We start from the raw sequence: 72,089 nt of genomic DNA, 5'->3' as shown, positions 1-72,089 counted from the left end.
CTTGGTGCTGTTGTCGGATCAGAAATTTGGCACTGATGTTACCGGACCAAAAGCTTGCCAAAAACTCGAACAATCCCCGGCAACGGCGCCAAAAAAAACTTGGTGGACGAAATTGTGATCACTACAACTTCGCACAACTAACCAGCAAGTGTACTGGGTCGTCCAAGTAATAAACCTTACGCGAGTAAGGGTCGATCCCACAGAGATTGTTGGTATGAAGCAAGCTATGGTCACCTTGTAAATCTTAGTCAGGCAAACTCAAATGGATATGGGTGATATACGAATAAAACATAAAGATAAAGATAGAGATACTTATGTAATTCATTGGTAGGAATTTCAGATAAGCGTATGAAGATGCTTGGTCCCTTCCGTCTCTCTGCTTTCCTACTGTCTTCATCCAATCCTTCTTACTCCTTTCCATGGAAAGCTGTATGCAAGGGTTTCACCGTTGTCAGTGGCTACCTCCCATCCTCTCAGTGGAAATGTTCAACGCACCCTGTCACGGCACGGCTATCCATCTGTCGGTTCTCAATCAGGCCGGAATAGAATCCAGTGATTCTTTTGCGTCTGTCACTAACGCCCCGCCCTCAGGAGTTTGAAGCTCGTCACAGTCATTCAATCATTGAATCCTACTCAGAATACCACAGACAAGGTTTAGACCTTCCGGATTCTTTTGAATGCCGCCATCAGTTCTAGCTTATACCACGAAGATTCCGGTTAAAGAATCCAAGAGATATCCACCCAATCTAAGGTAGAACGGAGGTGGTTGTCAGGCACACGTTCATAGGTGAGAATGATGATGAGTGTCACGGATCATCACATTCATCAAGTTGAAGAACAAGTGATATCTTAGAACAAGAACAAGCGGAATTGAATAGAAGAACAATAGTAATTGCATTAATACTCGAGGTACAGCAGAGCTCCACACCTTAATCTATGGTGTGTAGAAACTCCACCATTGAAAATACATAAAACAAGGTCTAGGCATGGCCAAATGGCCAGCCTCCCAAAGTGATCAAAAGATCTAAAGATCAAAAGATTCCAAAGATCAGAAGATTCAAATACAATAGTAAAAGGGTCCTATATATAGAGAACTAGTAGCCTAGGGTTTACAGAGATGAGTAAATGACATAAAAATCCACTTCCGGGCCCACTTGGTGTGTGCTTGGGCTGAGCAATGAAGCATTTTCGTGTAGAGACTTCTCTTGGAGTTAAACGCCAGCTTTTGTGCCAGTTTGGGCGTTTAACTCCCACTTTGGTGCCAGTTCCAGCGTTTAACGCTGGGAATTCTGAGGGTGATTTTGAACGCCGGTTTGGGCCATCAAATCTTGGGCAAAGTATGGACTATCATATATTGATGGAAAGCCCAGGATGTCTACTTTCCAAAACTGTTGAGAGCGCGCCAATTGGGCTTCTGTAGCTCCAGAAAATCCACTTTGAGTGCAGAGAGGTCAGAATCCAACAGCATCTGCAGTCCTTTTTAGTCTCTGAATCAGATTTTTGCTCAGGTCCCTCAATTTCAGCCAGAAAATACCTGAAATCATAGAAAAACACACAAACTCATAGTAAAGTCCAGAAAAGTGAATTTTAACTAAAAACTAATAAAAATATACTAAAAACTAACTAGATCATACTAAAAACATACTAAAAACAATGCCAAAAAGCGTACAAATTATCCGCTCATCACTGTCTGATAAACCCATATTTCATGAGTTCTTTTGTGCTTAATTTGAGTGATTTATTCAATCCTTCACCTACTTATTCACATTAATTGCATGATTTTACTTTCCCTTCCTTATTATGTCATATTGTGAAAAACATGTTTCCTAAGCTTTAAAATTAATTGTTTTAATTACCTTTATTTCCATTCGATGCCATGATTAGTGTGTTGAGTAGTCTCAGGTTTTCTAAGGCTGAATGACTTAAAGGATGAAAAAGGAAACATACAAAAATGGAAGAGAAGGCAAAATGGAGCTTTAAGAAAACTGGTATCCATGCGATCGCATAGACGACGCGATCGCATGCCAGAAGCGAAGAAGCAGCGACGTGGCCGCATGACTAACGCGACCGCGTGCCTCAAGTAGAACACCCACGACGCGGACGCGTGACCGACGCGACCGCATGGCAAGGAAAAGCTCCAGACGACGCGACCGCGTGACCCACGCGGACGCGTGACAGAAGTCACGTATCAGAATTCACAGAATACGCCCCCAGCGATTTCTAAAACCTTTTTTGGCCCAGATCCAAGCACAGACAGCATAGATTAGAGGTTATAAAGTGGAGGAATGCATCCATTCAGGGAGAGCTCGCCAATTTCTAGTTTTCATAATTTAGAATTAGTTTAGAGAGAGATTCTCTCTCTCTCTTTAGGATTTAGGATTTCTTCTTGTTTTGAGAGTAACTCTGGATCCAGGTTTAATGTTCTTTTATTTTCAGTTTACTTTTATTTATTTATTTGCTTTTAATATTTGAATTGATTTATGAATTATTCCATGTTACAGATCTCTATTTTGAATTAATGATATTTGAAGTATTTCCAGTTAAGATTGTTCTGTTTGATTTAAGTTACTATTGCCTTCCATCTAAGGTCACCTCTATTATTCTAGCAATTTTACTTTTTCTCCTTTTGGTTTTGGTTAAGAAATCAGTAACTCAACAGTTATTAAACTCAACATATTTGATAATCATTATCTTGCTAATTGAGATGAACTTAAGTAATCCCAACCTTTTCTTAGAAAATAAATAGGATTCAAAGTTCAATTTAATTAGTCCCTTGACTTTCCTTTGCTTTAGTAAAGGTTGACCAAGTGGAGTTTAGATTCAACTTTCCTTATAGTTGAGAGAGATAATTACGTTGGACCTCCAATTTCTCATACCTTGCCCAAAAGTTTGCTTTACAGTATTTATTCATTTTTAATTGCCATTTAAATTAGTTGTCATATAACATATTCCCACCTTACTTCCAAAATCCCAATTTACAAACTCATAACCAATAATAAGAACATACCTTCCTCGCAGTTCCTTGAGAAGACGACCCGAGGTTTAATACTCGGTTATCAATTTTAAAAGGGGTTTGTTACTTGTGACAACCAAAACGTTTGTACGAAGGGATTTCTGTCGGTTTAGAGACTATATCTACAACGCGACTGTTTTTATGAAATTCTTTACTGACAAAAATCCTAACGTCAAAATGGCGCCGTTGCCGGGGAACTGCTAACGTGTGCCTTATTATTGGTTATTGTAAATACTTTTCTTTTGCTTGCTTATTTATTTTTATTTTTATTTTTCCTTTTTACCTTTATTTGCTACTATGAACTCTCACTCCTCTCGCTTTTAGTTTGGTTCTAATATTATTAAAGGAAATAGAAGTTACAGCAGGAATGTGCATCAAGGTCAGACCAATCAAGGATGGATGAAACCAAGAGGATTTAATCAACCACTTTGGCAACAACACCCTCCAAGATATCCTGGACAAAGACCATTCTACCGTGCATACCCAGCTGAAAGACATGGTGGACAACCTTGTAACTACCAACAAGCCCCACCCCGTACATATAGACCGTCCTTTCAACATAACCTCGAACCACCACACTCACAAGCTTCTCTTCACCATTCGCCACCATATGATCCTTCCTTGCCCCAATACCAATCCAATCGTTCCCAATCATCACCACTTCCCTTTGTATCAAGTCTAAGTCCAGCAAACCACGAAGCAGAGGATCGCCTCAAAGAAACAGTAATTAAATTTCAAACAACCGTTCAACAACTGGAGCAAGCAATAATTCAATGGGCTTCTAGGCGCTCAAATATACAAGGATCAACCACAGCTCCATGTGGACAGTCTAACGAAGAGCGTAGCATGAAAGAAATACTAGAGACTCCAGTGGACAAGACAGAGAATGAATTTGTACTAGAACAATTAGAAGAAGCTGTCATTGTTCAAAAAGAAGAGTTGGTTGAAGATCTAGGAGATGCTGAACTTCCATGGGAATCAAGAGTTGAGGAGAACCCCGTCAAGGACATCACAGTTGATGCTAAGGAAGATAAAGTACAATCTCCAAAGCAAGTCGTTTATGAGGAATCAGACCGAATAATCCAGGAAGCAATTTCCCTTGATGATGATAGTCACAAGTCTAGTTCTCTTAGTGATGAACTTGCATCCGCAAGCGAATTCTCTGAGATCGAAGAATCTTCCCCAAGTGAATATGAAGATGATGTGAAGGTAAATTTCTCTCAACCTCCAATCTATGACTCAAGTGATGAGGAAGACACAGAAGACTTTGATCAGGATACAGATACAATTGAAGATCCTTGCAAGGAAGTGGAGGAATTCACAAAACAGCACAAGGAAACGGAACTTACAGAACCACCAAAAACACCTAATACAAGCTTCAAGTGGGTACAATCCTTAACTTTTAAGTGCATTTTTTAACTTGAATATGGTTTACTTGAACAGATGGCCAGCTTAGAGCTCTCTGCGGCTTTAAGAGTAAGAGGGAAATGGCTCGTACTCAGAGCTGGTGCAAAAGGTTTAATAAGCTTCCACGCTTCACCTCGAAGTACACGGATTGGTATCATGCTCAATTTCATGGATCACGGAGGACGTTTGGTCACCACGGTAAGATTCTACCTCTTAACCCACCCGAATGGAAACGTGTAGATCAAAACGGAGGCGGATTTAAAAGCAAGGCTCGGAATCATGGACTCTATCCTGACATTTGTCATCCCGGGAGCCTGAAAATCTGCTTGAAGCTGCTCAGAAGCTTCACATGCCTAGTTTGGGACCCCAGAGGCTATTGGCATTCCAAGCATTGGTGGAGATTTTTGGACGAATTTAAACATAAGCCGCCATAGCAGGAAGCTCTTCCAATGTCCAACTTAAGGACTTTAACTAAAAGTGCTAGGTGGGAGACAACCCACCATGGTATGGTCGCTTCTTTTTCAATTTATTTCTTGTTTATTGTTTTCATTTTTCCTTTTTCATCTTAACATTAACCTGGAATCATGCATAGCATTCATGTTAATCACTGCATCCTACATTTTTCAGTTAAAAAAAAAGGGTGCACGACGCGACCGCATGCCCCATGCGATCGCAAAAAATACCACCTATGCGACCAAGTGATGCACGCGGCCGCGTGATATACATATCGGCGTAAGGATCCAACAAACAGAAAGTTGGGCTGGAATCGTGCGGCCCTTGTGCGAATCGCACAAATTGGCCCACGCGATCGCATGCACCATGCGATCGCGTCACTTACCCAAACCGAATCCCACGCAACCACGTGAGCGACGCGATCGCGTCGCATGGATTGCCCATCACCCCAAAAGGAGACAGAAAGTTGCGCTGAAACGGCGCTGGAGCCGTGCGTTTAGCACAAATTCCAACGACGCGATCGCGCGACCCACTCGATCGCGTCACCCCTCTTTTCCCCCTCTCATGCGATCGCGCTCCCCACGCGATTGCGTCCCTCTCATTTTTCACCCTAACCACGCGACCGCGTGCCCCACACAGCCGCGTGGATCCGAAAATATAACCCCCCCAGCCACGCGAACCCTATCATTCGCGCAGCCCCTAACCCCTAACCCTCCTCCCCTTCTCTGCCTCCTCTCCCTCCAGCCACCACCCACCACCTCCCAGCCGCCACCACCCCATCACCCAGACGCTGCCGCCGACCCGCCACCACCGCCGTACCACCCCCTCCCCTTCTCTCTCCTTCCTTCTTCTTCTCTCCTCCCCTCTCCGCCGCTGTCCGTCCCTCCTCTACAGTAGCCAGACTCTCAGCCCACCACCACCACAGAGACCCCAGCTACCATCCCTACCAGTGATGACACTCCTTCACACCCGGCTTGATTGAGCATCGGGGACGATGCTTCATTTTAAGTGTAGGGAGGTCGCCATCTCTGGCGTTTATCTTGGTGAACCACTACATACTTTTCTTTTATTTTGGATACTTTTCTGTATTTTTCTCTTTTTCTTTTATTTGTTATTTTCTGAGTACTTATACATTGCTACTTGTGTATTGTTACTCTATTTTCTGCATTTTTCATTTTTAGTTCATATTTTAAGTTATTTAGTTCATTAGTTTAGTTGCAATTCTAACTTATTAGTGGATCAATTAGTATAGTTTACCCTTTTGACATAAGATAGCTTAATTATAGCTTAGTTTAAATTGACAAAAATAATAAAGAGTAAGCTAGGAACTTGAACATAATAAATTTAGATCCATAAAACCTTGTATATATAGCATTACATGATGTAGTTAAACTGACAACATTTTATCAAGGAGAAACATTAAAATTTTAAAGGCTACCCTAAATTACTTTTTAAGAGAATAATGAGAATTTTTAAACCTGCATGACATACATAAGTGATAAATGATTTTTCAGCTAGAGAACACATAGCCTGTGAGTTTCGAGCTTAACTGTATGGTTACATTCAAACCATAATTTTTATTCCTGTCTGTTCCAACCTTCTTTCTTATTCTGGTGTTCTTTACTTTGTTTTAGTCTATATGTCCGATTGTAGAATATAGGTACATCCCAAAATAATGATTGAGGCCATTATTTGATTTTAGCTCACTTACACCAGATTAGCCTACCTTTTACATCACCTTTGTTATCCCCTTGAGCCTTTTAAAACCTCTTTATTCTATTTAGCCAAATTACTAGCCTTAAGAAGAAAAACAAAAGAAAATCCCAAGTGAATCCTTGGTTAGCTTAAGATAGAAAATTATTAATAGAGTAAAATGTGGAAAACCTTATGGGAACATAGTTGATAAAAACAAAAAGGTAGAAAAATTAGAAAGAATAAAGCAACTCAAAAATTTTGGGAAGCATGCTCATGAAAATTCAAATTAATTAAAATTACCATGTGTATTAAAAAAAATGTTATTTTTCAAGCATGTAAATAAGGGGATACAAAAAGAACTCCCCAATGCAAAATAAAATAAATGCACATGGGATAAAAACAAGAACTGAAACATGAGCATGTCACATCAAAAGTGAGAAAATAGGGAGAATAGGTAAAGAAGCATTATTTTACTAAATATGTATGTTAGGTGAGATCTTAGTCTAATTAAGGATTCACTTATTAGCTCACTTAGCCTTATACATATATCCTTACCTTTACCTTGACCCCATTACAACCTTGATTAAAGACCTCATGAGTTTTGGTATGACTATGTTCTATAATTGTTGATTGGTTAGACAAAAAACAAAGTTATAGAAGGGAAGAATAAAAAGAAGAATAGAGTGATTAACCCAATAAACACTGAGTGATTCGAGAATAAACACTAAATCCAGTAAGGGTTCAATAGCTCATTAACATTTATCTCTATTCAAACTAATAATTGTCTTGCAAGTTTTAATGTTTTCTTTCTCATCTCACTTGCGTTATTATTTGAGGGTTAGCTATATATGTATATATAACTGCTTGAGAATGTGAAATAATTTAACTACATGTAGGCTTTATATATAAGTGGATAAATTAGAATTGCATGACTCATTAGGTAGATGCATTTAGAATAGGTTGCATTTCATAACATTCCATCACTTTAACCTTAATTATTTACCTTGGATTTAGCATGAGGACATGCTAGTGTTTAAGTGTGGGGAGGTTGATAAACCCATATTTCATGAGTTCTTTTGTGCTTAATTTGAGTGATTTATTCAATCCTTCACCTACTTATTCACATTAATTGCATGATTTTACTTTCCCTTCCTTATTATGTCATATTGTGAAAAATATGTTTCCTAAGCTTTAAAATTAATTGTTTTAATTACCTTTATTTCCATTCGATGCCATGATTAGTGTGTTGAGTAGTCTCAGGTTTTCTAAGGCTAAATGACTTAAAGGATGAAAAAGGAAACATACAAAAATGGAAGGAGAAGGCAAAATGGAGCTTTAAGGAAACTGGTATCCACGCGATCGCATGGACGACGCGATCGCGTGCCAGAAGCGAATAAGCAGCGACGCGGTCGCATGACTGATGTGACCGCGCACCTCAAGTAGAACACCCACAACGCGGACGCGTGACCGACGCGACCGCATGGCAAGGAAAAGCTCCAGACGACGCGACCGTGTGACCCACGCGGACTGTGACAGAGGCCACGTATCAGAATTCACAGAATACGCCCCCAGCGATTTCTGAAGCCCTTTTTAGCCCAGATCCAAGCACAGACAGCATAAATTAGAGGTTATAAAGTGGAGGAATGCATCCATTCAGGGAGAGCTCGCCAATTTCTAGTTTTCATGATTTAGAATTAGTTTAGAGGGAGATTCTCTCTCTCTCTTTAGGATTTAGGATTTCTTCTTGTTTTGAGAGTAACTCTGGATCCAGGTTTAATGTTCTTTTATTTTCAGTTTACTTTTATTTATTTATTTGCTTTTAATATTTGAATTGATTTATGAATTATTCCATGTTATAGATCTCTATTTTGAATTAATGATATTTGAAGTATTTCCAGTTAAGATTGTTCTCTTTGATTTAAGTTACTATTGCCTTCCATCTAAGGTCACCTCTATTATTCTAGCAATTTTACTTTTTCCCCTTTTAGTTTTGGTTAAGAAATCAGTAACTCAACAGTTATTAAACTCAACATATTTGATAATCATTATCTTGCTAATTGAGCTAAACTTAAGTAATCCCAACCTTTTCTTAGAAAATAAATAGGATTCAAAGTTCAATTTAATTAGTCCCTTGACTTTCCTTTGCTTTAGTAAAGGTTGACCAAGTGGAGTTTAGATTCAACTTTCCTTATAGTTGAGAGAGATAATTACGTTGGACCTCCAATTTCTCATACCTTGCCCAAAAGTTTGCTTTACAGTATTTATTCATTTTTAATTGCCATTTAAATTATTTGTCATATAACATATTCCCACCTTACTTCCAAAACCCCAATTTACAAACTCATAACCAATAATAAGAACATACCTTCCTCGCAGTTCCTTGAGAAGACGACCCGAGGTTTAATACTCGGTTATCAATTTTAAAAGGGGTTTGTTACTTGTGACAACCAAAATTTTTGTACGAAGGGATTTCTGTCGGTTTAGAGACTATATCTACAACGCGACTGTTTTTATGAAATTCTTTACTGGCAAAAATCCTAACGTCACTGTCCCAAATCCAAGCGATGCAAACACGTGGATCACGCGGACGCGTGACCTAGCAAAAACCCAACCCACGCTAACACGTGGACGACGCTTCTGCGTGACTTTGCAGCGACCTGTACGAACCAAAAATTGCTGGGGGCAATTTCTGGGCTGTCTCTGACCCAGTTTTTGACCCAGAAAACACATATTAGAGGCTATAAAGTGGGAGAATACATCTATTCAATCATTAACTTAGATTCATAATTCACAACTTGAGATTTTAGATGTAGTTTTCTAGAGAGAGAGGCTCTCTCTCCTCTCTCTTAGGTTTTAAGATTAGGATTTCTCTTAATTTTAGGATTGTTTCCTCATTCCAGGTTCAATGTTCCTTTAATTTATTTTCTACTTTTATTTTTTCTATTACTTTGATTTATAGATTCCTATGTTTAATTTGATTTTCTATTTAATATAACTTGAGGTATTTCAGATTTATAAATGCTTTCTCCTATTTATTATATAAATAATTTGGATTTTTTCCTTTTGGGTTTGGTTATGTAATTGGTAACACTTGAGTTCTCAAACTCAGCTGTTGATTGAAAATTGGAATTTTTGCTGATTGATTTGGATCCCTCTAAAGCTAGTCTTTCTATAGGAGTTGACTAGGACTTGAGAAATCAAGTTAATTAGTCCACTTGACTTTCCTTTATTTAGTAAGGGTTAACTAAGTAGGAGCAATAAACAATTCTCATCACACCTGATAAGGATAACTAGGATGGGATTTCCATTTCTCATACCTTGCCCAGAGTTTTTCTAATTATTAATTTATTTTTCTTCCAATGAAATGCTCAATTGTTGGCTATGAGGGAAGCAAGGGGGTCTGATGATAGCAATTGGCAAGAAATTAGAATGCAAAAAGGTAACTTAACATGCAAGGAATTAAATGAAGGCAATAAAAATGGAAATTGAAAGCTAAAAAGGGCTCTTGGCAAGAAGTAGGTAGTTAAGGATTCCTATCCTAGTTGTGGACCACAAACATGGTAATTGTGTGTGAATTAATCCCAATTAGTCAACCCTACATCGAGGATAAGTCAACTAGGCATATTAATCTCAATCCCTAAGTCCTAATCAACTCACTAATTAGCTTAGTGAAAGATTAGCGTCAAGAAAAACCAAATTAATTAATAACCCTCACACAATGTGAAATGGACATCCACCACTCAAGTTCATCCAAATCACACAAGTTTCTACCCAAGAGTATAGAAAACTAGGCTAAAACCCAACCAAGCATTTTGTCAAACACTTGGTTGGTATGAAAATAAAGCATGATAAAATGACAAGAAATAATAAATGCTACAACTACCAAGCAAGGAAAATAAAGATAGCAACTCAACAAAGCAATAAATGACATGAAACATAAAATTGCATTAAATGTAAATTAAAGTGACAAGAGTGTGCATAAACATAAAAGACAACTAAAATGAGAAATTAACAAGATAAATAAGGAAATTAAGACAAGAGAATAAAGAAAGATAGAAGAAATTAGATTAAAACAATAATTAAAAAGGAAAATTACAAAGAAAATAAATTAAGAACCCTAATTTCTAGAGAGAAGGGGGAGCTTCTCTCTCTAGAAAACTAACTAAAACATGTAAAAATTTAAACCTAAGTGCTCCACACTTCATTCCTCTTCAATTTGGCTTGAAATAGCTTTAGAAATGAGCTGGATTGGGTTTTGGGGCCCAGAAATCACCCCCAGCGGTTTGCAGTTAATGAGCTCACGTGCCAGGACCTGTGCGGACGCACAGATGTGTGCGTCTGCACACTTGCTGTTTTCTGACCTCTGCGTACGCATAAATTGTGTGCGTACGCACACTTTAACTTATGTCCACCATAGCAAATTATATATCACTTTGAAGCTCTGGACGTTAGATTTCCAATGCTACTGGAACCGCTTCATTTGGACCTCTGTAGCTCAAGTTATGATCACTTTAGTACCGAGAGGTCAGGGCTGACAGCTTTACAAATCCTTCATTTCTTGAATTCTCTCATTTTGCATGCTTTCTTTCCACTTCTTCAATCCATACTTGCCTTGTAAGCTTGAAATTACTCAACAAATACATCAAGGGATCAAATAAAATTAAAGTGAATAAAATTTAGTAATTATAAAGGTTAAAATGCATGTTTTCACTTCAAGCACAATTTAGGGAGAAATTATGAAACTATGCTATTTCAATGGATAAATGCAAGAAAAGTTGATGAAATCCACGTAATTAAATCAAATAAATACCATGAAATGTGGATTCATCATCCCCCCCACGGATTCCCGTGTGCACGTAGGCCGAGGTGGTACGCCACATCCTGCAGGGTGATAGTGACCTCACCCCACGGAAGATAAAATGTGTGCGTCTCCGGACGCTATCGCTCCACGAGTGCCGAAATCAGGAAATTCTCAAATGTGAAGTCCCTGACGGCACCGTGTCACCGAATCCGGCCTCAACCAGATACGAGACGATGGCGTTGATAAACCACTATTTTATGGTTTACAATGTGTTTAATTGTGTGGTTTTATCATGGTCTTTACCCACTTATTCATATAATTAGCATGCATTTATAATTCCTTCCTAAAATTATTACATGATTGAAAACTTACTTCCTGGAGACCCTTTAATTAGGTATTTTAATTCTCCTATATTCCATTCGATGCCGTGATCTGTGTGTTAAGTGTTTCAGGCTTTATAGGGCATGAATGAGTGAGAGATTGGGAAGGAAGCTTGCAAAAATGGAAGGAATATGAATTGAGGAGATGACCAGCGAGAAGTGACGCATACGCGTCAGCGACGCGACCGCGCGGAAGAAAGGAATTCGCAATGACGCGGCCGCATGAGTGACGCAGACGCGCGGATTGGAAAAGCAAAAGCGACGCGGAGGCATGGACGACGCGCCCGCATGGAAAAGAAAAACGCCAAACGATGCGTCCGCGTGAGTGACGTATCCGCGTGACGTGCGCGATCTGCAGAATTTCAAAAGTCGCTGGCAGAGTTTCTGGGCCGGATTTCAACCCAATTTTTGGCCCAGAATTACAGACTAGAGTTAGGGAACATGCAGAAACGAGAGACACAATTCATTCTGCACAATTTTTTAGTTTTAGATCTGGATTTACTCCTCCCCTAGGTTTTTCACTCACTTGAGCGTTCATAATTAGCATTGGAAGATTTTGGCTTTAGCTTTTGAGAAGAGTCTACCTCCGATACTAGTCATCTTATTTTATTATTTACTTTTTATATTTACTCTTCCATATTCTTAATCCCTCTAGAGTTGACTTTGGCTTATTTTTACAAGTTATTAATACAGACTATTTTTATTTTTAATTAATCCTTTTATTATTATTTATCATGTCTTCTTTTATTTTCACCATTAATTCTGTGAATTTTATAATTATGATGAGTGAGTAATTTCATGACTTGATTGGGGATGATTGAAAGGAACCCTTGAGTTGAACTACTCAAGAGAGAAATTATAATTGGGTTTATTGTTGAATCACCCTCTAATCATTAACTTTAGTCCTTCCCAAGGGAGAGGATTAGGACTTATGACTAGAAACCGATTTCCAACTTGCTTGACTTTCCTTTACCTAGTAAGGGTTAACTAAGCAGAGTAACTTCCAATTATCAATTAATCTTGAGAGTATTTTAGCAAGAATAGGGCTTCCAACTAATCTACCCCTAGTCAAGGCTTTTATTTAAAATTAATTAAATTCTCTAATTTAAATCTCTGTTTATCAACTCAACCATTTTTGAAAACACCCGATTGATGACCTGGGATTCATACTCTCAGTATTTTAATTTTCAATATTGTGACAACCCCTTTTTAAATTTATAAGCGGATTTTCAGCTGGTTAAGGACTGTACTTGCAACGTGTCCCTATTAATAAATTCTTAACTCGCCAATTTCCGCCACGTCAATTTTTGGCGCCGTTGCCGGGGAGTTGCAACAGTGTGCAAATTTATTGATTGGTATTTATTTTTATTGCAATTTTTCTTTTCATTCTATCACTATGAGTTGTACGTTTCTTTCGTTAAATGACGCGTTCACTTCCTGATCCAAGTTTGTCAGTATTTGACCCTGAGATTGAAAGAACTCTTTCACGTATAAGGCAAGCTCGGCGTCGGCGACTCTTCTTTGAGGATGAACCTGAACCGTCATCTAAGGAAGAAACAAGCCCCCTCTCTACTGATCCAGTTCATTTACGTGCAGGTGACATGGCAGCGCCTAGGAGAGTCACTATCCAAGAGGAAGGAGCCCCTGATTTTACACTCCAACCATTCCAGGCACACCACCCAGCAGTAGCTGTAGATTTTGAAATAAAGTCTTCACTACTCAACTTGATGTCCAAGTTTCATGGCTTACCTACTCAAGAGCCTATCAAGCATCTTAGGGATTTCCAGACTACTTGTTCTACTGTTAAGCGTAATGGCACTGATGAAATTTCCATTCTGTTGAAAGCCTTCCCATTTTCTCTAGAGGGAAAGGCAAGAGAATGGTACTACACTCAACCTGGAGCAACTGTTTCCAACTGGGATACACTTAGGAGAGAGTTTCTGGATAAATTCTTTCCAGCTGAAGTTTCCGATAAGCTGAGGAAGGACATGTCTATGATCGTTCAGGATGAATCTGAGACCCTCTATGAATACTTGGAACGCTTCAATAATCTTTGAGACGCATGCCCCATCATATGATTGACAAGATAATGTTGCTCAGCTACTTTACACAGGGTTTGAAATCTCAAGATAGGACCACATTGGAAGGTGCTAGCAATGGTTCTATGAAAAAGTACAAGACTACGGACGAAGCATGGCAATTGATCAGCGACTTAGCTGACTCTACTAGGAATCACAGGCAGAAGCAAAGTCGGTCAAGAGCTGTTGCAGAGGTATCCACTAGTAAAGAGACTGCTGTTATAGCTCAAAGCTTATGTGAAATGACCAACTTGCTGAAGCAGATGCAACTGAATCAACAACAGCCTCAGCAAGTTCAGCCTTCTCCACCATAGCACAGCCAGCAGTTGGTTCCACAAAGAGTATGCATAATCTGTGCAGATTACAGTCACTATACCGATGAGTGTCTGCAACTCCAACCAGAAGACAACACTGTAGCAGCCACTCATAACTTTCATGACCGCCCCAATCAAGGGTACAATCAAGGTGGCAACTATAACCAAGGATGGCAGGATAACTCTAACCAAGGCTGGAGAGACAATTCTAACTAGAGTTGGAGGGACAATCATAACAGAGGAGGCAGAGATAACAATGAAAATCAGAGGTGGAATAACAATAACAACTTCAGGCAGCAGAATCAGAATCAGTCCTACAGAGCACCTCATTTAAGACAGCCTCAAGCATCTCAGCCGACCTCTCAGATCACTTACCCCTCTTCATCTCCTAATGATGAGTTACTACAATCTATTGATCGGAGACAACAGGCTATGGAAAATAATTTTAATGCAACTCTGAATGTTTTGACATCTACTTTACAAACCCTTGTCTCACAGGTTGGATCACTGACCAACTCCAACAACCAGTCCTCAAGCTCTGGTGGACTCCCCTCTCAACCATTACCCAACCCAAAGGGTGGTATTAATGCCATCACCCTAAGGTCCGGAACCACATTGCAAGAGAGGAATTAGGAAGAGCCAAACCCACCTGAACACGCCTCAGCTGAAGAGGTAGTGGAAATAGAAGATGTTGAAGAAGAAAAGAGCATGCAAGACATGGCTGAAGAAGAAAACGCCAAATCATAGGAAGAAGCACCAAAGGGCGCAGACACTATAGAGGACGCAGTTCCTATTCCATTTTCACAACTTGTAAGGAATCCCAGGAAGCAGTTGGAACCTGATCCCAAAATGGTAGAAATCTTCAAAAAGGTTGAGGTAACTGTTCCCCTTTTTGATGTCATTCAACAGGTACCTAAATATGCAAAGTTTCTAAAAGATTTGTGCATACATAAAGATAAAATTAATGAATTAGAAACTATTCCTTTAGGAAGTTCTATATCTGCTTTAATGGGAAATATACCTGAAAAATGTAGTGATCCAGGTCAATGCATGGTTAACTGTACCATTGGAGGTGTGATATTTTCTGACTGCATGTGTGATTTAGGAGCATGTGTTAGTATAATGCCTTTATCTGTATATGATGTTTTGAGGCTCCCTCCCTTAAAAAGGTCAGCAGTTCGTTTTGTGTTAGCAGATAAAAGTATTATTACAGTGGCTGGAGTTGCTGAAGATGTATTACTGGGAATCAAAGGCCTTACTTTCCCCATTGATTTTTACATCCTGGAGATGCCCCAAAATGACTCAGAGAAGTTGTTTCGAGGGTTTACCTGAAACTGTAGGTCGATCTCGGACGAGATCTTCTGTGCTGGTCGGAGCCGACGTGTCCGGCAGGTGTGTAGCAGCCGGAGTTGGTGTGTCCGACTTGTGGAACCAAGAATGCTACTGATCCCTTGTCACCGAAGGGTGGGGGGTACCTGCAAGGGACTCCGATGCTTAAGTTAGCAAGAGTATTAAACAGGTAATGAGTAGAATCAAAGTATGAGTTATACCTGGATGCTCCAGTGTATTTATAATGGTGAGATGTGACCTTCTTTAGATAAGATAAGTTAGTTATCTTATCTTTTGTCGAGGTCAGCTTATCTTCCATGGAACCGCCCTTATCTCTATAGGCTTGGGCTGCCCTTGGATCGGGATCGTATTCCTTGAGTTGGGCCCTTCTTTGGGCTTTCCTGTCGATTTGGACCGAGTTTTTTGCGAAGAAGTCGGTCCGCTTGACCTAAAGAGGTCGGTCGCTTTGTCTGTAGAACATCCCGAGTCGGACAGCTCGACCCAGGGTATGAATAGCGCCCCTGCCTGAGCTCGGTCTTTTTGTTGAGGTCGAGCCCTGGACTTCGGTCCTTCTCTAGTGAAGCCGAACTCAAGCATTTTGTCGATTCTTTTGTAGAAGCTTTTGAATGTAGAACGTTTTTCCTCTAAAAGCGCGCGCTTTTGTATCGGTGCTTTGGGAACGTGCGAGGGTTTCATGCCTTCATTAATTTTAACATTAATTGCCCCGTTTCCCTTAGGCTCTTTATTTTGATTTTAAAACCCAGAAACGGTTTCTCTCCTTTGCCCTTTTCGTAACTTCTTTTCTCCGCTCTCTTCGCTCTCTATTTTTCGTTTGCGCTTCTGCTTTCTTGTGTTGTGGCTTTCGTTTGGCAATTTTCTGGGCAGCTTTCATTTCTGCGCAACCATTTTTCTTTCTCGAAGCTTCTTTCGTCTCCAGGTTAGTTCCATTTCGTGCTTTCTCTTTGTTTTTGGTTTTGTGATGAGGTTTTGATTTTGATCCTCCTTTTAGAGAAAGTTTGGCTCTTTCTGTTTCCATTGTGCCCTAGATATGTTGAAATGTGTGTTCTGGGAGTTTCTCCATCTTCTGCATGATCCTTTTTGCTTTTGCTTGATGCTTTTAGGGCTTTGCATGTTTTTTGTTGTTTCTGTTCTGATACAGCTGTCTGCATCTGTTCCTCGTTTTATTTGAAGGTTGCTTTTGTCTGATTCTGAAAAAGGTTGCATCTTTAATGGTCTCTGCTTGGCGTGTTTGATGTTTTAGGGATGGTTTTTGCTAGCTTAGACTGTAAGGCAATGTTTTTTATGACTTTTTGTGTTTTGCTTTGATGGAAAAATGCTTGTTGTTTGAAGCCTTCTTTTCTTGTTTTGAGAGGTGCTGGGATGCGAGAAGTAGATTTCTCCTAGAAACCTTGCTTTATTATTGCCTCCAAAGGATGCCCCAGGACTTTGGTTTGAGTCTTGAAGTTTTCCTTTTCTGTGTGTTCGCCTGTATCATATTGAGTTGTTTTCTTCTTTGTCTGAGATGTTTTTAGTAACCCCATCTTCTTTTCTTACTTGTAGGATTAGTTGGCCTCATGTCTTCTGGAAATAACATTATAGAGATGTCTTCTAGAGTTCCCGAGGGGATGTCCGATTGGCTGGACTCCCTTGTTTTGTTGTGTGTTTCTATTGTGGATGCTGAATTTTGCACAGAGCTGAGGAAACGGCATAGGATTTGTGGTAACAGTGCTCGTGAGGAGGATTATGAGCTTGTTGCTCCTGATTCTGATGAGAGAGTTTGTTTTCCGACTTCCATCGAGAGGAAGCGTCCCTTCTTCTATGCCTATGAATACTTCTTCAGTCAGTTGAACGTTACTTTTTCTTTTACTGCTTTCGAGACCGACTTGTTGTGGTCGTGTAATATTGCCCCATCCCAGCTTCACCCAAATTCCTGGGGTTTTATTAAAATTTTTCAACTTCTCTGCCGAGAATTAGATGTAACACCCTCTCAGACTCTTTTCCTTTATTTGTTTGTTTCCGCCAAGCCTGGCGGTTCTTCATAAAAGAAAGATTCTTGGGTTTCTTTCAGGTCTGCCCAGGGCCATAAAGTTTTTGCTATGTATGATGAGTCCTTTAAGGACTTCAAGAATTACTTCTTTAGGGTTCGTTCTGTCGAGGGGGCCTGCCCTTTTTTTCTTGATGAAAATGATGAGCCTTCTTTCCCTCTAGAGTGGCAGAGGGATGTGAGGGTGTCTCGCTATACCTGGGAGATGCTTGATGATGTTGAGCGTGCCTTTGTTGTTGTTCTTGTGGATCTATGGGGGGAACCACCCCATCTTGATACAAAAACATTTTTGAATGACCCGTCCTTGGTTCGGACTGTTTTGGGTACTTGTCTGACTTGTTTCTACACTTGTTTCTTTAATTTTTTCTTCCTCTTATTGTGATTGTAACTCTTTGCTATGGCTGATTCTGTATTTGCAGAGATGTCAAAGAACAACGACTCCATGAAGGCCTTTAAAAAGGCAAAGAAGGCAACTGCTGCTCTGAACATCTCAGCCAATGTGGCCGGAGAGGGATCTTCTCAGGTCCCAGTGAAGCCTCCTATCACGAGTTCTTCTGGGACGAGGAAAGCAATTCCTACTCCTCAGTTTCGTCAGGTCGATCCTCCACAGACTTCTGCCGTTGCTTCTGGTGCTCCTCCCTTAAAAAAGCAAAAAACATCCGAGCCTTTTAACCTGGATGCCCCGGATTTTGATGCTGTCGAGTTTGTTGACCAGCAAATTGCCCCCTATGGTGGGCTCTCCATGGACGATGTGTCTATTCTTCAGCATCTGGATTTTATCACCAAAAGTAGTGTGAAAATGGCACATATGGGTGCGGCTATTTTTCGAACTGTTCAGGGGATCCCGATTCATGCCACAAAATCCTTCATGGAGGAGGCCAAATCAGAATTTGATCGGATCAAGGGTCTGAAGGATGAGTTGGAGGTGAAGTTGGCGAAGGTAGAGAAGGAACTGGAGGGTGAGAAGGCCAGCTCTATTGCCTTGGCTGCTTCTTTGAAGTTGGCTGAGGACATGGCATTGAAGCACAAGGATAACTTTGTCTCAGCTTATGGGGAGTTGATACATCTTCGGGATGATTTGAAAACTGCTCAGGTTAATTATGTCGAGCTTCAGGGTCACCTTGTGGGTAGCGTGACCGCCACCTCTGAGAACCTGATGGAGCAGTTCCGGATTGTTGCTACTGATGGCGATTTGACTCTCGTTAGTCTTGATAACGTAGTAAAGGATGGCAAGATTGTCCCAGATGATCCCAATGATGATGTTGAACCTCCCCTAGTGCCTTCTATCAAGGTGTCGACCTCCTCGGTTCCTCTAGTTATGTCTGATCCGGATTGTCAGATTCTGAACCGGGATGATGGAACTGTAGATGCTGTGCCTATTCAGACCCACCCTCCTTCTCCCCGTACTGATGCTGCCGGGAAGGCTCCCGATCTTTGCTGATCTTCTTTTTAAGTATTTGTGTAAATAGCCCGGTTTGTAGGCTTTTGAACTTTATTGTTTTGTTTAACTGCTGACGTTTTTTAGTTGCCTGCCTGGCAACTTTTACTTTGAAAAATAAAAGTAGCTTTCTGAGGTAGATTTTGGTAGCCTCTTGAAGTTTTATTATACTATGCTTCCATTGCGTTTTAACATGGTATCTCTTCCGGTTTCTAAGAGTGTTGGAATCTTGCTGCTTGACCTCTTTGGATTGCTTTTGCACTTTATTGTTTGTAACTTGGATCCTTTGAGGCCGTGACTGTATGGGTCCAACTTGTTTCTCGGTTTTCTCACTTTTGCTTGTATTTTTAGCGTCCCATAACTGATTTCTTTATGCTGGTCCCCTTCTAAGTTATTTTTGTAATCCTCTTTCTTGGACCTTTGTCAGGTCTCTTTCAAGGATTACTTTTATAACTTATCTTGTAGGAGACCGACTTCGTTAGGTCGATTTCTTCTAAGTTATTTTTGTAATCCTCTTTCTTGGACCTTTGTCAGGTCTCTTTCAGGGATTACTTTTATAACTTGTCTTGTAGGAGACCGACTTCGTTAGGTCGATCTCTTCTAAGTTATTTTTGTAATCCTCTTTCTTGGACCTTTGTCAGGTCTCTTTCAGGGATTACTTTTATAACTTGTCTTGTAGGAGACCGACTTCGTTAGGTCGATCTCTTCTAAGTTATTTTTGTAATCCTCTTTCTTGGACCTTTGTCAGGTCTCTTTCAGGGATTACTTTTATAACTTGTCTTGTAGGAGACTGACTTCGTTAGGTCAATCTCTTCTAAGTTATTTTTGTAATCCTCTTTCTTGGAACTTTGTCAGGTCTCTTTCAGGGATTACTTTTATAACTTGTCTTGTAGGAGACCGACTTCGTTAGGTCGATCTCTTCTAAGTTATTTTTGTAATCCTCTTTCTTGGACCTTTGTCAGGTCTCTTTCAGGGATTACTTTTATAACTTGTCTTGTAGGAGACCAACTTTGTTAGGTCGATCTCTTCTAAGTTATAGCAATTCCCCTTTAATAGGGTTGGCCAGACCTCTTTCCAGGGATTTGCTGATAACTTGGGTTGACTTGGTCCAACTCTTTAGTGTCGGCCAGTCTTTTTAAGTTATTATATAGCAATCCATAAGACCTCGTCAGGTTCTTTTTGGGATTACTTTCGATAACTTCTTGCATTATTCTGTGTTCATCTTTGCCGATTTGTAGATGGTGGTTTTTGTCCCGGTTTGATCGTCCTTTTAGGTGAATCGCGCTTTCACCTTTGTCGGTCGATCATTCCTATCAAGATCGTACAGTGAATCTGTTCTTCACTTTCTGTCGATCCGTTGCTTTATAATCGGACGATGAATGCTTCAGATTAATGCGTCTTGGGAATTCGTAGAATATCTGAAATGTATTTTATTCAAAGAAAGTGCAAATATATATATGCGGGAGTTTTCCGTAGCCTTAAGTCGGATTAAATCTCAATCTTGACACCTCATTAAAAAACCTTTTCAGGAAAAAGAGTGCATCTTGTGATGAGATCTTTTACCTGTCCTAGCTATAGTACCTTCTTAGGTTACAGGCGTGCCATGATCTGGGGAGTTCTCGTCCCTCGAGTTCGGACAATCTGTAGTAGCCCTTCCCAAGTACTTTTGTGACTCGGTAGGGTCCTTTCCAGTTGGCTGCCAGCTTTCCTTCTCCGGGTCGAGTTGTTCCAATATCATTTCAGATTAAGATGAGATCATTCTCAGCAAAACCTCTTGGCACTACCTTTTAATTATACCTGGAAGCCATTCGCCGCTTTAGTGCTTCTTCTCTGATCTGAGCTTTTTCTTGGATTTCCGGAAGTAGGTCGAGCTCTTCTCTTTGAAGTTGAGAGTTGGTTTGTTCATTGTAGTGGACTACTCGGGGAGACCCTTCCTTGACTTCTATTGGAATCATTTCCTCCACTCCGTATGCTAATCAAAATGGTGATTCGTTTATAGTAGAATGGGGGGTTGTTCGATACGCCCATAGGACTTGTGGAAGTTCCTCGACCCAAGCCCCCCTTGCTTCTTGCAGTCTCCCCTTCAGCCCGGCCAATGTGACTTTGTTGGCCGTTTCGGCTTGTCCATTGGCTTGGGGATGTTCGACGGAGGTGAACTGGTGTTTTATATTCAAGTCGGCCACTAGTTTTCTGAAGCCTGCATCTGTGAATTGGGTGCCATTGTCTGTGGTGATGGAGTATGGGACCCCAAACCTTGTAACGATGTTCCTATATAGGATTTTCTGGCTTCTTTGAGCAGTGGCATTGGCTAGGGGTTTTGCCTCGATCCATTTTGTGAAATAATCTACCCCTACTATGAGGAATTTTACTTGTCCCGATCCTTGTGGAAAGGGTCCGAAAAGATCGAGTCCCCACTTTGCAAATGGCCAGGGTGAGGTTACACTGATGAGTTTTTCCGGCGGGGCGATGTGAAAGTTGGCATGCTTCTGGCATGGTGGACATGTCTTTACAAATTCTGTAGCTTCCTTTCGTAGAGTTGGCCAATAGAATCCCGCCCGGAGTACCTTTTTGGTGAGAGCTTGCGCTCCAAGATGATTGCCGAAAATGCCGCTGTGTACTTCCTCCAAGACTTCCTTTGTTTTGGAGGTCGGTATGCACTTAACAATGGTATTGAGATCCCTCTTTTGTACAAGGTGTTGTTTATGATAGTGTAGTATTGTGCCTCCCTTTTTAACCTCTTTGCCTCTTTTTCATCTGTAGGGAGAGCTTCTGTTTTGAGGTAATTAATTATGGGGGTCATCCATCCTTGATCCCGACCTGTTATGGCTAGGACTTTTTCTTCTCCCGATATTGACGGGTTCTGCAGTATTTCCTAGATGAGGCTTCTATTGTTGCCCCCTGGTTTGGTGCTGCCTAGTTTTGAGAGTGCGTCAGCTCAGGCATTTTGCTCGCGGGGTATGTGGCAGATCCTATATTCCCCGACTTGTCCGAGCTGTTCCTTGGTTTTATCCAAATAATTTTTCATTGTAGGATCTTTGGCTTGGTAGCTCCCTGTTATTTGTGAGGAAACGACTTATGAATCGCCATAGATGTTGAGTTTCCGAGCTCCAACTTCTCTAGCCAGCTTCAAACCAGCTAATAACGCTTCATATTCCGCCTGGTTGTTTGAGGCCGGGAATCCGAATTTGAGGAAAAGCTCAAGTTGGGTTCCTTGGTTGCTTTCGATTATCACACATGCACCACTTCCGGTTTTATTCGAGGAGCCGTCCACGTATATATTCCACTCTATGGGGATCTCCGGGGTGTCTGTGAATTCTGCAATGAAGTCGGCTAGGTATTCTGATTTAATGGCTGTTCGTGCCTCGTATTGGAGGTCAAACTCGGACAACTCGATTGCCCACTGTAGGATTCTTCCTGCTAGATCTGTTTTCTGTAATATCCTCTTTATGGGCTGGTTGGTCCGAACCTTAATGGTATGCACTTGGAAGTACGGGCGAAGTCGTCAGGATGTGAGTAGGAGAGCGTAGGCAAACTTCTCTATTTTCTGGTAGTTCAGCTCTGACCTCTACAGTGCTTTGCTAAAGAAGTAGACAGGTTGTTGCCCACCCTCGTCTTCTCTAATTAGTGCTGAGGCTATTGCCTGGCTTTCTACTGCGAGGTACAATATGAGTGGTTCTCCTTCTTATGGTCAAGATAGGATAGGTGGCCGTCCCGAGAATTCTTTGAAGTCTCGGAAGGCTTGCTCACATTCCATTGTCCACTCGAAGTTTTTTCCCTTCCTTAAAGTAGCGTAGAAAGGGAGGGATCTTATCACTGACCCTGCTAGGAATCTGGACAAGGCCGCCAATCTCCCATTTTGTTGTTGTACCTCTTTGACACAGGTTGGGCTCTTCATGTTGAGTATGGCCTGGCATTTATCTGGATTTGTCTCGATTCCTCTTTGTGTGAGCATAAAGCCCAAGAACTTACCTGCTTCCACGGCGAAGGTGCATTTAGCCTGGTTAAGTCGCATGCCATGCTTCCGTATGGTGTCGAATACTTGAACCAAGTCGGACAGTAATATTTCTTCACTTTGTGTCTTTATCAACATGTCATCCACGTAGACCTCCATGATTTTTTCGATGTGATCTGAGAAGACCTTATCATTAGCCTCTGATAAGTAGCTCCCACGTTCTTAAGGCCGAAAGGCATTATGATGTAACAATAGTTTGCTTTGAGTGTTAAAAACGAGGTTTTTTCTTGATCCGGTGGATACATTGGGATCTGGTTGTACCCCGAGTATGCGTCCATAAACGAGAGATACTTATATCCCGATGAGGCATCTACTAGAGCATCGATGCTTGGGAGTGGATAAGGGTCTTTTGGGCAGGCTTTGTTGAGGTCGGTGTAGTCGGTGCACATTCGCCACTTCCCATTTGACTTTCTCACCAAGACGATGTTTGCTAGCCATAGTGGGTACTTAACTTCTCTTATGAACCCTGCCTCTAGTAGTGCTTGCACCTGTTCTGCTACAGCTGGACACCATTCTGGCCGAGTTTTCTTCGTCTTTGTTGTACCGGCCGGGATCCCGAATAGACTGCCAACTTGTGGCTCATCAGTTCGGGATCTATGCCTGGCATGTTGGCAGCTTTCCACGCGAAGAGATCAACATTATCTCATAGGAACTGTATGAGTGATTCCTTTGCATCTCCTTTCAGGATCGTGCCAATATTAGTTGTCTTATCCGAGGTGTCTCCAATCTAAACTTTCTCTACTTCACCTTCGGGCTGTGGACGGAGTTCTTCTCACCTCTGAACTCCACCAAGTTCGATTGTGTGGAACTCTCCTCCTTCGCCTCTGAGGTTTAGACTTTTGTTATAACAGTGACGCGCCATCTTTGATCTGCTTTTATTGTAGCTATCCCTTCTGCAGTTGGGAATTTCATACATAGATGTGGAGTTGAAACTATTGCACTGAGTTGGTTTAACGTTGTCCGACCTATTAAAGCATTGTAGGCTGAGCTTACGTCAACCACGATATAGTCTATCTTGAGTGTTCTGGATTGGTTCCCCTTTCCGAAGGTTGTATGTAGCGATATGTATCCAGTGGTTGTACTGGGGTATCCCCAAGTCCGAACAGGCTGTTCGGGTATGCTCTTAGCTCTTTTTCTTCTAAGCCGAGCTTGTCGAAGGCAGTTTTGAATAAGATGTTGGTGGAGCTTCTTTGGTCAATTAATGTACGATGGAGGTTGGCATTTGCCAGTATGATAGTGATGACCAGGGGGTCGTCGTGTCCTGAGATTATTCCGGAGGCGTCTTCTTTGGTAAACGTGATTGCTGGGATGTCTGGCGCCTCCTTCTTTCCTTCGACATGGTATACTTCTTTGAGGTGTCGCTTGCGAGATGATTTGGAGATTCCTCCTCCCGCAAACCCGCCGTGTATCACGTGGACGTGTCTCTCCGGTGTGCGAGGTGATCGCTCAGACCGTCCGACATCTTCATCCCTTCTTCTTTTTCTTGGCTCTTCGTCCCGGTTGGCCAAAAACCGATCTAGTTTTCCTTCTCTTACTAATTTTTCTATGACATTTTTCAAGTCGAAGCATTCGTTGGTGGAATGTCCTCGGACTCGATGATACTCACAGTATTCGTTTTGATTTCCTCCTCCTCTTTTGCCTTTGAGTGGCCGAGCTGGGGGTATTTTTTGTGTATGGCTTTGTAAACATCTACGAAGGATACCCTAAGAGGGGTGTAGTTATGATATTTTTTGATTTTCTCCCCGGAGCGATCTTCCTTTTTCTTGGATTCTTTATCTTTATCTCGGTAGGCGGAACCGAACCTCGAGGCTTCCCCAAGTCGAGAATTCTCCTCCATGTTGATGTTCTTCTGCGCCCGTTCTTGTACTTCGTCCAAGGATGCAGGGTACTTCTTTGATATAGATTGGCTAAACGGTCCTTCTCGTAGGCCATTTATAAGGCCCATAATGGCAGCTTCTGTTAGTAGACTTTGTATGTCCATGCATGTTTTGTTGAATCTTTCCATGTAGTTACAAAGACTCTCCCGATCTCCTTGCTTGATTCCTAGTAGGCTGTGTGCGTGTTTAGCCTTATCTTTTTGTATGGAAAATCTGGCCAGGAACTTTTTGGCCAGGTCGTCGAAGCTTGAGATGGACTTTGGAGGTAGGCTGTTGAACCATCTAATGGTTGTCTTGGTAAGAGTTGTTGGAAAGGTCTTGCAGCGAACTGCATCCGAGGCGTCAGTAAGGTACATTCTACTTCTGAAATTGCTGAGATGATGGTTAGGGTCTGAAGTGCCATCATACAGAGTCATATCCCGAAGTTTGAAGTCCTTTGAGATTTTGGTCTTCATAATTTCCCTGGTGAATGGATCTTGATCCTTGCGAGAGCTATCCTCTGGAGTGGATCGAGTAGCTTTAGTTTTGAGATCGGCTTCGAGTTTTAGAAGTTTATCATCTAATTCTCGGCGTCGCCTTATCTCCCGATGCAGATCATCTTCTTTTTCACGTTGATGTTGGGCTTCCTTCTCGAGTTGCTTTAATCGATCTTGAAGCGCCTCTATCACTCCTGGATTTGATGAATTTTTGTCCCCGTTGGGCTCCGGGGTATCTTTGAGTGTAACATCTGCGTTCTTGTGCGGCGTTCTATCTTCCAAACCTGAATCGTGGTCGTTGTCATGGTCGTCTGCCATGGTGATGGGATGACTTCCAGGTTCCCCGGCAACGGCGCCAATGTTCCGAGGGTTTACCTAAAACTGTAGGTCGATCTCGGACGAGATCTTCTGTGCTGGTCAGAGCCGACGTGTCCGGCAGGTGTGTAGCAGCCGGAGCTGGTGTGTCCGACTTGTGGAACCGAGAATGCTGCTGATCCCTTGTCAACGAAGGGTGGGGGTACCTGCAAGGGACTCCGATGCTTAAGTTAGCAAGGGTATTAAACAGGTATTGAGTAGAATCAGAGTATGAGTTATACCTGGGTGCTCCAGTGTATTTATAACGGTGAGATGTGACCTTCTTTAGATAAGATAAGTTAGTTATCTTATCTTATCTTATCTTTTGTCGAGGTCAGCTTATCTTCCATGGAACCGCCCTTATCTCTATAGGCTTGGGCTGCCCTTTGGTGCACGAAATTTTAATCCCAATATCAAAATCAAGATTTCTTATGATCTCGTACCACTAACCAGCAAGTGCACTGGGTCGTCCAAGTAATACCTTACGTGAGTAAAGGTCGATCCTACGGATACTATTGGTTTGAAGCAAGCTATGTTTATTTTATTATTCTTAGTCAGGATATCAATTAAAATTATCAGTTTGAATTATTAGAAAAATAAAAGAACGTGAAATAATTACTTGTTGTGCAGTAATGGAGAATATGTTGAGGTTTTGGAGATGCTTTGTCCTCTGAATTCCTGCAATGTAATATTCAACTCAATAGCATAATGCAAGGTTCCTTCCATGGCTATATTGTTAGTCTATACTTGAAATAGATTTAAAATTACGAATATAATTTTGATACTTATTTTAAAATAAAAAATTTCACATGGTCAATCAATAAGATTTAAGGATGGTCTAATTGCAGAGAATAACATTTATTTCACGCAGTCATATATACATACTATGTTTATATTTATTTTAGAACAGAAATATTAAAAAGAAAAAAAATATATAGTGTTACTTTTAGATTCATAACATTATTCTTTTTTAATTATATATTTTTATTTTTTTACAAAATTATTTACAATCCTTATGAATTTGACAAAAATCAAGGATGTTGATATAACAAATAAAGATTGAAAGTAATTTTAAAAGAAAATAAAAATATATAATTAAAAAATCATATTATTAATTTAAGAGTAACGTTATCATTATTTAAAAAAAAACATAAATGATTTTTCCTCTTTCATATGTAATTTTATTTAGTATGCGTTTCGGTTTAAGAAACTTTGAGAAATTACATGTAAAAAAAAAACGTTTATACATATGTATTTTGATTAATTAAATATTATTTTTATTTCAATAAAAAATGTTATGATTAATAAAAAATATTTTTGTTTTTTTTATTTGTAAATATTTAATAAAATTTAGTATTTACTTTAATAAGTGTATAATTAAAAATATAATTAAGTTAAGAAAGTGTGAGAACAAAATTAAAATTAAACTAGATAAAAAAACAATTTACTTAAATATATTTAACCTAGTAAAGCAGAAGGAAGAATATGGTCCAATGGTAAAGGTAAGAGGGTGTAAGTGTGTAACCAAAGAATGCTTCAAAAGTAAAAACAAGCCCTACATCGGTCCGAAGAGCAAGAGAAATGACTTCATATTAATATCAAAATTACAATTGAGTTACTAGAATTTAGATATGTAGAGATGAAAATTTGAAAATACAATGCACAAACAATATTTGAACAAGAGTAAGACTGTAGTGGAAAGCAATATCGAACCAAGAACTTCTTTAAGGCATTGATATAAAGATAAAATGGTTAGAAAACCAAAAGAAAATATTAAATTGTAGTCAATCAAATGTATTATGGTCAATGCTACAAAGATGTTTGTTCAATAGTTTTTTACTTCACAAAAACGTGTTTTTGTTATTAAGGAGACCATGAAATAAGAAGGTGGTTATTAACACGTGTAGACATATTGTCCTTGCTAAACTAAAATTTATTCATTTTTAAGATTAATAGATTAAGATTATTTAATCATAATTATTTTAAAAGAACTCAAAATGTGTGACTAACAAAATTTCAAAGGAACTCAAATAATGCTTAATTTGAGAAGTTGAAGGCAAATTAGTAATGACAAATATTAATATCTAATAAACAAAATTAAAAAATAAAAAAAATTAAGGATCATTATTAAAAAAGTTGGATAAACACAAACCAAATGTAATAACAAGTACACAATCACTACAGAGTCTAGATAGATAAATTCAATTGAATACTACTTTATAATTTTATAGGATATCAAAAAGCTACAACGTTATTCCACAACACAAGCACGAGACTATATGGAACACAGAGTAATTAAGAAAAGTAGAATATCCTACAAACTAAGATAAATCACTTCAAATATAAATTACATAAATATTATCTAAAACAACTCCTAGACTAGGAAGATCGGGAGATGGAGATTTTAGGTTTGACTTGAGAGGAGTTCCATGCTCAATTGGTACAGTCCTTATAGATTTATTTGGAATATATCTGAGACTTGGATTATAATCACTATAATCAGTTAGCATTATGCATTTATGATGATCAATTTCTTGAAATACTCATATTTAGTAGTTAGCTATAATTAAAGTGGTTCTTAAGAGAAGGCAATAAAATAGAAATAGTGGATAAAAGATATCTACCAGAAAGAAAGTTGGATCCACTATTAGAAGATAAAAAGTTAAAGAATGCCAAAGCTGCTGCCCCAGCAGCCACCAAAAACAACAATGACCAAAATCTAGAAACTTTTATGTTATCATACATACACTACTAATGACTTAGTTTAAATTGGTTTACAGAAAGTTAATATATGTTCATTCTACCTATATGGAACTAACGTGTGAACATTGTGTCTGCACAAGTGGTTTTATAATGGGTTAGGGTAGAAATTGCACCAAATAGTTTAATTCTAGGCTCAGATTATTTCCCGGAAAATTAAAATCCCGGTGGAGAGGACCATATGTGATTACAAGCATATCACCATATGGATACGTAGAGCTTCAGGATAATGATTCTAATAAAAAGTTCATTGTTAATGGACAGAGAATCAAACATTATCTTGAAGGAAATTTTGAGCAAGAATGCTCAAAACTGAGGCTTGATTAAAGCTCAGTAATAGTCCAGCTAAAGACAATAAAGAAGCGCTTGCTGGGAGGTAACCCAGCCATTTACAAAGTTTATTTATTCATTAATTGATTTTTACAGGTATATGTCAAGTATCTTCAAGGTAAAATAGCAATTGATTGAATTCACAGAGTTACAAGGGAATTTGGAAGCTCACTGGCATGAAAAAGCCAGAAAGAAATATTTTGGGCGTTGAACGCCCAAAAGAAGCACCTACTGGGTGTTCAACGCCAGTAAGGATAGCCATCTGGGCGTTAAACGCCAGAAAGGAGCACCTTCTGGGCGATCAACGCCAGATTTGCAGCATCCTGGGCGTTCAGAAAAACACCCAGTGACAAAGGACTTCCTGGCGTTCAACGCCAGAAAGAAGCAACAGCTGGGCGTTGAACACCCAGAAGAAGCAGCAATTGGGCGTTAAACGCCCAAAACATGCAGCGTTTGGGCGTTTAACGCCAGAATGTGAGGAGGAGGTAAAATTCATTTTTCTTCACAAATTTTCTAATTTTTATGTTTCAATTCATGATTTCTTGCATAAACATGTTTCAAAATATCATCCTTCAATTCCAAAAATTTTCTAATTTCTAAAATCCTTTTTTTTTCAAATATATCCAATGTATGTTAATCCATAAACACAAATCTTTTTCCAATCCAACTCTTTTTCAAATCTTTTTCAACTCATCATATCTTTTGAATTTCAAAATTGCCTCTCCCTCTATTCCTTTCCTATCCTTTCTTTTGCTTGAGGACAAGCAAACCTCTAAGTTTGGTGTGATTTGCCATGATCACTGAGCTAAAACTCATCAAGATCATGGCACCTAAGGGAACAGGAAGAGCAAGGATGTGACTTGAAGGAACTGAAGCGTCAGAAATTATCTCTTGAAGGATCAAGCATCCCACAGACTAGAGGAACACCCACTTCCCAAAATAAAGGTTGTTGAGTCCTAATATTTGCCTTAACTCTATGATAACTGTTCTTATTATGAATTTTCCTTAGAAGTTATATATTAGTAGTAGTAATTAGTATCTCTATTTTGATTTTATCTCCAATTAAGCTATAATTTATTTTTCTCATCATCATCAAACATGAATAAAATAGTAGATTTTTAGAAAAAAGAGGCAATATTTTTTCGAGTTCTTAATAAGGAAAATTCTAATTATTTATATGTGGTGGCAATACTTTTTGTCTTCTGAATGAATGCCTGAACAGTGCATATTTTTTATATTGAATTTTATGAATGTTAAAATTGTTGGCTCCTGAAAGAACTATGAACAAGAGAAATGTTATTGATGATATGAAAAATCATAAAATTGATTCTTGAAGCAAGAAAAAGCAGTGAAAACAAGTTTGCGAAAAAAAATAAAAAGTCAGTAATTTGCGAAAAAAAAAAGCAAAAGAGTTAGAAAAAGCCAATAGCCCTTTAAACCAAAAGGCAAGGGTGAAAAGGATCCAAGGCTTTGAGCATCAATGGATAGGAGGGCCCAACGAAATAAATCCAGGCCTAAGCGGCTAAATCAAGCTGTCCCTAACCATGTGCTTGTAGCATGCAAGTCCAAGTGAAAAGCTTGAGACTGAGTGGTTAAAGTCGTGATCCAAAGCAAAAGAGTGTGCTTAATAACTCTGGACACCTCTAATTGGGGACTTGAGCAAAGCTAAATCACAATCTGAAAAAGTTCACCCAGTTATGTGTCTGTGGCATTTATGTATCCGGTGGTAATACTGGAAAACAAAGTGCTTAGGGCCACGGCCAAGACTCATAAAGTAGCTGTGTTCAAGAATCAACATACTAAACAAGGAGAATCAATAATACTATCTGAATTCTGAGTTCCTATGGATGCCAATCATTCTGAATTTCAAAGGATAAAGTGAGATGTCAAAACTGTTTGGAAGCAAAAAGCTACTAGCCCCGCTCATCTAATTAGAATCTGAGCTTCACTCAAAATTCTGAGATATTATTGCTTCTTGATTTTCTTTGTATCCTCTTTTATTTATCTAGTTGCTTGAGGACAAGCAACAGTTTAAGTTTGGTGTTGTGATGAGCGAATATTTTACACGCTTTTTGGGGGTATTTTCATGTAGATTTTAGCATGTTTTAATTAGTTTTTAATATAATTTTATTAGTTTTTAGGCAAAAATCATATTTCTAGACTTTACTATGAGTTTGTGTGTTTTTCTGTGATTTCAGGTATTTTCTGGCTGAAATTGAGGGAGCTGAGCAAAAATATGAGTTAGGCTGAAAAAGGACTGCTGATGCTGTTGGATCCTGACCTCTCTGCACTCGGAATGAATTTTTTGGAGCTACAGAAGTCCAATTGACGCGCTCTCAATTGGGTTGGAAAGTAGATATCTAGGGCTTTCCAGCAATATATAATAGTCTATACTTTACGCGAAGATAGACGACGTAAACTGGCGTTCAACGCCAGTTCCATGTTGCAGTCTGGCGTCCAGCGCCAGAAACAGGTTACAAGTTGGAGTCCAGCGCCCAAAACACGTTACAACCTGGCGTTCAACTCCAGAAACAGCCCAAGCACGTGAGAAGATTAAGTCTCAGCGCCAGCACACACCAAGTGGGCCCCAGAAGTGGATTTCTGCACCAATTAGCTTAGTTTACTCATTCTCTGTAAACCTAGGTTACTAGTTTAGTATTTAAACAACTTTTAAAGACTTATTTTGCAGCTAATGACATTTTTAGATTTGAATTATATACTTTTTGACGGCATGAGTCTCTAAACTCCATTGTTGGGGGTGAGGAGCTCTGCAGCGTCTCGATGAATTAATGCAATTGTTTATATTTTTCCATTCAAACATTCGTGTTCCTATCTAAAGATGTTCATTCGCGCTTAACTGTGGAGAAGGTGGTGATCCGTGACACTCATCACCTTCCTCACTCCATGAATGTGTGTCTGACAACCACCTCCGTTCTACATCAGATTGAATGAGTATCTCTTAGATTCCTTAATCAGAATCTTCGTGGTATAAGCCGGATTGATGGCGGCATTCATGAGAATCCAGAAAGACTAAATCTTGTCTGTGGTATTCCGAGTATGATTCCAAGATTGAATGACTGTGACGAGCTTCAAACTCCTGAAGGCTGGGCGTTAGTGACAGACGCAAAAGAATCATTGGATTCTATTCCAACCTGATGGAGAACTGACAGATGATTAGCCGTGCTGTGACAGAGCATTTGGACCATTTTCACTGAGAGGATGGGAAGTAGCCATTGACAACGGTGACACCCTACATAGAGCTTCTTTTCTCATTTGAATTTCTTTAATCTCCTCCTTCCTTTTCTTCTTCCATCACCTCCTATTCCATCATCATTATTATCATCATCATCGTCTTCTTCTTATATGTATAACACTTTAAATTCAAAATGCACTGAAATTTCTTAATAATGATGACACATAAACAAACTCAGTTCAAAATAAAGTCATACTAAAAGTATACCTTACCTAAATCCAAAATGCACCGAAATTAAATTAAAAATGTACCAAAATTACTGACGATACACGAATAAACTCGGTTCAAAATAAGCATAGACCAAGTGCACTGTATTTAAATCCAAAATACACTAAAATTACTTAATGATGCTGTCATCATCTTCGTTTTTTATTTATCTTTTCCTTCTTGTTTTACTTTCTCATGATTCTTCTTGTTTTACTCTCTTAACAAGAATAAAAACAAGAAAAAATCAAATAAAGAAGAAAAAGAAATACATAATACTACAAAGTCACTAGGAAGATGAAGAACCCTACATTCATTCAACTAAATAAGATTGTAATACATTACAAACATGTTCATTCAAATTTAATATGAGAAGCAATGCTTCTAAAAAGAAGAAATAAAAGCAACAGAAAAAAGATAAATAAAGAAGAATAAAATGAAGAAAAAAAATACAACATTAAAAAAGATATGTTTATGCTTTTGTAACAAAATTTTGGAGTAAAAATTAAGAAATTTATATATTATTGTTAAGAAATTTTGGTGTTATTTGTTCTGATGAATTATGCATAATTCAAAACTCTTCCTCTTTTTTCTCTTCATCATTTGCTACTTCTTCTTCTTCTTTTTCATCTTTATCTTCTTTATCTTTTTTTTATTTCGTTTTCTCATAATTCTTTTTTGTTTCATTCTTTTAAGAGAAATAAAGCTAAAAAAAAGAGAAGAAAAATCAATTACTAAAAAAAATGAGTAAAAAAACCGCAACAATAAAAGAATGTCGATGGATAGAAAACTCACAAAGAAAAAGAAACGTGAAAAAATAGAAACACGCGCAAAAGAAGAAGAAGGAGGAACACAAAGAAGAAGAATAATATAAAATGACTTGAAGTTGGAGTGTGTATCAATTTAATTAAATTTAGTTGTTAAAAAAAATTTAGATATGTAACAACTACATAGCAACTTGAAATGCCATTGTTTGATTTTAAAACTGAAATTTTTTTTTAAAAGGTAGACAATGATAATACTAAATAATATGAATAATAAATATGTCGAATGTTTAATTCAATATGTATGCAAATGATTATGATGATTATTTTTAATTAAATAATTATTTCTTTTGATTCGATTTATTCATGTACAATTAACAATAATTAAATGCTTAATTCCCTAAGTGTGTAAATAATATCTTTTTAGTTTATTAAATTAATTTTAAAATTTATTATTTACATTATTTATAAAAATCATTATCTATCTAAAAAAGTCCAAAATTTTTCCTTAATTTCCAAAGAGATATATATCCTGCAATGCATTATGTGACCGGTCTACGGCAAAACAAACAAAATATTGCACGCACACTCCCTCCAATCCCGGTCTATCTATATCATCTCCGAATATTATTCCTCTGACCATCTATTCTTAGCACATTACATGGTAATTCTGGCAACAACACCATCATCACCAATTCCACCCCACGCACACTCTCTCTCCCCCTCCCTCCAAACCCCACCCTTCCCCCCAACATGGCGCGCACACACAAAACAACAAAACAAAGGGGCAACAAATTAGACCCCTAAAAAATCTTCATCTTCATAGACAACAGGAAGAAACCAAATACTTTAACCTCAACATCTCCGAGCAGCGGTCCATTCTCAAACCCAAGAGCCTCTAACGTCTAACCAACACACACACATTCCCTCAAAGGCTCTCGGCATTACCAATAAATTAAATTAATAAGAAAAAATAATGGCCGCTGTTCGCTCTAACAACCACAACCGCCGCAGTCACGTTTTCTACGTGTTCTTGTTCATTGCTGTCTCTCTCTACAGCCTCCCACTGTCTCTCTCAGGCGACGCGGAGTCCCTTCAAAAGCTTAAACAATCCTTCACCAACGGTGATCGAGTGCTGTACACGTGGGAACCCAACACGTCACCTTGCGAAAACTGGATGGGCCTGATGTGCGTCGACGGCATGGTAATGGGCATTCGCCTCTCTGACATGGGCTTGTCTGGTACCATCAACATAGACGCTCTTGCCGAGATCCCCGGGCTCAGGACCCTAAGCTTCACCAACAACAGCTTCACGGGTCCAATCCCTGACTTCAGCAGGCTCGGCGCCATCAAAGTCCTCTTGCTCTCCTACAACCAATTCTCCGGGCCCATCCCTTCCGATTTCTTCTCCAAATTGACTTCCCTAAAGAAAGTTTGGATCGACTCGAATAACTTCTCTGGCCAGATACCCGAATCTTTGATGGAGCTAGCGCTTCTCAAAGAGCTTCACATCGAGAACAACCACTTCACCGGAAGGATACCCGCTGTGAAGGAAGATTTGACCTCGTTCAACGCATCCTACAACAACCTCGAAGGTCCTATACCGGAAGCGCTGGCTAGGTTCGGTGAGAATGCGTTTGCTGGTACCGGGAACGAGAAGCTTTGCGGGAAGCCGTTGAGGAGAAGCTGCGATAGTAGTGGCTTGCCTTCCTCGTCATCCTACACGTTACCACCGCTTGATAAGAATCAAGGGTCAGGGCCAGGGTGGGGCATGAAGATTATCCTGTTTCTGTTCTTGGCTGCAGTGGCAGCGCTTGTGTTCGTGTTCGTAAAGGCGCGGCGGAGGAACGATGAGTTCGGGTTGATGGGGAGAATAAACAGTGTGGATTCGATGGTGGACATTCACGTGACGAGTACGAACGGCTACAGGGCGCCGGAGGGAGAGGGGTCGGTGGGGATGGCGAAGAGAGGGGATTCGAACAAAGGAGGGGCGCGGGGGAAGGGAGGGGGAATGGGGGACCTTGTAATGGTGAACGACGAGAGAGGGGTGTTTGGGCTGCAGGATTTGATGAAGGCGTCGGCGGAGGTGCTGGGGAACGGGGGGCTGGGATCGGCGTACAAGGCGGCGATGACGAACGGGCTGTCGGTGGTGGTGAAGAGGATGAGGGATATGAACAAAATGGGAAGGGATGTGTTTGACGCTGAGATGAGGCAGTTTGGGAGGATGAGGCATAAGAATATATTGGGGCCTTTGGCTTACCATTACCGTCGGGAGGAGAAGCTCTTCGTTACTGAGTATATGCCCAAAGGCAGCTTGCTTTATGTCTTGCATGGTATGCTATGCATCTCTTTATTAACATTTAAAGGAATGTAGAAACTATTTTGATTATTTTTATTTCAGGTGACAGAGGAACAGCCCATGCAGAGTTGAACTGGCCGACCAGGTTAAAGATTGTGAAGGGAATAGCAAGAGGGTTGTCATACCTCTACACTCAATTTTCCACCTATGACCTTCCCCATGGAAACCTCAAGTCCAGCAATGTCCTCCTCAGTGATGACTATGAGCCTCTCTTAGGTGACTTCGGATTCCACCCACTCATCAACCCCACGGCCGCCGTTCAAGCCATGTTCGCCTACAAATCCCCTGACTATATTCAGTACCAAAAGGTCTCCCAGAAGACCGACGTCTACTGCCTCGGTGTCCTCATCCTCGAGATCATTACCGGCAAGTTCCCTTCCCAGTATCATAGCAATGGAAAGGGTGGCACTGATGTTGTTCAACGGGTATTCACGGCGATTTCCGAGTCCAGGGAAGAAGAACTCATCGATCCAGAGTTGCAAGGGAACATGGGATCGCAAACTCAGATGTTGCAGCTTATCCACATTGGTGCTGATTGCACTGAGAGCAATCCTGACAAAAGACTTGCCATGAAGGAAGCCATTAGAAGGATAGAGGAGGTTCAAGTGTAAATAATAAAAAATTATTAAAAACAAGCTTCTTCTTGTTATGTCCATAAAGCTTAGCTTTTAGCTCTTGTTGCCTTTCGTAGGTAAGGGAATTATTACAGGCCTTTGTACTAAGAGGTGGTTTTGTCATTTTGTGTAACAAGGTGAAATTCAAATGATAATTTTTTCACCCATATTAGTGTCTCACTTTTGTAAGCCTAGTTTATAATTACAAGTGTGTTGTGTTGTGTTAATGATCACAGGATCTCGGTCTTTAAAATTTTATGAAACAACATGATCAAGTTAGTACATTTTTTCTCCTTCATTTTTCTCTTTACATTCTCTCTTTTCTCTAAATGGAAAAATATAGATGAACAATGAAAATATTAAACAATGTAAACAATAGATATATCAGATGTTCATTTTACTAGTGTACAGAATGTCTCCACTAAACATGAGTTCAATTTTATTTTTTAATGTAAATACTCTTATAATCCAAACAACTTCTGCATTTCTAATAGTAGTAGTGCCTTTTATTGAACATCTTTAAGTGGTTTAGGAAAAAAGATCGAAAAAACATCCCATTAAAATGGTAAATGAGATGAAGGATAAACAAGAGACAAAATAAAAGAAAACCATACATGAGATTATAAAAAATGATCTATGTATAAACAATCTCATTATAAACATATATAATAAAATTCAATGACATTTGATTCATATAGCTCAACTCACCTAGTAAATCAGACTTTGTTGTTTATACTAAATCCATGGATTTTTTTTCAATATTCATTATAACGTTTATATTAACTCCATGCCCAATTTTGTGATACTAATAGCAGATGCAGCGTCTAATAGTTACTTTGATATTGTCATACATACAACAAAAGATAATAGTGTTATTCTCACCTACGGAGAACAGACCAAAAACAATCGACATTAGTCATTCTGAAAAGAGCATTGTAAATGATGATCATAAACACTGATTAATAACATCTTCACTATAAATCATTTTCTAAAACCAAACTAAAATTTTAAGTGCACAATAATAACACATACCCCCACATGCATTAGCATGAAAACTACATGCAGAAAGGGGCATGATAATTGTCAGCTTCTCTTTAGAGAAGCCAGAAAGTCACAATTTACTTTCATGGCCTCTGCTACAAAAAAGATCTAGCTGCCAAGAAATCTAATTTCCTATCGTGCCAGTTTCCACGACAACAAATGGCGCATTCTATCGTAAATTATTCTTCCATCCCCACGATCGAAAACGAGCCACAGCTGCATTAAAATTTGCAGATGGACCAGCTTGACTGGTAAGATGGCAGGATAGTTTAATCAAAATCAAGGAACTCCATCCTTTTCCTCATGGTGCCCTTTAGATCGGTAGCATCCCTTTCTGCCTTTTGAGCCTGGAAGTGTAAGCCAAATGAAATTAACCTAATTCATGTCAAAAAAATAATGAACAAATTTGCCAGCATACAATTTTGCAATGGCCACATAGTCCTTTTAGCTTTCAGTTGGAGATCGTGCTCAAATTTCCTTTTCCTCGGAGGAATTGGAGCAAACACCAGACAATGTGACACAACAACTAGGACTTATATGCATCAGACGATTTAAGTGCCAAATCATATATTAGGTTTACAATCAAACCATTAAAATTTAAAGGGCGTGCACAAGCATCCCGCATTAACGCAGGGTTCAGGAAAAGGCCGCACCCAAGGGGTGTAATGTACGCAGTCTAACCTGATAATTACATTAGTGGCTATTTCCACAGCTTGAACCTGTGACCTTGAAGTCACAAAGACAATTCAACTGTTGCTCCAAGGCTTCCCTTCTAAACCATTAAAATTTAAATCTCCTAATTCACACACGATTTTTTTTTGAAATCTCAATATTCATTGCCAATTACCCTTGATTTGATCTACTCTCTTTACCAAAGCCTTTATGGGCCTTTATCACATTACCAAACCACCTAAAATGATATTCTACCACATTTTTCATAATAGGCACTACGCAAACTTTTCCTTCAATGTAATAATTGGGTTAATAGTCAAATTAGTCCCTGAAAGATAAGGTATTCTTCAAATTCGTCCATGAAAGATTTTTTCAATCAAATTGGTCCATCAAAGATTAAAAGCTTAAGATACTAATTGGAGGCACAAAGAATGTTACACTTTAGCATATCAAAGTTATAATGCTAGTTATTTTCAAATAATCTGGCATAAAATAAACAAAAAGCTTTCCAATGACATCATTCTCTCAATGAGGATCCAAAAATTCTAATGAATTATAAAAAAATTATACTAACCTCCCCGTGAAGACTTAGGTTATGAGGTATGGCACACATCTTCCCTTAATTTCTCAAATGTGACACTAATATCTCGAAAGTTTGGGGAACATCAAAACCTAAGACCTTTATAGATTATAAAATGTGACACCAACTTACTTTGACATTTGGATAACATTACACCTTACATTCTAAGAGATTATGCATGTTGCAGAAACCATATGGAAAATGGATGACTATTTGCATAAATCTAGTTTTCTGTAGAAAATTCTATGGTCCTTTGCCAGGGTTTCAATACTGCGCCAAAACCTTCTTTACACTAAAAGTGCCATGAAGAGGGACTGGGTTTGTGATAGGGTTGCAAGGCTGGTACCTCAAGATAATACTAATAATTTATGGACCTTATGGACCTCCAAAGAGATAATGTACTCTGGGATGAGTAAAGGCAATGGGAAGAAAGGATAAAGGAAAAGGGGGGGGGGGGGGGTTAAAAGAGGAGGATGACAGGGAAATTGTTGCCATTAATAACCTAAATTGAAATAAAGGAATGAAATAAATGATAGAAGAGAGGTTCAGAACTTCAGAGTTAGAGAGGAAATGAAAGAGAGGAATGAACCAGAAAAAAGAAAAGAAAAGACTAATGTTCTGTAACAGAAGAGTCCCAAAAAGTGAGGTAAGGAAGAAATCGAAAAGGAAACCACCTGGAGAGGAGGGCCATCCGAAGGCAATGGCGATGTTGCAGCGGAGATACTGCAACGGCTTCTTCTGTTCTTCCTCAAGCAACAGATGGCGCCCTCAACAGCAAAGAGAATGACAGAGAAAGGAGACAAGGGAGGAAGAGGAGTTGGAGAGCCGGACAAACAGCCCCCTCGTTCGCCCGCCACCACCCCCACCCCTGGGACGGACAGTCCCCCTCGGCTGCCGCCCACCCACCCACTTTCCTACGGACGGACGGCCACCTCGGCTGCCTGCGCCGCGTGCCCCCACTCCCCAGACGGATGGCCACCCTCATGCCCCCACCCTGCTGAGGCGCTGACGGACGGTTGATTGAAGTAAGAGAGAATATATGAAATGCAAATCCAGTAAGGTAGTGTTTGTTTTCGAAGACAGGACACAGCATGGACAACACATGTTTAAAAAGTGTTTGGAAGCAGAGACATGGACACTGAACACATTGTCTCCGAGACAGTTTTTTATACTTTTGTGTCCACTCTTTTATTAAGGATAATGATAGACACGGGATTTAGAAGAGTGGACACAGATTTTTTTATAAATTTTGTTTTCCATTTTTTTCCATAAATATTTTTTATTATTTCACTATTACCCCTTCTTATTTTTCCTATTGCGTTGTTCTTAGAGAGCTACTTTCTTCTTCCTGCTCTTTTTCTATCTCTTTTTTTAGATACTCTCTCCTTTTTGTAGAATTTTTTATTGGGTGGATAATTCTTTCAATACCATTTTAACCTTGTATTATATTATTTGATTTGTAATAAAAATAATTAGTCTTAAAACTTTTGAAAGATAAATATTATTAAAAGTAAAATTGATCTTTTAAAATACTAAAAAATAATTTATAAGTTGTAATTGATTTTATATAATTTAAAAAAAATCAGTTTTTTTAAAAGAAAAATCAGTTTTTAGATTAAAAAAAATTGGTTTTCTAAATAAAAATAGATTTTTATGTGCAAAAACTAATTTTTTTATGTAAAAACGGATTCTTTTTTAAAATTGATTTTTTATTTAAAATTAATTTGGCTTATTAACCTAAACAAAATTTTTTATTAATCAAACTCAGATTTATTTTTTGTTAATCTTAACCATATATATTCCTACATATTAATAATAAATTTAAAAATAAAATAATTATATTTATAAATTTTATTTTAATATAAATACTATTATATATTTTTTTATTAAAATTTTTCGCCTCTTCAAACATTTTTTTCAAGTTCCGTCTCTACTCTTATGTACTCACATTACATTAGTGTCTTGTACATTGTATCCAAACATAATACACAAAAAGATAATTTTTAGTATCTTCGTCCTATTGTCTCTGTCTCTGTCCTGTCTCTAAAAACAAACCCAGCCTAACAGACCTATAGACTCAAACTTAGAATAGAATTGAAGACAACATCATCCCACTAGAGCTAAGTATCTTGGTTCATTATCCAAAATGATAAAGAGACAAAACAGATGGCTAAATGGAAGAGTGCTTCATGCATTATCTGAGATGAAAAAATTCCAATAAAGTCATGGTTATTGGATTGAGAGACAGAATCTTAACAGTAAAAGTAAACATCCACATAAGTTTAATGGTGTAGAAATGAGGTTGCTTAAATATATGAGTGGTTAAAACTAGACTATACAGCATTGGGAATGATCACATCAAGAGGTGGAGGAGACCTAAAAGAACTTTAGCGGAAATTCCATCCTCTGAAAGACTTAGTAAATCCACAGAAGCAAAAGGTTGTGTAAATAGTTTGCATAAAATGTTTGTTTCAGTGGGAAAGGGAGGTCCAGCTATCTATAATTCTAGTAGAGTAAAAAGATTATGGAAGGGAAGCAAAATTTCTCTCAAGGGTTGAAGTGTAAGCCCACATTTTGAAATTTGATTTATTAGAAACTTCTTTTCCTACTGAGAATTGGGGACAGGGGAATCAGACTTCAATTTGAATAAGTAAAATGTGGTGGTCTTATGTAATCAAGTTAGTAAACCTCCTTTGACAAATGAGGAATCTGCAGAGTGCAGCTGGCAGATTTCAAATATTTTGGTTTACACTTAACCTAAGATAAGGGAAAAAAATTAGAAGGGAAATTTACTGTCATTTGCTACCAGCAACTTGCATGTGAAAAGCACTGGTTGACTTTACAAATTCCCACTTGATAGTCCATAAAAAGAAAGAAAAGAAAATTCCAGAGTAACCAGTTGTTCCCAGACATTCTAAAATTCCAGCTATGCTTTATCTGGTTCAATTAACCATAGAACCCTCACCACAGCCCAGAAATTCGGAAAAAGTTAGCTACAAGTCATCAGTAAGCGATACAAGAGGATGCATAAAAAACAACCCAAGCAGCATTTGCATACAAGATTTAATTTGTCCATGGCCATTCATAATTATAATTTTTCTACTAATGATTGAGAAATAAATGTCCAATTATCTGATTATTAACTAATTGATGGATTTACCTTTCGTATTTCAGCCTCTGACACACAAGTCATATGTTGTGGAAGCTCCTCCTTACCCAAATCCTATCCATTGATAAAAAGATAGTAACATTATTTAGACCCTTTTGTGAAGTAACTGATAGTAGTCAAATAACATAAAATGAGCAAAAACACACCAGCTCTCCAATTAAGACAACATTTTCTCCACGAATCACATATAAGCCTAAAGGGACATCACAATAAAGATCACCAACAATCAATCGCTCACATGCACCTTCAAGAACAACATTAGCTGTACATAGCCATCATCACAATGTCAGTCAATATTAGAAATAATAATAAGGTTAAATTAAGTTTTTGCTCTCTAAATGTTATCTTGATATAAACAATTCTAAATAGATCCCTTGTTATTACCTTCAGGTATGACCCTTGATTGAAGTATGACATGTAAAACAGTATCCCACTTCATTTCATGACAAATACAAATGAATTCTCTATACGGAATACTAATCTATGTTATCTTCATCTTCTAGATCTCCCCTTAACACATAACAACAAAAGTATTTACAGCCAATAAAAGCCTAAGATTGTATTGTTCATTATTTCACTTTCATCCGCCCATCGCAGCACTTTACTTCTTTCCCCCTCCTTTCATGTTCTCAGCCACAAATGTTAGCTCAATTCAGTGCTAACAGTGGTACAGCAGAGCGAAAAGGGGAGATAATTATTTAAAAACATTTACAAGCACAAGGACTCAATTCAAAAGAAAAATAGAACAAATCAATTTAAAAATCAATGTAGTGTAGAGACCAAAAACTTAATTTAACCTAATAATAATAACAGAATTGATACATGTAAGATGCAGATAGGACAGATACGTTACCAAATTGATCTAAAGAGCGCAATAACCCCAAAAGTTTTCGACCATCTCTCAAGAGAACAAGAAGTTTTTCTGTGAAAAATAACATAAATTGGTAAGAAATTTTTTGTCATGAGTTGCCATATCGCACCATTCAGTGCACTTTAACCGAAGATGCAAATCTAAATACATATAATAAAATAATGTCACCAGACAACCAAGTTTCCAGATAAAGAACGCAAACTGTAGTACAGAAAGTCAGAAACAGAGATTGATTTTGAACATTTTCGAGTGATAGAACCAGAGTGTTATTTATACCCTGAAATGCAACAATCTATAGCATTGTTTTAGAGTTCAGAACTTCCATGACTGGTTGCCATACATTAAACTGGTAATTGATAGTAACCTCCCAAAAGATGAAAAAACACAGAAATACTCACAGAAAATCACCCACTAAAACAACTGGCTGGGAGCTCTAAAAGTAGGTTCCTTTATGTCATCTCTTACTCGGATATTTGTTAGATGTTCACTGATATTAAAGAAGAATTTAATAAGTGTCAAGACGTAGATGCAGCCATGCAGGAGAGCTGTCCTCTCTACTTTGGGTACATAATGTAGCCACTACCATGACCTAAACCTAGCCCTTTGACCCAAATGCCCACTTGAACAACCTGCGCTAAGCCGCTAACCCTCAGCGTGCCAATTAGTTCTCAACTTTCAATTCTCATTCCACAAAAAGCTTCCTTTATTAAAATACATCTTTTCATCCAGCATTCTATGGATTCATATCGAAGCACTACAAGTAAATATCTTACACTCACAAAATAAGTACCAGAAATCGGACACCACAACTTTTTCAGCACAGATAAAAATTTAAAAAAAAATATCACTACTGAAATCCCCAGGTGATGTACAAATCCGGAATGAAACAGCAATCCATGAGTTAACCCAAAAATAAAATAAAATAAAATGAAGAACCCAAAATTGGGAGCAAGTTCCTATCATCAGAAAAGATTCAGACATGATATTTAAACACCAATCGCATAAGTTCGAAATAAGCAAAGAATTTAACAACCAAAAAAAGCGAAAGATAGAGATTCATACTGTCAAGGTACGTGGCAAGGGAGGTAGAGAGCAAGACGTCATCTGGAGCAGGCCAAGACATTGAATTAATTCGGTTTTGGCACCTGAAAACATCAAGCAAGTATGATCCAAAACCTACTTCAAAATCTCAAATACAATTAAAAATAAAGAATTGCAAATTGGTGCCCATTACATGCATTTTCAGCCTCCCTTCTTTAAAATCATACAAATTAACCAAACAAGACTAGGAAAAAGAAACCCTCTTTAATAATTCAAGAACATTTAGCATTTTTAAGGGTTAGGTTGGACCTTTTGGATCCGCAACTTCCGTCTGAAGAAAGATTTGCTTCTTCGATGTTCTTTGTCTGTTTCCCCTCTGAGATGTATGAGAGTGAGAGTGAGGGTAAGAGATAGAAAAAGGGTATGAAAAGATTGAAAACAAAGCTTCGACTCTCACTCTCTGTGTTTGACCCTCGGAACCTTCTGTTTGGTCGGAGACGCCTTTCGTTCCGTAACACTTCCGAAGATATTTGATACTTCACAAATGAGAATCTCAAAATTGCAACTTTCGCTCGGTAACTTTAGTATTGCACAAATAGGCTGATGCAGAATCCAAATTTACACGTACATCTTTGGCTAAATTTTTTTAGGTTTAATTATAATTTTATTAAATTTTTAATTAAATTTTTATATATTTTTTAATTGATTTTTTATATTATTTTTATTTTTATAATTATGTTTATTTTATATTAAAAATATTAAAATTAATTTAATAATTTTATCAAAATATATGTAATAAAAAATTTAATTAAATTTTTAATTATAAATATTTTAAATTTATAAAAAAATATTCAATTAATTCTAATATTTTTATATTAAAAAAATTAATTATAAAATTAAAATAGTATAAAGATCTAATTAAAAATAAAAATATATAATAACTTAATTAAAAATTTAATAAAATTATAACACTAGTTAATAGAATAATTAAACTATTTTTTACTTATGGGACCGAAATGGATAAAGTTCCTAAAAAGTTAGGTTTTTTTTTGGAATTTTTCCAAAGATGAGACCGTTTTGCAAATTGTCAAATTGGAGGGACCGGTTTAAAATATTTATTTTCAATTCACGAGAAGATCACAGGGTGATTTCATGCATTGATTTTTTTAATTGTTTCATTACATAAATGGAATGATTCGATTTGTACAAGATATTTTTTAATTTATAAAAATATTATTTATATATTAAAATTAGACACTCAAATCACTCGTTATTATATATATATATATATATATATATATATATATATATATATATATATATATATAATTTATTTAATTTTAATATATATTTTATATTTTAATATATATTCTATATTAGTAATTAATTTTAATATCAATCTAACATTATTTTAATTTATTAAAAATTTAGTTTTTTAATATATAATTTATAGATTTTGAGATTTGAAAGAAAAATATAAAAAATTAATTTTTAGTTTGTCAATATTTATTTATTTTTGAAAAATTTAGGATTTAGAATAAATAAAGTACTGTTTTAGTTTTTAATGTGTGGGATCAATTTTATTTTGGTCTCTAACGTTTTAATCGTTTTATTTTTATTCTAAAACATTTAAAATGGCATGAATATTATCCCACCATCAAATCTCTTACCAACACTTAACGAAATTGATGTACTGTTAATAATACTTTTATTAAAGCTACGTTTGCTCAATCTTCTTTTCCACCTTTATCCTCTCAATAAGTGTAAACTCCATTTTTTTACTTATTCTTCCTCTCCTTTTTACAATGTAAATTCTCCGGGAAGAGTTTGAGGATGAAGGTAGAAGAAGTGGTTGAACAAACTTAGCTTTAACAAAAGTATTATTAACAGTACATCAATTTCATTAATTGTTAGTAAAAAATTTGATGATGGGATAACATTTATGTCATTTTAAATGTTTTGGATAAAAATAGAACGATTAAAACATTAGAGATCAAAATAAAATTCACCCCAATGGTTAAAAACTAAAATACTACTTTATCCGTTTAGAATTTATAATTTAGGATTTTAAATTAAAAATTTATAATTTAGAGTCTAAAACTTAAAATAAATAAAATAATTTTAAAAACTTTTACTAATATTAATAAAAAAAGTTAACTCTTTAGCATTACTCTATCTAAAAAATATCTAATAAGTTAGTGAATGTAATCTAAAGTTCAAGCAATGATTTTAGAAAAGAATATTTAAAAATTTTTTATGTATGAGCATTTTAGATATTATAGACGTTATCTATTAATAAGTAGGTTAGTTTTCAAATCACCATTTAAGAGTTTAGTTTTACTTAAATTAAGTTATAATTATTTACGTAATAAATATGGTCTTTTTTTTATCAAAGTTATAATTTTATTCAATGAAAAATAGATAATATGGTCCACTATGGACCTCAGATAAGATTAAAAGTGCTATTTTTAAATAATAATAAAAAAAATTTGTAAAAAGAGAAAGTAGAATGAATAACTCGAATCTAAAAAGAATTAAGTAGGTGGTTTTCTTCGTACAACAAATTCTTCAAATTTTTCAAGGCGCTGTCTCTCTTCCAACATGCTCATCACGGCTTCAACTTTCAACTATTCGAGTAGCAGACCAACTCTCTTCCTCAAAAATCAATTTATTCCTTGCCTTTCATATGCTCCAAAGGAGATGAACAGTCTTCAATATCATTTGTCTACCATGCTGTCTTTGTTTTGTCCTTTCCAGTAATTTCAGCCACCATCTTCACATCACTGTACTGTCGTTCACAATTGAGAGCTCCACTTTTGCTTCCTTCCAAACCTCCAGAGACTGACAACAGATAACCAAATAGTATTACTCTGTCTTATTCTCCTAATTGCATCTCATACATAACGGTGACATCGTCGCAATTCTTGCATGCATTCTTCGTTTTACTGGGATTCCGTTATGCATAACCTTCTATAATAAGGTTTTGATTTTTGGTTGACATTTCAGTTCCTAAATGGAATTCCGTAGAGGCTTGTTATGGCTAGAGATGGATCCAGGAATGTTATCATGGAGGGCCAATAATATATATAATATAAAAAAATATATACAAATAAATTATAATGTAAGATGCATTACAAAAATATATTGATAGAGAACATATGTTTAAAGTGCAAAAAAAGTGTACCTTTTATTAACGAAGTGATACACGTCGATTCTTCATATCATAAAATTCATCGATAATAGAATCTGTGTCAAATCTTTTAGCAACTTCTTCTCAATGTAAATCAAAAGACAATTAGCAAGCAATTCATCTTCCATTTTGTTTCTGAGTCTATTCTTCACAATATTCATAGCTGAAAAAGATATCTCAGTTGTAGCAGTTGAAATAGGGAGAGTTAATACCAAGCAAATCAAACAATCAATCAAAGGATATGTTAAAGACTTTCCTGTCTTCGTTAATCCTTGACATAACTCCGAAATTGTGCACAAGTTAGTTAATTCAACATGATTAGGAACATCAAGTTCATAATGTTGAGCTTGCATTCTAATGTGAAATTTCTCTTGGTCATTGAAGTCACCTGGATAAAACCGTTCTACTAATTCACATACTTTGTTGACACTGAAGAACTTATAATTATCTTTGGGATCTAAAGTTGAACTTAAAGTAAGCAATTCCACCATATTATCATTGAATCTTCCATTAAGCTCTTGCAATTGTGTATCAATTACAGCCATAAATAAATTAACACGGTAATGATGCTCTACTGAAATTTGATCAACAATTTTGTGAGTCCGGCCTCTTCTAGGAATATGCAATGTGTAAAACCCGGTTAATTAACGGCTAATTAACTCATAAATGAGAATTTATTCTAGAAAGCCCAAAATGTGATTTTTGTGGCTAAATGTGATAGAGGAGATTGAGACGAGAATTTCGGTACCAATTTTATAGAAATCGGACCAAGATTGGACCGAACGGGTCAAACCGGGCCAATTGGACCCAAAGTGGGCCCTTGGCCCAACATAACTTAACCAAAACCCTAGTTTTCAGCACTCTCTCTCCTCATTTGTTACACACACAAGCTGAAATTAGAGAGAAAGGGAGGAAGAACACTCTCTCAAGTTCTCTCCCTTGGTTGATCTTCAAACCACCATAACTTTTGATCTAGAGCTCCGATTGCCGCTCCGTTTGCGGCCACACGTTCACCGCGGAGAGCTCTACAAAACCCATACAACCAATCTTGAGGTAAGCCACGTGTTGCTGTTCGAAATTCCAGCCCTTATTTTCGAGTTTCATGGGTGAAATGTTGAGATTTTGGGTTCTTTGATGTTATAGGACCCAACTCTCTTGAAGGAGAAGGTTAATCTTGTCTCCTTGGACCTTGGGTGTGGTAAGATTCTCAACCCTAGTGTGATTTGTGATTTTATGATGTTTGGGTTTTGAGATGTTGTGTATGGGTATGATGGTTGTGGCTTAGGTTGTGTGTGTGTGGATATTGGAGCTTGATTGGTGATTTTGAAAAGCTTGAAAAAGGGATTTGGTGGTGAAAAAATCTGTTCTTGGAGGTGTTGAGGCCTTAAGAGCTTGTAGATAAGTGGTTTGGAAGTGCTCCGGTTGAGCTTGGGAAATCGGCTAAGGTATGGTTTCGGTTTCCCGTATCTAATATGTAATGTGGTAGGAAATACTTAGGCTAGAGGCCCTAAGATAGGCATTGAATGGTTGATGTTGTTGAATTATTGATATATATGATGTGGTCATATATGTAATGATGATTAATGATGCCTTGGTGGTATGAGGTATGAGAAATATGCATGTTGTGATATATGCTTGATGATTAGTTATGGTTGAATTGTGGGTTGAACCATGTTTATGGTGAGTATGATATTGATTGTGTACAATGATGATTTAGTGGAATTGGTGTTGTTGATAATTGGCATGAGAAAGAGTGTATGATATGTCAATATGTTTGAGTTTGAGCCACTTGGGTGAAGTGGGTTAAAATGATGAGATAGTGATTTTGTAATTTGTGGTAAAGTGTCAATGTGTGAGTGGAGGAGGCTTGATGTTGAATTTGATATATTTTGATTGATTTCAAAGAAAAGGGATGAAAATGGCATGTTTTGATTGATTTTGAAAAGAGTTGGAAATGGCTTGTTTGAAAATGGCACTTTGTGGTTTTTATGAAAAATCTGGTTTTTGGGCATACTTTAATGGGACATAACTTGGACTACGGATCTCTGTTTTATGCCAAATCTGTTTAGAAATGAAATTGGATCCAGGATGTCCATGCCGTTCGAAGAACGGGTGAAAAACGATTTAAAATGAGAAAGTTATGTCCGTTGGAAGATTGGGGTTTAAATTGGTGAATTCTGCAGCTTTTAACTTAGAAAATTTTTAGCAGAATGACCCCTTGCGCGTGGGCGCACTTGGCGCGTGCGCGCCGTTCTTCCCGAAAATGCCATCCACGTGTGAGCGTGATGTGCGCGGGCGCGCCGATTGTGCTGCACCTAATGCCCAGCCATTTTCCAGAGAGTTATGCCATAACTGTGCCAGTGCTGTGCCTGGGGCACGAGAACACACACGCGTACGCGTGGTTGACGCGTACGCGCCGATTGGCAAATTTTTAATCCACGCGTTAGCGTGCATGACGCTTGCGCGTCGATGAGTTTTTGAGGCCATCCACGCGTGCGCGTGGAGTGCGCGTACGCGTGGACCTGTTTTCATCCCAAAGTTGATTTTTGAGTTATAAAAGTCAAATCTCATACTTCTAAGTCTCCGATCTCACCACTTATATCTTAAATCATTATGATATGTCTAGCTATGAGAAGAAAGGCTAGTGAATGTGGTAACTTGCGAGTGAAGCAAGGGAAAATGAATGATCAATGAGGATCATTGATGATTATGTGAGATGTGGAGGATGGTGGTGGAAGTGCTTGTATGCCATTGGCCGAAGGGCCGTAATTGTTTATGAATATTGGCTGGTTCTGGATTGAACCGTGAGCCGGAATAGCTGTGTATGCTATGAATATTGGCTGGTTATGGATTTAACCGTGAGCCGGATGGCTGATATGGATGTTGATCCATGGATGAGAATTCATGCATGTTTATGCTGAATTATTGATAATTGTGATTTGCACTTCCACTATCGGAGATACGAGTTTCCCTGGGTAGTAGCAGTGGCTAGCCACCACGTGCTCCAGGTTGAGACTCGAAGCTCTTTTGACCCTATGTCATAAGTGTGGCCGGGCACTGTGAAAGACCCGGATGAGCTCGCCCCCGTAAATATTCACCAGTGAGGGTGATGGATATAGATCATGATTATGATCAAGTTTATGACGAGTATAACTCGAGTTGGGGATGCATGACAGAGGGACAGTCCAATGGTTAGCTACCAGGACTTGTCGGGTTGGCTCTATAACAAACCGACAGATGATATCATCAGCCACTAGGAACAGGCATTCATCATATGCATACTAAATGAATTGTTTGAGATTGCCTATTTGACTGCATAATACTTGCTAATTGTCTAAATGCCTTAACTGTTCCTATTTGTATATTCTTTGTTTGATATAACTGTGTTTGCTACATTATACTCCTGCTGGTGGTTGGGAGGTCTGAAGGAATTGGAAAGGGAAGTATTAGTTAGACTGAAGAATCTTTAGTCAGATGCCCTTTATGGTTTAGCTTGTTTATAAGCTTTGATATTATCTGGAAGAAGTTCTAGGATTGCCTTTGGCTTTCCTCCATTATTATGTATTATATATGTGGAAGCTGTTACCATGCTGGGGACCTCTGGTTCTCACCCATGCGGATTTTGTGGTTTTCAGATGCAGGACGTGAGGTTTCTCGCTGAGGCATGCTGGAGGCTTCTAGATTTGCGAAGATCCTTTGTTCTCGGGGCTATGTTTTGGTTTATATGTTTTGCTTAGATACTTTTATCTCCATTAAATAATACAAACTGTGATGACTCCTCTTATGGGAGAATTTTGGAGAATAGGTCTTATGTATTTGTGTCCCTTTGGGTTTCCTTTGGGGTTGTCCTTATTTTATCATATGTATATATTGCTATGCTCGGACCGGTTATCTTCGCAGCCGGATCTTGAGTCTTGATATCCCTGTTTTTGACACTCCTTTGTATATATATGATCTCACGTTGGTTTATCCTTGTTCGTTACGTTATCGATCGGAGTGTTGCGCTTTTGAGTTGCGGTTTTTTGTTTACCCCTTTCTTTTTTACAAAGGCTCCTAGTTATAATTAATTATTCATACTACTATACGTACTAAATTTTTATTTTAGAGGTCGTAATACCTTGCCATCTCTGAATTATGACTTAAGCATAAGACTGTGTATGGTAGGGTGTTACACAATGCATTCATATCAGGAACTTCAACTTCATGTTTCTCACAAAATAATATAACTTTTTTATGAAATCCTCCCAACTTGATTCTCTCATTCTTTGTATTAAAGTTTTCGTAGTAGAAACCAGAGTTAAAGCATTCAATATGTCTTGATTTTTTCGTTGCAAAGCTTGACAAAGATCATAACTAACTTCCAAAATATTTCTCATCAAATGCAAAACAAAGACAATTTCAAAGGATGTGATAGCATCATAAGCAGTACTAGCATCACCACGAGTGAAGAAATTACCTTCTTCGGTGCTTTTTTCAAGAACTTCACAAGTTGCATCAAACATGCATAACAATCTACGTACAGAATTCAAATGAGAACTCCATCTAGTATCTCCAGCTCTTTGCAAAGTACCAGTTTGATTAAGTCTACTACCTGTCACAATTTAATCATGGGCAATTAAGTTTGCAATATTATTTGCTTGAGCAACCCTTAACTGATCATGACGTTTAGGAGAAATAGGCACAACATTCACAATTAGTGTAAGTTTTGAAAAGAATTAATGAACATAACAAACTTCTTTGGCTACAGAAACAAGTGCTAATTGAAATCAATGAGCAAGACAATGAATGTAATAAGCAAAAGGGCAATCTTACAAAAATAGAGCTTGCAATCCATTCCATTCACCACGCATATTACTAGCTCTCCATCGTACCCTTGTCCCCTAAGATTTTGGACATCAAGATTATGATGAGAAAGAACTGATGAAATTTCTGTTTTCAATGTCAAAGAACATGTATCAGAAACATGTATAAGATCAAAAAATCTTTCTTGAACACAAATGTGCTTGTCTACAAATCCCAAAACCACAGACATTTGTTCTCGCTTTGACTCATCTCTTGCTTCAGCAATAATTATACAAAATATAGAATCACCAATTTTTTTCTCGAATTGTTACACGCATTTTTCTAGCAAAGATATGCAATATATCTTTTTGAACACTGGGAGATATATATTGAGCATTTCCAGGAGCATTTTCAAGGACAACATTATGAACATTCTGATTACAGGAAGCTAAAAGCTTAATTAACTCAATAAAATTTCCCCTATTCAAAGATCTAGGACTTTCATCATCGCCTCTAAATGCACATGCTTGAAATGCAAGCCATCGAATAGCATTAATAGATGTCTTTAACCTTAAACGGTTATTTGCAATAGTTTCATCACTATGCCTATCAAGAACTTTGTCTATATGCTTAGATTGAGCCATTAAATCATCACAAGATTTCACACATAAATTATGGGGAGAATTAGGAATAGAACCCTCGTGACATACAAATGCACAATTTATCCCATTGTTTACTTTCTTCCGGTTACTAAATCCTAACTCTGAAAATGCATTTTTTCCATCATTGTGAGCACCATAATGTTTACCAAACAAGTAGCAAGGCAAACAATAAGCAGCATCGTTTTCTGGTGAATATTCTAACCAACTTGAAAATTTTTTAAACCAAGAAGATTGAAAATATCGACAGTGATTGTTATTACCAGAAGCTGGATAGCTAATATTTGTTGGTTGGTATGGCCCAACTATTATGTATGCTCTACGAATCTTATCACGTTCATTGACATTATACTGCCAAATTGGGCGTCGCTTTCCTGGATCCCTTTTTAGTAAAGAGATATCAATATCTCTTTCTAACCTTGGTACTTTAGTTTCATGTTGATATGTATTTTGAGTAAGATTAGAGAGTTCACTTACTTGACCTTCTTGTGAAATAGGATTAGAAGATTGACTTGTTTGAACTCCAACATTATTAGTAATATTTCTCTTAAAAATTGCATCAATTTTACTTTGCTTTTTCATCATAAAATGTTCTAATTTCTTTTTATCTGAAAAAAAAAACTCAAATAATTATATACTTACATGAATAAACAAAGTCTAAGTATATTTTATTAATTAAATATCAATAATAATAATTTTTCACTAAATCACTATCAATTTCATTAAAAAATAAAATAAAAAAATAAGAGAGAATAAATCTTTAAAATAGGTCAATAATTTGTCTATGTAAATACAAAAGAATAAAATTAAATTATTCTATAATAAAACAATGTACTTTGTTAATTAATAATTTTATGTAATTATATAAAAGAATTGAAAAATAAAATAAATACCTTGACTTCATTAGAGACTGGCAATGGCAGTGATATGACCCAGTAAGGACTGAGGATGCCGCATGTTAGGAAACAAAAAGATTAGAAAAGAATAGGAAAGGTGAAGAAACAGAATTACTTTTAGGAATTTTTTAAATTTTAATGTTTTATTTTTATTAGGTTGGGCTTCTAACTAGTGACTACTACTTTTTTTTAAAAAAAACTAGGGGGCCCAGGCCTCTACTTCCCCCCCATGTATCTGTCCCTGGTTATGGCACTGTTCAAGCAACATCTTGATTGGAGGATGATAAAATTGGTGGACAAGCGCATATCCCGACTTCACAATATAGCTACCAGTCTTCTCCCTTGGCTAGGTTAGTATGTCTTCAACATCATGAATTTCTATCTATAATATTGCTTAGGTTGTTTCTGGAAAAAAATCATCTACTATAATATGTTGGTTCCATTGATTATTGTTTGAGATTAGTTGTTAAATCCATACCACCTTTGATTCTCTTTAAGCCTGTTAATAATCAATAATGGTGGGTGATTTTTAACCCATATATCTTTCCAAATTCTGATTAGAATCCCGCATCCTACCTTCCCATAGATCCCTTTTTGCAGAACTTTTTTGCCTTCAAATAAGCTCTTCCATTTCAAAGAAGGGTTATTCCCTAATTCCACTCTCATAAAAGTAGTGTACCGAAACTATTTGCTCTTGTATATTCTGTGGATTAACAAATTAGGTCTAGTAAGTATCCTCCAATCTTGATTACCAAGCATTGAAATTCAATCCTCTATAATTCTTAAGTCTGTATATTATATTTCATCTAATCCAGTGAATTCTTTTTTTTTGCTCCTCTTTATCCCCATCAAAATTGCATTACCATTCTATGAATCTCCTCAATAAGTATGTTCAGCAACTTAAAACAACCAAGAGTATAAATAGAAATTGTCATAGCTATTGCCTTAATTAGTATCTCCCTTTCACTAGCTGAAAGTAAGAAATGCTTTCAATGCTGCATTTTTTTAAAACTTTTTCCTTAATGTAATTGAATGTCTCTTTTTTAGACTTTTGAATCACGGAGGAAAGGCCTATGTATCTGTCTTGATTACCTATATGTAGAACTGTAGGATAGTAGCTAAATGAGTTGTTAGATCAGCCGATGTATTGTGACTGAAGAATGCAGACGACTTATCTAGATTAACAACCTAGCTACTTAGCTCTAAATAGTTATATAGAACACGTAATAGGTTCTAATAGGATTCTTCTAATGTGCTGCTAAAAAGAATCGAGTCATCTACAAAGAAAAGGTAACTGATTGTACGACATTTACGATTAAGTCTCAAACCCACGACTCCATGCTTTTATTCTCCTTTGTGAAATAGATGGAAAAGTCCCTCTACACAAAACATGAATAGATAGGAAAAAGGAGATCACCTTGACGTAAGCCCCTATATGGCTTAAAGTAGCTATGCGGTTGACCTTTCACAGTAACAAAATACGAAACTGTCATCACATATTCCTTCATCCAGTCAAGCCATTTCTTATAAAACATAGCTTTTACATTATCGTCCACACAAAACTCCACTCCACCCTGCTATACGCTTTACTCATATCTAATTTTAGAGCTAGCTCTTTATCACCATGCCTCTTATTCTACAAAAAGTGCATGAACTTGTGCCCAATTAGTACATTATTGCTTATCAATCTCCCTTTATTAAATGCACTTTGATTCATGCTTATCACCCTATATAACACCCCATTACCCCTTACCTCTAGCCGTAAAGCAAAGAATAACAAAGTGCCACGACAATTCTAAAGCTCATTATATATATATGAAATACCAAAAAGAGAACTAGTCACAGCCTGCGGAGTTTAGGCCGACTAGTTAATCTGAAATACAAAAGAGTTTTGGAAGTTTAAAACAGCTTATACCACTTATCTCTCAAATCAAGCATCTAAGGCCATGAAGCCAAAAATACAAAAGGTGAGAGAATACTACAATTTAAAAATAAAGTGAAATAAGACATAAGGGAGATCATCCTCTATTCTGTCACCATATTTGCAAACTTACCGTGGTGGGTTGCAACCTGCATCTGAAAACAACAACATATGGTATGAGAACCGGAGGTTCTCAGTATGGTAATAGTGCTCAGTATATAAGATGTAAGGTTCTGGGACGCCAAATGCAATCCTAGAACTTCATACCGATACAGATATTCAATCTTAAAACAAAATAACTAACTTAAACCATAAACAGGGTATTCTAACTTAAGGAATTTCTAACTAACACTAGCACCGCTGTCCCACAGCCTTCGCCAGCCTAACCAACATGCAATCCTATTGCCACCGCCTACTGAGCCTCCTCAATCCCAGTAGAAAATATATGTAATTCATACAAGTAAAGCACAAGTAATTATCATGTATAGCAAGTAAATCAAGAAGCAATTAAGCATGTTATATAATCAGGAATAGCAAGCAAGTAGACAAAGCAAGCAACCACGTAGAAATGCATATGATGAATGACTGTCCTATTGGCTCGTGATATCACTATCGGTCTATAAATGCCAACCCGACACATTCCTCCGGATGTAGTCTTCCTGCCACGCTAGAGATATAGGCTCTGCACACTCATGCAGGAAGGAGTATGTGATGAGCGGATAATTTATACGCTTTTTGGCATTGTTTTTAGGTAGTTTTTAGTAAGTTCAAGCTACTTTTAGGGATGTTTTCATTAGTTTTTATGTTAAATTCACATTTCTGGACTTTACTATGAGTTTGTGTATTTTTCTGTGATTTCAGGTAAATTCTGGCTGAAATTGAGGGATTTGAGCAAAACTCTGAAAAAGGCTGACAAAAGGACTGCTGATGCTGTTGGAATCTGACCTCCCTGCACTCGAAATGGATTTTCTGGAGCTACAGAACTCCAATTGGTGCACTCTCAACGGCGTTGGAAAGTATACATCCAGAGCTTTCCAGCAATATATAATAGTTCATACTTTATTCGGAAATTGACGACGTAACTTGGCATTGAACGCCAAGTACATGCTGCTGTCTGGAGTTAAACGCCAGAAAAACGTCATGATCCGGAGTTGAACGCCCAAAACACGTTATAACTTGGAGTTCAACTCCAAGAAAAGCCTCAGCTCGTGGATAGATTAAGCTCAGCCCAAGCATACACCAAATGGGCCCCGGAAGTGGATTTATGCATCAATTACTTACTCATGTAAACCTTAGTAGCTAGTCTAGTATAAATAGGATAAGTTACTATTGTATTAGACATCTTTGACAGTTTAATCTTTTGACTATTCGGTCTCTTGATCACTCAGGGGGCTGGCCATTCGGCCATGCCTGAACCTTTTACTTATGTATTTTCAACAGTGGAGTTTCTGCACACCATAGATTAAGGGTGTGGAGCTCTGCTATACCTCAAGTTTCAATACAATTATTATTACTTTTTATTCAATTCTCTTCTATTCTTATTCCAAGATATACGTTGCACTTTAACTTGATGAATGTGATGATCCGTGACACTCATCATCATTCTCACCCATGAACGTGCGTGATTGACAACCACTTCCGTTCTACTCTAGGCCGGGCGCATATCTCTTAGATTCCCCAACAGAATCTTTGTGGTATAAGCTAGATAGATGGCGGTATTCATGAGGATCCGGAAAGTCTAAACCTTATCTATGGTATTCCAAGTAGGATTCTGGGATTGAATGACTGTGATGAGCTTCAAACTCCTGAAGGCTGGGCGTGATGACAAACGCAAAAGAATCAAGGGATTCTATTCCAACCTGATTGAGAACCGACAGATGATTAGCCATGCTGTGACAGAGCATAGGAACGTTTTCACTGAGAGGATGGAATGTAGCCATTGACAACGGTGATGCCCTACATACAGCTTGCCATGGAAAGGAGTAGGAAGGATTGGATGAATGTAATAAGAAAGTAGAGATTCAAGAGGAGCACAGCATCTCCACACGCCTATCTGAAATTCCCACTATTAATTTACATAAGTATTTCTATCCCTTTTATTTTCTATTTATTTATTAATTTTTGAACTCATCATAAACTAATTTAATCTGCCTAACTGAGATTTACAAGGTGACCATAGCTTGCTTCATACCAACAATCTCTGTGGGATCGACCCTTACTCACGTAAGGTATTACTTGGATGACCCAGTACACTTGCTGGTTAAGTTGAACGGAGTTGTGGAAAGAAAGTGCTGAGTTAGTCTTGTTGGCACATGCCAAAGAGCCATTATTGTTGATCACAATTTCGTCCACCAAGTTTTTGGCGCCGTTGCCGGGTATTGTTCGAGTATGGACAACTGACGGTTCATCTTGTTGCTCATATTAGGTAATTTTCTTTTCAAAAAGTTTTCAAAAATATTTTTTTATTATTATTTTCATTTTTCTAAAGTATATTTTCGAAAAAAATAATAAAAATACAAAAAAATCATAAAATCATAAAAAAAACCAAAAATATTTTGTGTTTCTTGTTTGAGTCTTGAGTCAATTTTTAAGTTTGGTGTCAATTGCATGCTTTAAAATTTTCTTGCATTTTTTTCGAAAATTCCATGCATTCATAGTGTTCTTCATGATCTTCAAGTTGTTCTTGACAAGTCTTCTTGTTTGATCTTGATGATTTCTTGTTTTGTGTTGTTTGTTGTTTTTCATGTGCATTTTTTGTTTGTTAGAGTCCATGCATTAAAGATTTCTAAGTTTGGTGTCTTGCATGTTTTCTTTGCATCAAAATTTTTTAAAAATTATGTCCTTGATGTTCATCATGATCTTCAAAGTGTTCTTGGTGTTCATCTTGACATTCATAGTGTTCTTGCATGCATTAAGTGTTTTGATCCAAAATTTTCATATTTTGGGTCATGATTGTGTTTTTCTCTCTCATCTTAAAAATTTCAAAAATCAAAAAAATATCTTTTCCTTATTTCCCTCCAAATTTTCGAAATTTTGGGTTGACTTGGTCAAAATTTTTTGAAATTAGTGGTTTCTTACAAGTCAAGTCAAATTTTCAATTTTAAAAAAATCTTATCTTTTTAAAATCTTTTTCAAAAATTATATCTTTTTCATTTTTTTCCATTTTTCGAAAATTTCAAAAATCTTTTTCAAAATATTTTCAAAAACTTTTTCTTATCTTTACATCTAATTTTCGAAAATTAGCTAACAATTAATGTGATTAGTTCAAAAATTTGAAGTTTGTTACTTTCTTGTTAAGAAAGGTTCAATCTTTAAGTTCTAGAATCTTATCTTGTAGTTTCTTGTTAGTTAAGTCATTTTAAAAATTGTAATTCTTTTTATCTTTTATTTTATCTTTTTCAAAAATTTTATCTTTTTCAAATTTGATTTCAATATCTTTTTCAATCAACTAACTAACTTTTTGTTTGTTTACTATCTTTTTCAAAACCAACTAACTACTCTTCCCTCTCTAATTTTCGAAAATACTTCTCTCTTTTTTTCAAAAATTCTTTTTGTTTTAAATTTTAATTTCAATCTTATTTTATCTTTAATTTTCGAAAATCACTAACCTCTTTTTCAAAAATTATTTTCGAAATTCTCCCTCTCTTTTCTTATTCTATTTATTTATTTAATTACTAACACTTCTCTTCACCCCTCTTCACCTAATATCCGAATCCCCTCTTCTACTTTCTTCTCCCTTTTCTTTTTCTACTAACATAAAGGAATCTCTATACTGTGACATAGAGGATTCCTCTTTCTTTTCTTGTTTTCTTCTCTCTTTCATATGAGCAGGAACAAGGATAAAGGCACTCTTGTTGAAATTGATCCAGAACCTGAAAGGACTTTGAAGAGAAAATTAAGAGAAGCTAAATTACAACAATCCAGAAATAACCTTTCAGAAATTTTCGAACAAGAGAAGGAGATGGCAGCCGAAAATAATAATAATGCAAGGAGAATGCTTGGTGACTTCACAAAGCCAACGTCTAAGTTTGATGGAAGAAGCATCTCCATTCCTGCCATTAGAGCCAACAACTTTGAGCTGAAACCTCAGCTAGTTGCCTTAATGCAACAAAACTGCAAGTTTTATGGACTTCCATCTGAAGATCCTTATCAGTTTTTAACTGAGTTCTTGCAGATCTGTGAGACTGTAAAGACGAATGGAGTTGATCCTGAAGTCTACATACTCATGCTTTTCCCTTTTGCTGTAAGAGACAGAGCTAGAATATGGTTGGATTCACAACCCAAGGATAGCCTGGACTCCTGGGATAAGCTGGTCACTGCCTTCTTGGATAAATTCTTTCCTCCTCAAAAGTTGAGCAAGCTAAGAGTGGATGTTCAAACCTTCAAACAAAAAGATGGTGAATCCCTCTATGAAGCTTGGGAAAGATACAAGCAGTTGACCAAAAGATGTCCATCTGACATGTTTTCAGAATGGACCATATTAGATATATTCTATTATGGCCTATCTGAATTTTCGAAAATGTCATTGGACCATTCTGCAGGTGGATCTATTCACCTAAAGAAAACGCCTAAAGAGGCTCAAGAACTCATTGACATGGTTGCAAACAACCAATTCATGTACACTTCTGAGAGGAATTCCGTGAATAATGGGATACCTCAGAAGAAAGGAGTTCTTGAAATTGATGCTCTGAATGCCATATTGGCTCAGAATAAAGTGTTGACTCAGCAAGTCAACATAATCTCTCAAAGTCTGAATGGATGGCAAAATGCATCCAATAGTACTAAAGAGGCAGCTTCTGAAGAAGCTTATGATCCTGAGAACCCTGCCATGGCAGAGGTTAATTACATGGGTAAACCTTATGGAAACACCTATAACTCATCATGGAGAAATCATCCAAATTTCTCATGGAAGGATCAACAAAAGCCTCAACAAGGCTTTAACAAAGGTGGACGCAATAGGCTGAGCAATAGCAAGCCATATCCATCATCTTCTTAGCAACAGACAGAGAATTCTGAACAAAACACTTCTAATTTAGCCAATATAATCTCTGATCTGTCAAAGGCCACTTTCAGTTTCATGAATGAAACAAGATCCTCCATCAGAAATCTGGAGGCACATGTGCCAGCTGAGTAAGAAAGTCATTGAAACTCCTCCTAGTATTCTCCCTAGCAATACAGAGGAGAATCCAAAAGGAGAGTGCAAGGGCATTGATGTGATCAATGTGGCCGAATGCACAAGGGAGGAGGAGGACGAAAATCCTAGTGAGGAAGACCTCCTGGGACGTCCCTCAAGCAAGAAGGAATTTCCTATTACGGATCCAAAGGAATCTAAGGCTCATACAGAGACCATAGAGATTCCATTAAATCTCCTTCTGCCATTCATGAGCTCTGAAGACTATTCTTCCTTTGAAGAGGATGAAGATGTGACTGAAGAGCAAGTTGCTCAATATTTAGGAGCTATCATGAAGCTGAATGCCAAGTTGTTTGGTAATGAGACTTGGAAAAGTGAACCTCCCTTGCTCATTAATGACCTAGATACCTGGATTCAGCAAACTCTACCTCAAAAGAAACAAGATCCTGGCAAGTTCTTAATACCTTGTACCATAGGCACCATGACCTTTGAAAAGGCTCTATGTGATCTGGGGTCAGGGATAAATCTTATGCCACTCTCTGTAATGGAGAAGCTGGGGATCATTGAGGTACAACCTGCCTTGTTCTCATTACAATTGGCAGACAAGTCATTGAGACAAGCTTATGGAATAGTGGAGGACGTGTTAGTAAAGGTTGAAGGCCTTTACATCCCTGCTGATTTCATAATCCTAGACACTAGGAAGGAAGAGGATGAATGCATCATCCTTGGAAGACCTTTTCTAGCCACATCAGGAGTTGTGATAGATGTCAATAGAGGTGAATTCGTCTTTCAATTGAATGGGGACTACCTTGTGTTTAAGGCACAAGGCCATCCCTCTGTGACAAAAGAGAGTAAGCATGAAGAGCTTCTCTCAGTTCAGAGTCAAGAAGAGCCTCCATAGTCAAACTCTAAGTTTGATGTTGTGAGGCCACAACCAAACTCTAAGTTTGGTGTTAAGATCCCATATCCAAACTCTAAGTTTGGTGTTGGGACTATACAACATTGACCTGATCACCTTGTGGCTCTATGAGAGCCACTGTCAAGCTATTGACATTAAAGAAGCGCTTGTTGGGAGGCAACCCAATTGTATCTAATTTTTATTTTATATTATTTTATTTTTATTTTGTGTTTTATTAGGTACATGATCGAAAAAATCATAAAAATTAAAAACAGAATCAAAAACAGCAAGAAGAAAAAAATCACACCCTGGAGGAAGCACAGGCTGGCGTTCAACGCCAATAAGATGTATCTGGCCGGCGTTCAACGCCAGAACAGAGCATCAACCTGGCGCTGAACGCCAGAAACAAGCAACATTCTGGCGCTGAACGCCAGGAATGTGCCTAGAGAAGAAAAGCTGGCGCTGAACGCCAGTAACAAGCATGAAACTGGCGTTCAACGCCAGAAACATGCTTTACATGGGCGTTGAACGCCCAGAACGTGCACCAATGGGCGTTTAAACGCCAGAATGGTGTGCAAAGGCATTTTACATGCCTATTTGGTGCAGGGATGGAATTCCTTGACACCTCAGGATCTGTGGACCCCACAGGATCCCCACCTACTATATTCCCACCTTACATCCTAATCCTATTTTGTGATTACTCTTCCCCATGTCACACTTCCCAACACTCTTCACCAATCACCTCAATTCCTCTTCCCAATCACCCCCTTCACCACTCAAATCCATCCACTCTTCCCCATAAACCCCACCTACTTTCAAAAATTCAAAAACATTCTCCCACCTATTCCCACCCTAAATGGCCGAATACACACTACCCCCTCTCCCTATATATACCCTTCCATTCTACTTCATTTTCACACAAGACAACCCCCTCTTCTTTACCTTGGCCGAACCCACATCTCTCCCTCTCTACCATATTCTCTTCTTCTTCTTCTTCTCTTCTTTCTTCTATTGCTCGAGGACGAGCAATATTTTAAGTTTGGTGTGGTCAAAGCACAATCTTTTTTGTTTTCCACTACCATCAATGGCACCTAAGGCCAGAGAATCCTCTAGAAAAGGAAAAGGGAAGACAAAAGCTTCCACCTCCGAGTCATGGGAGATGGAAAGATTCATCTCCAAAAGCCATCAAGACCACTTCTATGATGTTGTGGCAAAGAAGAAGGTGATCCCTGAGGTCCCTTTCAAGCTCAAGAAAAATGAGTATCCAGAGATTCGACATGAGATCCGAAGAAGAGGTTGGGAAGTCTTAACCAACCCCATGCAACAAGTCGGAATCTTAATGGTTCAAGAGTTCTATGCCAATGCATGGATCACTAGGAACCATGATCAAAGTATGAACCCGAATCCAAAGAATTATCTCACAATGGTTCGGGGGAAATACTTAGATTTTAGTCCGGAAAATGTGAGGTTAGCGTTTCACTTGCCCATGATGCAAGAAGATGAACGCCCTTACACTAGAAGGGTCAACTTTAATCAAAGGTTGGACCAAGTCCTAATGGACATATGTGTGGAAGGAGCTCAATGGAGAATAGACTCCAAAGGCAAGCCAGTTCAACTAAGAAGACTGGACCTCAAGCCTGTGGCTAGAGGATGGTTGGAGTTCATTCAACGCTCCATCATTCCTACTAGCAACCGATCTGAAGTTACTGTAGATCGGGCCATCATGATTCATAGCATCATGATTGGAGAGGAAGTAGAAGTTCATGAGGTTATCTCCAATGAAATCTACAAAATAGCCAACAAGTCCTCCACCATGGCACAGCTAGCTTTTCCTCACCTTATTTGCCATCTATGTTACTTAGCTGGAGTTATCATAGAAGGAGACATCTCCATTGAAGAAGATAAGCCCATCACCAAGAAGAGGACGGAGCAAGCAAGAGAGACCCTCCACGGATCTCAAGAGATGCATGAGGAAGCTCATCATCAAGAAATCCCTGAGATGCCTCAAGGGATGCACTTTCCTCCCAACAACTATTGGGAGCAAATCAACACTTCCTTAGAAGATTTGAGCCACAATGTGGAACAATTAAGGGTGGAACATCATGAGCACTCCGTCATTCTCCAAGAAATAAGAGAAGATCAAAGGGCAATGAGGGAGGAGCAACAAAGGCAAGGAAGGGACATAGAAGAGCTTAAGGACATTGTTGGTCCTTCAAGAAGAAGACGCCACTAAAGGTGGATTCATTCCTTGTTCTTTATTTCTTTCTGTTTTTCGGTTTTTAATGTTGTGTTTATCTATGTTTTGTGTCTCTACTTCATGATCATTAGTGTTTAGTAACTATGTCTTAAAGTTATGAATAAATTCCATTAATCCTTCACCTCTCTTAAATGAAAAATGTTTTAATTCAAAAGAACAAGAAATACATGAATTTCGAATTTATCCTTGAATTTAATTTAATTTTATTGATGTGGTGACAATACTTTTTGTTTTCTGAATGAATGATTGAACAGTGCATATGTCTTTTGATATTGTTGTTTATGAATGTTAAAATTGTTGGCTCTTGAAAGAATGATGAACAAAGAGAAATGTTATTGATGATCTGAAAAAATCATGAAATTGATTCTTGAAGCAAGAAAAAGCAGTGAAAAAGAAAGCTTGCGAAAAAAAAAGTGGCGAAAAAAATAGAAAGAAAAAGAAAAAGCAAGCAGAAAAAGCCAATAACCCTTAAAACCAAAAGGCAAGGGTAAAAAGGATCCAAGGCTTTGAGCATCAATGGATAGGAGGGCCCAAGGAAATAAAATCCAGGCCTAAGCGGCTAAATCAAGCTGTCCCTAACCATGTGCTTGTGTCATGAAGGCCCAAGTGAAAAGCTTGAGACTGAGTGGTTAAAGTCGTGATCCAAAGCAAAAAGAGTGTGCTTAAGAGCTCTGGACACCTCTAACTGGGGACTCTAGCAAAGCTGAGTCACAATATGAAAAGGTTCACCCAGTTATGTGTCTGTGGCATTTATGTATCCGGTGGTAATACTGGAAAACAAAATGCTTAGGGCCACGGCCAAGACTCATAAGTAGCTGTGTTCAAGAATCAACATGCTTAACTAGGAAAGTCAATAACACTATCCAAAATTCTAAGTTCCTAGAGAAGCCAATCATTCTGAACTTCAAAGGAAAAAGTGAGATGCCAAAACTGTTCAGAAGCAAAAAGCTAAAAGTCTCGCTCATCTAATTATAATTAATATTCATTGATATTTTGGAATTTATAGTATATTCTCTTCTTTTTATCCTAATTGATTTTCAGTTGCTTGGGGACAAGCAATAATTTAAGTTTGGTGTTGTGATGAGCAGATAATTTATACGCTTTTTGGCATTGTTTTTAGGTAGTTTTTAGTAAGTTCAAGCTACTTTTAGGGATGTTTTCATTATTTTTTATGTTAAATTCATATTTCTAGACTTTACTATGAGTTTGTGTGTTTTTCTATGATTTCAGGTAAATTCTGGCTGAAATTGAGGGATTTGAGCAAAACTCTGAAAAAGGCTGACAAAAGGACTGCTGATGCTGTTGGAATCTGACCTCCCTGCACTTGAAATGGATTTTCTGGAGCTACAGAACTCCAAATGGCGCGCTCTCAACGGCGTTGGAAAGTAGACATCCCGAGATTTCCAGCAATATATAATAGTCCATACTTTATCCGGAATTGAATGCCCAAAACACGTTATAACTTGGAGTTCAACTCCAAGAAAAGCCTCAGCTCATGGATAGATCAAGCTCAGCCCAAGCATACACCAAGTGGGCCCCGAAAGTGGATTTATGCATCAATTACTTACTCATGTAAACCCTAGTATCTAGTCTAGTATAAATAGGATAAGTTACCATTGTATTAGACATCTTTGACAGTTTAATCTTTTGACTATTCGGTCTCTTGATCACTCAGGGGGCTGGCCATTCGGCCATGCCTGAACCTTTTACTTATGTATTTTCAACAGTGGAGTTTCTGCACACCATAGATTAAGGGTGTGGAGCTCTGCTGTACCTCAAGTTTCAATACAATTATTATTACTTTTTATTCAATTCTCTTCTATTCTTATTCCAAGATATACGTTGCACTTTAACTTGATGAATGTGATGATCCGTGACACTCATCATCATTCTCACCCATGAACGTGCGTGATTGACAACCACTTCCATTCTACTCTAGGCCGGGCGCATATCTCTTAGATTCTCCAACAGAATCTTCGTGGTATAAGCTAGATAGATGGCGGCATTCATGAGGATCCGGAAAGTCTAAACCTTGTCTATGGTATTCCGAGTAGGATTCTGGGATTGAATGACTGTGACGAGCTTCAAACTCCTGAAGGCTGGGCGTGATGACAAACGCAAAAGAATCAAGGGATTCTATTCCAACCTGATTGAGAACCGACAGATGATTAGCCATGCTGTGACAGAGCATAGGAACGTTTTCACTGAGAGGATGGGATGTAGCCATTGACAACGGTGATGCCCTACATACAGCTTGCCATGGAAAGGAGTAGGAAGGATTGGATGAATGTAATAAGAAAGTAGAGATTCAAGAGGAGCACATCATCTCCACACGCCTATCTGAAATTTCCACTATTAATTTACATATGTATTTCTATCCCTTTTATTTTCTATTTATTTATTAATTTTCGAACTCATCATAAACCAATTTAATCTGCCTAACTGAGATTTACAAGGTGACCATAGCTTGCTTCATACCAACAATCTCTGTGGGATCAACCCTTACTCACGTAAGGTATTACTTGGATGACCCAGTATACTTGCTGGTTAAGTTGAACGGAGTTGTGGAAAGAAAGTGCTGAGTTAGTCTTGTTGGCACATGCCAAAGAGCCATTATTGTTGATCACAATTTCGTCCACCAGTCTGCTATGCCAGAGATATAGGCTCTGCACACTCGTGCAACAGAGAAGAAAACAACAACTATCTCATCATAAATCATTCCAAATATATAGTGTTGGGCACACTCTTGTAGCAGAAAAATCACCACGCTATGGATATAGGCCCTGCACACTCCCATATAATCCAATAATTTTATGATTCCTTTCCAAGTTCTCAACTCATTATAACCATCACCGGTTTTCAACTTCCCAAATTCATCATAAGCATTCCTATTTCTCAAAAATCTCTTCAATCCTATACTTCACAACCCAGCATTCACCAATTCAAGCTAGGATTTACACGAACCTTCCAGAAACCTGTCACCGGCTCTAAACTCATAACTAAAAATAAATACCATGTTAATTCCTTTCTTGTTTTCTCCCTTGATTCAAAACCCTAACACTGGTAAAAAAAGGTTTTAAACAAGTGTTACGGAAGTTTGCAAACTTGCTGGGAAAGTAAAACTGTTAAAAACAAGGTTTTTATTGAAAAACAGGGCAGTGTGCGTACGCATAGAGTTGTGCGTACGCACGCCCAGAGGACTTTTCCTAGCTTGTGCGTACTCATGATGATGTGCGTACGCACAATTTACAAATTTTACAGAATATGTGTTCGCACCAGAGTGTGTGAATGCTCTCAACAGTAGGCATATCCCCGTTGTGCGTGTGCACCAAAGTGTGCATACGCACGTATTCTTAAAAATTACAGGGTGTGCATGCGAACAAGGGTGTGCGGACGCACAAGTAAAAACATGGCCCCTGTTCAGAGCACGCGCACAACACACAAACTAGAACTCACAATTTCTGCAACATCACAGAAATCTGATTTCTGACACCAACTTCCAACGATCATATCTTTTTCACCAAAATTCTAATTTTCATGAAATCTAAACCATGTTAAAGCTCTTTGAATTATCTTTAACTTGATATAAAATTTAATAAATTTCATAAACTATAGCTCAAGATATGATCCGCCAAAGTTGGCCTAAAACCTATTTTTACCAAAAACACTAAAAACTCAATTTCACCAAATCTCTTAGTTCAAAACCAAACTACTCACAACCCAAACACTACCAAAACAAGACAAAAGTCTATACCATTAATTCCTCAAATTCAACCATCAATAACATCCCAATTATCCTATTCCACACCATCAGAATCATTTCTCATCAATATCTAAATTCAACCTAAATCATATTAAAGCTCCTAAATTCCATCATTATTCAACTATACAACATCCAAATCTTAATATCTCAATTTATCAACTCCTTCAACACTTATCAATCCAAGCATCAATTTATCATCATCAAAATTCCTAATCCATATCATTTAACAACAATATCAACACTCATCATTAACAACAATAATTCTCAACAATCATCATCAACCACAATAATCAGTAACAACTTACAATTAACATCAATTCAATCCTATCCTAAGGTCTACTAGCCTAAGTTTCTAGAAACATTACATATTATGTAAAGAAAATCAAAACTATACTTTGGCCGATTCCCATGCAAACTCAAAATACCAAGCTCAAACTCCAAGCTCCAAAACCATCAAGCTCACTCCAACAAACACCAAACATCAATTTAACATTATATAACATACCAACATTAAACCAAGGATTCACAAAATAATTAAACACCAGGGTTTAATGTAACGTTACCTTATCCAATGAGATTAGGAGTAAAACCCAATAATATTCTAATGCTAAATCATCTCTAAACAAACAAAACACAAGAATCTCCTCAAGTACTAGAATAAAAAACATGAAACTGTTAGGGCAGAAAATTGGAGTGAGAGTTTTGATTTTTTGCCAATTAAGCCTAGCTAGAAATGATGAACTCGCCAAGAACTTCATGTGGTCGCAAACGGCTCGTCAATCGGAGATCTGTAGCTCAAGTTATGGCTCCCGAAAGATGGTGAGGATAGTGACAATGGGGTTTCACCCCTCACTTTCATCTATCCGAGCTAGCTATCTCTCTCTCTCTCTCTCTCTCTCTCTCTCTCTCTCTCTCTCTCTCTCTCTCTTTTCCCATCAAAATGAGCTTAAAGTTCATTAGTAGAGTATATATATCTTGAACCTTGGGCCCGGTTTAGGTCCGGTCCATCCCGTTAGCGTTTTTAGCCCGTTTGGCCAACTATGGGCTAAAACCTTTAAAATTAGTGCCCAGTTTTCGATTCTAAATTATTTTTGTCTTTTCAAAATAATTAAATTCAATTTTCAAAATCTCATTTTCCAAAATACGTGGTACCAAACAGATTAGAGTTGGTACTGTCGGTTTAAGCATCGGTACGCATTTTTATAAAAAATTTTTGCAAAGATACATTTTTATATTTTTTAACCTATTTCGGATAAATAAATTATTATTTTTATTAAAACGGTGTTACGTAAAAAAAAACTCTGGTTCTTATATCCTCCCCTCCTAATTAGGAATTTTTTCCAAAAATTCGGACCGCATGATATATCCTCCTCGAAGAGTTCTACTACCGGCTTTGTCATTCCAAACGAGTCATCAAAGCCTCTCGTCCACCATAGCACTACCGTGTCGATATTCCCTCTCACCTTTCGCTGCGTCACTCTAATTATTCGCCACCAATAACTCGAATTACTCTACTACATCAAACATAAATTTTTTTCTTTAAACCAAATACTGCTTTTATAATATTTTTCAAAACCTTTAAAACAAGATCAATCTAAACAATTTCATTGTTAAAACTTTTTCAAAAGAGTCAAAAAGCATTTATTCATAAATAATCACTTTAAAGCATGATTTTCTTAAATTCATTAAAATCTTTAAATCATAGAAATCACTTTTCTTTTAAATGATATTATTTAAACCAAGAGTTCTGACCTAGTTTCAAACCAAATCACTTAAATCAAAAGTTCCAAACCAAATTTGAAAATCATTCTAAACTTTAAAACTTTTTCAACAAGATTCAAGGCCATATCGGTTAGAAATTGAAAATCCAAATTAAAAACCGCAAAAGCATCATCTTCATTCTGTAGCTGCATCAGTCGGCACTTCCCTTGCCACCAGTGCTGGACCTCACCCATCAACTGATATGCCGTAACTCTACGAACTAGTTTTTCGGAACATGTTGAACTTGTAAAGCATAGGCTAGGTTAATCATCCTTACTATCTCTCCGTTAACGTGATTGACCTTGTCCGTGAGTTGCCATTTGGGGTCCTGTCTACACCAAACAATTGATATTGAGGTGATCAGTCTCAATATCTCAAGCCTAGTGCTTCAATTATCCCCAAAGACTCTCACAAACAAGCTAGTTATGCATATCAAACAGATAACCTAAATAGCATGAAGGAAAAATGACCCACAGCATGCAACGAAGTACAATCGATCCATCTTTCAGGTTCACGAGGACGAACCGTTCTGATACCACTAAATGTAACATCCCATTACCTTAAGCCTTACCTCTAGCTGTAAAGCAAAGGATAACAAAGTGCCATAATAGTTCTAAAGCTCATAATATATATATCCAAGAATTCATATAACTAGAAGCCCGATGAAGGAATAAAAGCTCAAAGTCACATAAAGTGGAATTGCGAAACACGAAGCGTTCACACACGGTAACTAAGGGCGTAGGTACGAACAGAACAAGACATAATATATATAAAACCTTGTAGATAGCTCCAGGATACACAAGGTAATACTCAGGATACACAAGGTAATACTTAAATTAACAAGATATATATATATATTTAAGTATGAAATACCAAAAAGAGAACTAGTCACAGTCTGCAAAGTTTAGACTGGCTAGTCAATATGAAATACAAAAGAATTTTGAAAGTTTAAAACAGCTTATACCACGTATCTCTCAAATCAAGCATCTAAGGCCATCAAGTCTAAAATACAAAAGGTGAGAGAATACTACAATTTAAAAATAAAGTAAAATAAGACATATGGGAGATCATCATCTGCTCTGTCACCATATCCGTAAACTTACCATGGTGGGTTGCGACATGCATCTGTAAAACAACAACATATGGTATGAGAATCGGAGGTTCTCAGTATGGTAATAGTGCCCAGTATATAAGATGTAAGGTTTCGAGACGCCAAAGGCAATGCTTGAACTTCACGCCGATACAGATATTCAAGTTTAAAACAAAATAAATAACTTAAACCATAAATAGGGTATTCTAACTTAAGAAATTTCTAACTAACACTAGCACTGTCGTCTCACAGCCTTCACCATCCTGACCTCCATGCAATCCCATCATCACCGCCTACCGAGCCTCCTTAATCCCAGCAGAAAATACAAGTAATTCTTACAAGTAAAGCACAAGTAATTATCATGTAGAGCAAGTAAATCAAGAAGCAATTACATTATTGTCTATCATTTATACCCACCATATAATGGTACATTAGTTCAATGAGTAAACACATTACAAGATTAAAATAAATTAAGTAAAAATTATATTTTTCTTAAGGAAAGAAGAGCGTTCAAGGCCTGGCTTGATTTGATTTCACTTAAACACAGGTATTGCATCATTTCGTGCCCAACCTCAAAGATGATGTTGATGCTTTTGTACCGCAGCCTTCCAAATCAACGCCCACTTTATCCGTCTCCCTAATGTAACTTTTTCAGTTGCCTCTTTCTTCTTTGCTTGGTGTGATTAAGAACTTGCGATAATGCTATGTTATTCAAGTTGAGTTACTATCTATTCGTTAATATACAGGCATACCAGTAGCAATCAATGGCACGACGATAGAGCCAGAAACTGGGAATGACATATTTTGACCCTTTTTCCAACAGGCACTAGAATCGGGAAGGGTGCAAATCTGCTGGATTTATTGTAAGTCAATTGATTATAAACCTAAATTGTTCAATGCTATGAGGGTGAGTAATTTCCAACTCCACGTTACACCCATAGAATTACTAGCAACATATCAAGCCATATTATTATCTATCAATTATACCCATAATATAATGGTACATTAGTTTAATGAGTAAACACTTTACAAGATTAAAAGAAATTAAGTAAAAATTATTTTTTTTTTCTTAAGGGAAGGAGAGTGTTCAAGGCCTAGCTTGATTTGATTTCACTTTAGCACACGTATTGCATCACTTTGTGTCCAACCTCAAAAGATGATGTTGATGCTTTTGTGCTACAACCTTCCGCATCAACACCCACTTAGTCTGTTTCGCTGAAGTAATTTTTTCAGTTGCGTCTTTCTTCTTTGGATAGCATGATGAAGAACTTGTGATAATGCTATGTTATACAAGGTGGGTGACTATCTATTTGTCAATATGTTGGCAGACCAGCAGCAATCAGTGGCACAACGATAGAGACAAAAACTGGGAATGGCATATTTTGATCCTTTTTCCAATAGTCACACGATTCAGGAAGGTGTCATATCTACTGTATTTAGTGTAAGTCAGTTGATTACAAACCTAAATTTTTCATTGATATGAGGGTGATTGATTTTCATCTCCACCATACTCCCATAGAACTACTAACAACATATCAAGCCACATTATTGTCTGTCATTTATACCCACCATATTATGGTACATTAGTTCAATGAGTAAACACTATACAAGATTAAAAGAAATTAAGTAAAAAACTTTTTTTTCTTAAGGGAAGGGAAGTGTTCAAGGCTTGGCTTGATTTGATTCCACTTTCAGCACCGGTATTGCATCACTTTGTGCCTAATCTCAACAGATTATGTAGATGCTTTTGTGCCGCAGCCTTCCACATCGATGTCCACTTTGCCCATCTCCCTAATGTAACCTTCTCAGTTACCTCTTTCTTGTTTTGCTGGCGAGATAAATAACTTGCTATCATGCCCTGTTATTCAAGGTGGGTGACTATCTATTCACCAATCAGTGGCACCGCGCAAGAGTCAAAAATTGGGAATGAGATATTTTGGATCTTTTTCCAATAGTCACTAGAAATAGGAAGGTGGCATATCGGCTGAATTTAGTGTAAGTCAATTGAATACAAACCTAAATTGTTTAATGTTATGTGGGTGAGTGATATCCATCTCCACGTTACACCCATAGAACTACTAAGAACATATCAAGCCACATAAGTGTCTATCATTTATACCCACCATATAATGGTACATTAGTTCAATGAGTAAACATATTAAAAGATTAAAATAAATTAAGTGAAAATTATTTTTTTCTTAAGGGAATGGGAATGTTCAAGGTCTGGCTTGATTTAATTTCACTTCAGCACAGGTGTTGCATCACTTTATGCCGCACCTCAACAAAAGATGTTGATGCTTTTGTGCCACAGCCTTTCACATAGACGCCCACTTCGCCCGTCTCTCGGATGTAACTTTTTTAGTTGCCCCTTTTTCCTTTGGCTGGCGAGATGAAAAACTTTCGACAATGCTA

At 37.6% G+C, this 72,089-nt stretch overlaps 3 protein-coding genes and 1 non-coding gene across 5 annotated transcripts; 1 reads left to right on the top strand and 3 right to left on the bottom strand.

Moving 5' to 3' along the window:
• Positions 1 to 33,534: 33,534 nt before the first annotated feature.
• On the top strand, positions 33,535 to 36,239 carry LOC112790537 (pollen receptor-like kinase 3). The gene is made up of 2 exons (XM_025832984.3): positions 33,535 to 35,315; positions 35,384 to 36,239. The coding sequence occupies exons 1-2, from the start codon at positions 33,959 to 33,961 to the stop codon at positions 35,950 to 35,952; spliced, it is 1,926 nt and encodes a 641-aa protein (XP_025688769.1). The 5' UTR covers positions 33,535 to 33,958; the 3' UTR covers positions 35,953 to 36,239.
• Positions 36,240 to 36,750: 511 nt separating this feature from the next.
• LOC112790536 (sm-like protein LSM1B) lies at positions 36,751 to 43,936 on the bottom strand. Of its 2 annotated transcripts, XM_025832982.3 has the most exons (7): positions 43,787 to 43,936; positions 43,639 to 43,705; positions 43,351 to 43,433; positions 42,271 to 42,339; positions 41,564 to 41,679; positions 41,409 to 41,471; positions 36,751 to 37,343 (listed from the first exon to the last, which is right to left on the bottom strand). In XM_025832982.3, exons 3-7 carry the CDS (start codon positions 43,409 to 43,411, stop codon positions 37,266 to 37,268), a joined length of 387 nt encoding a protein of 128 aa, XP_025688767.1. In that variant the 5' UTR covers positions 43,412 to 43,433; positions 43,639 to 43,705; positions 43,787 to 43,936; the 3' UTR covers positions 36,751 to 37,265. The 2 variants fall into 2 exon arrangements, with proteins under 2 accessions (XP_025688767.1, XP_072089063.1); XM_072232962.1 differs by having other exon boundaries at positions 43,639 to 43,892.
• A 2,118-nt stretch (positions 43,937 to 46,054) lies between these two features.
• LOC140183485 (uncharacterized) lies at positions 46,055 to 51,945 on the bottom strand. The gene is made up of 4 exons (XM_072231932.1): positions 51,678 to 51,945; positions 51,332 to 51,577; positions 50,976 to 51,110; positions 46,055 to 46,170 (listed from the first exon to the last, which is right to left on the bottom strand). The coding sequence occupies exons 1-4, from the start codon at positions 51,943 to 51,945 to the stop codon at positions 46,055 to 46,057; spliced, it is 765 nt and encodes a 254-aa protein (XP_072088033.1).
• Positions 51,946 to 59,134: 7,189 nt separating this feature from the next.
• LOC112793033 (small nucleolar RNA R71) lies at positions 59,135 to 59,238 on the bottom strand. The gene has a single exon (XR_003197744.1). It is a non-coding gene; the product is annotated as a small nucleolar RNA R71 (small nucleolar RNA).
• Between the last annotated feature and the right edge of the window lie 12,851 nt (positions 59,239 to 72,089).

Source organism: Arachis hypogaea, chromosome 3 (genome assembly GCF_003086295.3).
Source record: "Arachis hypogaea cultivar Tifrunner chromosome 3, arahy.Tifrunner.gnm2.J5K5, whole genome shotgun sequence".
NCBI classification, from domain to species: Eukaryota; Viridiplantae; Streptophyta; class Magnoliopsida; order Fabales; family Fabaceae; genus Arachis; species Arachis hypogaea.
Note: the sequence above shows the minus strand (reverse complement) of the source record. Positions and strands in the feature narration are given on the sequence as shown.

Excerpts from the sequence above, each read along its gene's own strand:
- LOC112790537 (XM_025832984.3), top strand. The coding sequence starts at position 33,959 with ATGGCCGCTGTTCGCTCTAACAACCACAACCGCCGCAGTCACGTTTTC. Across the intron at positions 35,316-35,383 it reads CTTGCTTTATGTCTTGCATG|GTGACAGAGGAACAGCCCAT; the intron begins GTATGCTATGCA and ends TTTTTATTTCAG.
- LOC112790536 (XM_025832982.3), bottom strand. The coding sequence starts at position 43,411 with ATGTCTTGGCCTGCTCCAGATGACGTCTTGCTCTCTACCTCCCTTGCC. Across the intron at positions 41,680-42,270 it reads GCGCTCTTTAGATCAATTTG|CTAATGTTGTTCTTGAAGGT; the intron begins GTAACGTATCTG and ends GGCTATGTACAG. Across the intron at positions 37,344-41,408 it reads CAGAGGCTGAAATACGAAAG|GCTCAAAAGGCAGAAAGGGA; the intron begins GTAAATCCATCA and ends TTACACTTCCAG.
- LOC140183485 (XM_072231932.1), bottom strand. The coding sequence starts at position 51,945 with ATGGCTCAATCTAAGCATATAGACAAAGTTCTTGATAGGCATAGTGAT. Across the intron at positions 51,111-51,331 it reads GGATTGCAAGCTCTATTTTT|GTAGTAGACTTAATCAAACT; the intron begins GTAAGATTGCCC and ends AAATTGTGACAG. Across the intron at positions 46,171-50,975 it reads TGAAAAAAGCACCGAAGAAG|TCTCTGGAGGTTTGGAAGGA; the intron begins GTAATTTCTTCA and ends ATCTGTTGTCAG.